At 39.5% G+C, this 72,018-nt stretch overlaps 4 protein-coding genes and 1 long non-coding RNA gene across 5 annotated transcripts; 1 reads left to right on the top strand and 4 right to left on the bottom strand.

Moving 5' to 3' along the window:
* Positions 1 to 11,526: 11,526 nt before the first annotated feature.
* On the top strand, positions 11,527 to 23,904 carry LOC307169577 (uncharacterized protein; the record flags this gene model as incomplete). Its single annotated transcript, XM_079890311.1, has 4 exons — positions 11,527 to 11,571; positions 11,736 to 11,777; positions 23,095 to 23,284; positions 23,393 to 23,904. The coding sequence occupies exons 2-4, from the start codon at positions 11,772 to 11,774 to the stop codon at positions 23,902 to 23,904; spliced, it is 708 nt and encodes a 235-aa protein (XP_079746437.1). The 5' UTR covers positions 11,527 to 11,571; positions 11,736 to 11,771.
* Positions 23,905 to 29,249: 5,345 nt separating this feature from the next.
* LOC307169428 (5-hydroxytryptamine receptor 3A-like) lies at positions 29,250 to 32,674 on the bottom strand. Its single transcript, XM_079890050.1, has 4 exons — positions 32,610 to 32,674; positions 32,261 to 32,471; positions 31,354 to 31,545; positions 29,250 to 29,564 (listed from the first exon to the last, which is right to left on the bottom strand). Exons 2-4 carry the CDS (start codon positions 32,445 to 32,447, stop codon positions 29,266 to 29,268), a joined length of 678 nt encoding a protein of 225 aa, XP_079746176.1. The 5' UTR covers positions 32,448 to 32,471; positions 32,610 to 32,674; the 3' UTR covers positions 29,250 to 29,265.
* A 7-nt stretch (positions 32,675 to 32,681) lies between these two features.
* Positions 32,682 to 33,388, bottom strand: LOC307169429. Its single transcript, XR_013823133.1, has 3 exons — positions 33,297 to 33,388; positions 32,867 to 33,036; positions 32,682 to 32,776 (listed from the first exon to the last, which is right to left on the bottom strand). It is a non-coding gene; the product is annotated as an uncharacterized lncRNA (long non-coding RNA).
* Positions 33,389 to 42,824: 9,436 nt separating this feature from the next.
* Positions 42,825 to 48,992, bottom strand: LOC307169576 (5-hydroxytryptamine receptor 3A-like; the record flags this gene model as incomplete). The annotated part of the gene is made up of 8 exons (XM_079890310.1): positions 42,825 to 43,123; positions 45,271 to 45,462; positions 45,724 to 45,934; positions 46,338 to 46,504; positions 46,602 to 46,771; positions 46,984 to 47,090; positions 48,158 to 48,330; positions 48,968 to 48,992. The coding sequence occupies 8 exons, from the start codon at positions 48,990 to 48,992 to the stop codon at positions 42,825 to 42,827; spliced, it is 1,344 nt and encodes a 447-aa protein (XP_079746436.1).
* A 6,645-nt stretch (positions 48,993 to 55,637) lies between these two features.
* LOC307170420 (receptor-transporting protein 3-like) lies at positions 55,638 to 60,176 on the bottom strand. The gene is made up of 2 exons (XM_079891512.1): positions 59,957 to 60,176; positions 55,638 to 56,191 (listed from the first exon to the last, which is right to left on the bottom strand). Exons 1-2 carry the CDS (start codon positions 60,100 to 60,102, stop codon positions 55,849 to 55,851), a joined length of 489 nt encoding a protein of 162 aa, XP_079747638.1. The 5' UTR covers positions 60,103 to 60,176; the 3' UTR covers positions 55,638 to 55,848.
* Between the last annotated feature and the right edge of the window lie 11,842 nt (positions 60,177 to 72,018).

The following is a 72,018-nucleotide window of genomic DNA, read 5'->3' as shown; positions in this document are numbered from 1 at the left end:
AAGGACGCTTAATAGGACAGATGGTGTTGCCAGCTCACGCACCTGGTCAGACCTACTAGTGGGCTCGGGTTCGGGGTGAAGATGGCTGTCTGTCCATAATGAGCATGGACTCTGGGGCTGAAGTGACCTCAGGTATGAGCTCAGTGTAAAACTTTGCCAAACAAATGAGGACATGTTCCCTTTATGAGAACTTTTTCATCTCAGGTAATTCCACCATCATGATTAGCACCAATCCAAAAGATTAATTTGAGACTATTATCATCTATTATCGTTTGTTTGTTGTGCTAACTCACAGAGGCAGATAGTTTATTCCAGTAAGGAAAGACCCCTCTGGCTGAGTTGGATGAATGCACCTGCTAGATCCATATCTTGGTCCAGTATTCTGTCATGGCATGGTTGAGGCAAAGGATGAAAAATAATAAGTTGGATCTATGCAGAGTTGTTGTTTTAACAATAACAAACTAAAAGTAACAAAACACTCAGGCTTGCATCCAGAAGCGCTGCACTAATGCCATCTTCTGGATTTATTTTCCTGTAATGTTCGTAACATTATATTCTCCTCATTAGAACTGTCCTTGTTAAAAAGCTGAAACTACATCTTCTGCCTTGTTCATTCACACCACTTTCCCGTATATCACTTATTCTCGTCCCTGTTAATCCAACTTTTCCTAATTCTCCCATCATGTTTTTCCACTGTTTCCACTGTCATATTGTCTGCAGATCCAAATCAGTTAAAATCTCAGTGCATTTTCTCCCTATTCTTGTATATATTGTAATTATTGCATGCAGTAGATCCTGATGACTATTGGACATACCTGCCATGAGACTGTACCGAGATGACACTGAATCACTATCAATTAAAGCTGATAGTGCTTTAATTGATAAAGCAATCAATCAATTGAACCCCCCTCCCCTCCCCTCACCTAACCATCCATTCTAGTGCCATCATGTTGACATATAATTCAGCTGCATACACACTCATCATCATTTGTGATTCGTCTGCTTACCTCACCTCATGATTAACAATGACAATTGAAGATCCAGTCCTTTTTGTTTCTGGATCCTTCAATCGTTCTGTATAAATCTGAATATAATCTTTATATTTAAAAAATGTGTTATATTTAAAAAAATTCTGTTTCCAGATCCATACTGTTGTTTATTTGATTTGATTTGATTTGAAGTAATTTAAAATCAGCTTCAATGGTTTATATCATCTATGCTGGGGTCTCAGAGGTCCTTTCCGCTCACTTCCAATTCTCTAGCTGCCACATCTCCTATCCACCCAAAACTTAACTTTTGTGCTCTCTCGCTTTCCCAGTTAGCTTGCAGTATTCTTTTGGTTGGATCTCCTTGTCCCTTTATACAATATTGTTTGTGTCGAATGTTCAGTGGCATTTCTCCTGCTTCAAATAGTAGTGCACACACTAATAATGTTTTTACTGCTCCTGGGCATACTCTCTAGCCTGACTTCGTCATACTCATATTCTAGTCAGAATGTGAGTCTGATACCGCTCCATATAGATTTGATTATGGGGCGTGTCTCAACCGAACTAGGAAAAAAAAAAACCTCTGCACTCAATTGGATAGACCTACAACCAATCAGAGCAACGGAGTAAATGACGCATGTTCTTCATTCATATTTTCAACCAACAAAATGTCGCGGGCGCGGCTCTCTGTTCCTCTTTTAAAATGAATGCGCTGTCGATATCTTCTATAACAGACGCGATGGCGGAATCTACACATGATGTTTCATAAACAAAGTTCGGGAGGAGCACGTACAAATAATCAATCCAATATCAACTTGTCATCAAACAATACCATGTCTAACGTTACCGAGGAAGCATTGTCAACTTACCTAACACTCCTTGACAGTTTTTCAGCATCTCTCGGTCCCTCCACCACCCCGAATCCTCACTCTTGCCTTGTTCTCTCACAACCAGGAACACGGGGGGAGTATGGCTACCGAGCCCACAGCCCTCTCCTTGGACAGCACGTCATATACGCATTTATTCTATCTTACTTATTTGTGTGAACTCGTGACATCTCATATAGCCTACGCATTTATTCTATCTGACTTATTTGTAAATGTGAACTCGTGAAATCTCAATTCTCCAGCTGCAGTCGTCTTTGTTGTAAACTAATTCAAATCAAGCGCTCTTTGGTGACGTGGGTGATTACGTAACCGCAGACCATCTGTCCATCATCGTATAAAGCCCGCCCTGGCAATTTGATTGGCTCGGCCTTCTAGGAGCCGAGCATAATTACTCCTCAATGGATCGAGTCCAGACCGAACTTCCCGGCCAAAAAATGTTGTGGGCGGGGTTCGGGCTGGCACCCAGGCTACATACTCTCAGTGCTTTAGACTGTATTACATCAAGTCTTACAGGTACAGATTTGGCTGCTGACCCAGACACCATACTGCCATTATCAATCCTTGATCTTATTAAACTTACACATATACTTCAGTGACTTACAATCTGCTCCCCAATATAATCCTGTTAAACATATCATTATATTTATTACTTTTTACACTTAAACCTCCACATTCCTGATTTGTTCTCCCCATGTGAACCTTGAGTCAAAGTGAACTCCTAAAAAGCAGAATCTTTTAACTCTCTCCAAGTTACTTCCATAGTTTTAGATTAATACCTTCCATGACATTTTTTTAAGTTTATCACCTTCCATGATAAACTTAAGGTTGAGCCATAGTAGTCACTTGGACTATTTTAACGATGCCTTTACTAACTTTTCTGGGCCGGCAGATGCAATTACCTAGCAGCCTCTGAAGGAGTGAGACAGCTCTCAGATTTCATCAAAAATATCTTAATTTGTGCTCCGAAGATGAACGAAAGTCTTACGGGGTTGGAACAACATGAGGGTGAGTAATTACTGACAGAATTTTCATTTTTGGGTGAATTAACCCTTTAAGCTCCGCAAAGGAACACCAGTAATTTTTGATCACGACTTGACTATACTTTGGAGACGATTCTTATAATTTAGAGAAAGTACCGAAAACCAACAGAGCAATGATAAACTCAAAACACTCTTAATAAAGGTATTATAAAATGTATACAGTATAGGCTTTTTAACACTAAAGGAGTTCAATTTCCTCAGAACAAACATTCTCCTTTTATTGTTTCTCAATACCTTTATTGAGTAACAAAATAGTTTATAGCATCAGGGATATGTAGCATACAAATTATTTACAGTTAAGAAGTGGTAAGCGTTAACATTCTAAAATAGGTTGTTCTCTTGCATTATTGCTCTAATGTAACTTTTTTTATGTATTGTAATTACAAGGATATATAAACAAGGATATGTAAAACATAAACAAATGAAACTTCTCAAGTGTGATAGAGGGGTTTAAAAAAACCTAAATTACTTTTTTACATTACATAAAATCAATAAATAATGATTTATTTTCTTTCCTTTACTGTGGACTGTAGAATAGAATAATGTGTGAATCATGCAAGTATCTTTTTTGTGTGCCATGTAAATTAAATACAATATACACTAAACACAACTGGCAATATTTAAACAATATAGGCTACTGCAATATACATACAGAACATGCTTTTTTTTTTTTTACTTTCCTTTATTTTTAAACATAAATAGCATATTGAGCCAATTAAGAGCAAAAAAAATAAAAAAATAAAATAAAATAAAAAAATAATATATATATATATATATATATATATATATATATAAAAGATAAGGAGGTGAACACAGCTGAACCAAACTAACTAATAAAAGTAACTATAGAAACTAAAGAGTGAAAACAACAAATGAAAACAAACTAGAAGGACATGAAAACTGAAATTAACTGAACATAACAGTGACAGTACACCCCCCGCCGGGAAGGCGCGACCTCGTGCCGTGACAGATGATGAAAATAAGGTGTGAGAGATTTAAGATCACGCATAATCTTACCTTGTTTGTGTCCATCAAATAAAATGTGAATGAATTCTAAATAAAACAAAAACAGAAACGTACTCGGTTACTAACGTAACCTCGGTTCTCTCTAGAGAGAGGAACGAGTACTGCGTAGAATACGCAAGGGGAAAATCCTTTTCCACGAGAATACTGAAGCCAAAAAATTATCCTTTAATTTTGTATTAATGTAAAACGCGTTGCTGCAGCATACAGGCATAGGCGAGACAGCTCACGTGCCTATTGGCTGGTCTGCTGGCAACTGCTTGAGCCTATCGAGCGAGACCTAGAGTGACGTCATACCCAATGAGGGCGCTTCGCGCCCTCTGCGTCACGTCCCGCCGAAACAGGCGTGGCTTAGGTCTATAAATATCGCTCGCGGGCTCATATCTCTGATTTTTCACCGTGAAGCAACCAGAGCGCGTGCATGCACAGCAGGATACGCAGTACTCGTTCCTCTCTCTAGAGAGAACCGAGGTTACGTTAGTAACCGAGTACGTTCTCTTACGAGAGATTCTCTCGTACTGCGTAGAATACGCTAGGGGAACCTAATGTAAAACGCTGTGTGTGCTGGGATCTGACACCATAGACTCAAAGGGCGACAGCCCGGAGTTCATATAGTGCACAATCACCTAGGGGACTCACAGGGAATCCTGGAAGAAGAGGGGTTTAGCCACTATCTTCCGTATATGGCAGCTTAGAGCAGCACTGCTATTCACAATAGCCGTATAACTCAAGACTGACAGTGTCAGTTTAAGAGATTTGGCCGTACTAGACCGACAGTAGCCTGGCTTGTAGTGCGGGAACCTCTAGGTTGTAAAACCTTATAAATGTAGACGGAGAGGCCCAGCCTGCCGCCATACAAATATCTTGCAAGGCAATCCCACTTGACCAGGCCCACGATGAAGCCATGCTTCTCGTGGAGTGCGCCCTGACACCCAATGGGCATTGCATGACCTTGGTTGTGTAAGCTAGCGCTATTGCGTCCACTATCCATCTGGATAGGCTCTGTTTCGAAGCGGCTAGTCCCTTAGAACGCCCGCTGAATGAAACAAAGAGCTGCTCCGACTGTCTGAAGGCAGACGAGCGAGACACATAAGCTCTTAATGCCCTGACCGGGCAGAGGAAGCTTTTGTCCTCATTTCCTTCAGTGACCGGTAGGGCAGACAGGGAAATGACCTGTGCCCTAAACGGTGTATTGAGGGATTTAGGAACATAACCGTGCTTAGGTTTGAGTATAAACCTAGAGTCATTAGGCCCAAATTCCATGCATGTCGCGCTCACTGAGAGCGCGTGTAAGTCCCCTATGCGCTTCACTGAAGCGAGAGCCAGAAGAAACGCCGTCTTGAACGACAGGTGTTTAAGATCAATCTTCTACAAGGGCTCAAACGGATGACCTTTCATGGCTTCCAGTACCGTAGAAAGGTCCCATATAGGGACTGTGGGAGGTCTGGGAGGATTCAGTCTCTTAGCTCCTCTAAGGAAGCGAATGACTAAATCGTTCCTTCCTATAGACTGGCCAAGCGTTGTCGTAGAGAACACTGCCATGGCCGCCACATAGACTTTGAGCGTGGAAGGGGACCTGCCCTTATCCAGCAGCTCCTGTAGGAAGGAGAGAACCTCCGTCACTCCGCAATTCAGGGGTGACACGCCACGAGCTGTGCACCAGCCAGAAAACACCGACCATTTGGAGGCGTAGAGACGTCGCGTAGACGGAGCTCTGGCCTGCGTGATCGTGTTTAACACTCCCTGTGGGAGGTCAGCGGGTACCCATTGATGGTCCACATGTGAAGGGACCACAGCTCTGGGTGAGGATGCCAGATCGAGCTGTTGGCTTGAGAAAGGAGATCCTTCCTCAGAGGCACAGGCCACGGGGCGGTGCTTGCTAACTGCATCACAACTGGGAACCAAGGTTGGCTCGTCCAGAGCGGCGCTACAAGCAGCACTGAACATCCTTCTTCCCTGATCCGTTCCACCACCTGGGTCAGGAGGGAGACAGGGGGAAAAGCGTAGAGAGGACGGCGAGGCCACATGTGGGTCAGCGCGTCCTTGCTTTTCGCGAAAAATTCTGGACAGTGAGCGTTTTCCTGAGACGCGAACAGGTCTACTTCCGCTCTGCCGAATTTCTTCCACAGCAGCTGTACTGTCTGTGGGTGCAAAGACCATTCTCCTGTCGGAACGTGGTTCCTGGACAGTCTGTCTGGTCCTATATTCAGGAGCCCTGGCACGTGCGCTGCTTTCAGCGAGAGCAGGTTGCTGCGAGCCCATATCAGGAGGCGTCTGGTTAGCCTGTACAGGGTCAGGGACCTGAGGCCGCCCTGGCGATTTATGTAAGATACCACCGACACGTTGTCTGAACGTACTAGGACGTGGTACCCCTTTATCAGGGGACGAAAGCGCGTGAGCGCTTTGCTCACTGCTAACATCTCGAGGCAATTTATATGAAGGAGCTTCTCCCGTTTTGACCATCGGCCAAAGAGCGGTCTGCCCTCGAGCAGCGCTCCCCATCCTGAGGCGGATGCGTCCGTGGACACCACCATCAGTTTCGAGGAAGTCCCCAGGCTTACACCTGAATGGTACCAGTCTTTTGCCCCCCAAGGGTTCAAAGCTGCAATGCACGCTTGATTGACCTTGAGGCGAAGCCGACCGGAGGCCCACGCTCTGTGAGGCACTCTCTCTCTGAGCCAGAACTGCAGTGGGCGCATGCGCAGCAGGCCCAACTGGAGAACTGATGATGCTGAGGCCATCAGACCTAGCATCCTTTGAAATTTCTTGAGAGGGACTACAGCGCCGCAGCTAAAGGAGCCGACTGCGCGCTGAATGTCCAGTGTGCGCTGAGATGACAGGCGTGCTGTCATTGACAGCGAGTTCAGTTCTATTCCCAGAAAAGATATAATCTGTCTGGGGAATAGCAAACTCTTTTCCCAGTTTACTGTGAGACCGATATTCTCGAGGTGATCAAGTAAAATGGTTCTGTGCTCCACGATGTCTGAGTGAGATTGGGCTAGAATCAGCCAGTCGTCCAAATAGTTCAGCACTCGTATGCCCCGGAGTCTGAGGGGTACGAGCACTGCGTCCATGCACTTCGTAAATGTACGGGGTGCCAGGGACAAGCCGAAAGGCAGGACTGTGTACTGATATGCCTGGCCCTCGAAGGCGAATCTCAAAAATCGCCTGTGACGTGACGCTATCTGTATTTGAAAATACGCGTCCTTTAGATCTATTGACACAAACCAGTCCCCTCGGCGAACATGCGCGAGGATTTTTCTGGTCGTGAGCATCCTGAACTGACGTTTCATAAGCGCTCTGTTCAGTTGCCGCAGATCTAGTATGGGTCTGAGACCCCCGTCTTTCTTGGATACCAGGAAGTATCTGCTGTAAAGCCCCCCTTCGCTTTGAGCTTGAGATAAGGGTTCTATAGCCCCTTTGCTCAGTAGTTTCAGAATTTCGGCTCGAAGTAGATGTGCTACTTTCGATTCTACCGTTGTCTGTGGCGAAACTGTAGCGAATAGCCTTCTTTTATGATGTTTAGCACCCATTTCGAAACCCCGGGAAGCTTCGCCCACGCGTCTGCACGGGTAGCTAGGGGCTGGGTGCAAAGCGCGCTCTGATCGGCTCGCGATACAGCGGCTTCGGTGAGCTGTGACATACAGTAAGCGTCGCGCTCATGACATCTGAGGCAGGGGGCGCGCTGACAACAGCGGGCAGAATGCCCGCGCTCGACTCCTCTGTGGTGGTTAACCGAGAGGGGGAGGGCTGGGCGAGTTCCATTGGAACTGTCATGTCTGTGTGTGGACGTGGGCGCGGGGTAGCGGGCACATTTACCACCTTTATAGCATCGCTCGCCTGAGCAGAGCGCCTGCATACTGGTTTCGTTTTTACAGAAACCGTGAGACATGTAGGAAGTAGCGTTTGTGGGCACTGGGTCGTGGGCACGTTTGCTACGTTTAATGCGCAATCGATCTGAGTCGATTTTATGTGCGCAAGCCCTGTGTGAGGGGCTGTGCTTGTGTGTAGGAATGGGCACTGAGTAGTGGGCATTTTTTCTACACATGAAACACCATCGGCCGTGGCCGGGACACCAGAAAATACACTCTTTAAGTGATTTATCTGGGTAGCCATAAAAACGGCTTTTGTGTGCAGGCAAGCGGGCAATGGAACCGGCTTGTTGGCTGCTAAATACGCTGGACCAGTCACATCTCTTGGAACTGGACGAGCGGCAAGCTTTGGTGGAAGTCCGGCCGCAGCGGGACTTGGACACCGTCGCTTTCTTTTCAACGCAATCTTTGGCCGCAGGCCACGCGGGACGGGGCGGCGGCCGGAAGAGCGAGAGCGCGGTCTCGAGCTCTGGGTCTGGCGGCGTTGTGAAGAGGAGGCGGTGGGCGGAGGCTTAGGCTGTGAGCTCTGAGCAGACGGTTTCGCACGGCCTGCTGCAGAGCTGGAGCGCTTCGGGAGGAAGTGCTTCATGGCCTGGGTCGCTTTCTGTACCTCAGCGAACCTGTCTGTGAAGTCTTTGACCGAGGTTCCGAAGAGGCCGGCAGGGGAAAGTGGCGTGCCGAGGAACGCGGTGCGCTCCGACTCAGACATGTCTGAGAGCGTTAGCCAGAGATGTCTCTCAGACACGGTGAGCGAGGCCATGCTCCGTCCTATGGCCTGTGCCGCAGACTTGGTAGCGCGGAGAGCGAGGTCTGTAGCGCTCCTCAGGTCTGGCACGCAGATTGCGTCAGGTCCTTTCTCGTCCAGCTTGCGGAGGAGATCAGCCTGGTAAATCTGGAGCGTGGCCATGGTGTGCAACGCTGACGCGGCCTGCCCGGCGGCGGAGAAAGCGCGGCGGAGCAGGAATGACGTCGTGCGGCAGGCTTTTGAGGGCAGCGCCATCTTAGCACGCCGTCCAGCGGAGGGCGGGCATAAGTGCGCTGCAATAGCCTCTTCGACCGGCGGCAGGGAGTGGTATCCTCTGTTCTTGGCGTCGTCGACAGCGGAGAACGGCAGAGAAACAGAAGATCGTGTCCTGGCCGAAAAAGGGGAGCTCCAAGACTTAGCGACTTCTTCGTGAAGCTCAGGAAGAAAGGGCGCTGGCTTGGATGCAGGCGAAGTGCGCTCCCCGGGCAGGAAGTAGCCGTCCAGCCGGTTGTGAGCGGGCTGCTCAGGCGTAACCCAATCGAGGCCGAGGCTCGCCGTGGCCTGAGTGAGTACGCGTATGAGCTCCGCCTCAATGCTCGCTCTCTTTCCCGTCGAAGCACGGGCAGGAGGCGCGAGATCCTCAGAGCTCGCCCAGCCTTCACTGCCTGATGCCAGGAGAGAGCAGGAATCCCCTTCTCGCAGCATCGCGTCAATCTCATCCGCGTCGTCGACGGAAGCGGCGGCAGACCGTGGCCGTTGTCCGTCAGGAAGCGAAACTGATGAAGCCGGTGAAGCAGGCGGGCGCACCGGCGAGCTTTGGCGGCTGGGAGAAGGTTCCGGGATTCGTTGAGCGCGGCGCTTTTTACGGTGCGGCACTACAGCAGGTGTGGGCGCAGTCTCATTGAAAAATGCCAAGCGAGTCCTCAGAGTCGCTATGGGCAACAGCTCGCAGTGAGGGCAGCCTCCGTCAGCGAGCGCGAGAGCTGCGTGTTCTTCACCCAGGCAGGAAACGCAAATCACGTGGCAGTCCCCTTCGCTGAGTATGACGTATTCATTGGGTATGAGTATTGAGTTGAGTATTCATTGGGTATGACGTCACTCTAGGTCTCGCTCGATAGACTCAAGCAGTTGCCAGCAGACCAGCCAATAGGCGCGCGAGCTGTCTCGCCTATGCCTGTATGCTGCAGCAACGCGTTTTACATTAATACAAAATTAAAGGATAATTTTTTGGCTTCAGTATTCTCGTGGAAAAGGATTTTCCCCTAGCGTATTCTATGCAGTACGAGAGAATCTCTCGTAAGAGAACTAAGAACGGTATATTCTTTATTTAATACAGGACAAAATAAAATAAGAAATATGATGTCAGTAAAAGTTTACATGTTTAGCTAGACTTTGAATCTATAGTGGTTTCTAGCCAGTGGTGTAGTCTATGATGGTTATATGCCGTATACCCACTAGGAAAGGGCAAGGATTTCTGTATACCCACTTAAAAAAAGCACGAGGATATGTAACAATTTCGTTTTGTGAGAGAACTTTCACACTTTCATTCATCAATTTACACCGTCTGTGTGATGAAGCGACGGATCAAATCACGGAATCCAGTCACAAATGGAACTTATACTGTATAAAGAAGAACGTCATGGAATCTGTACAATGAATACAATTTCGATATGGACTTAGGCCTATGTCTGTGAATATTTAAGCTCAAAAAGACTGCTATTGAAATCTGAAGTCTGCATGTTCTGCGGATCTCTGTGAATGAGCGCCGCAGTTTCGTCTACTACACACATCCTGAAGCATGCGTGATGCTCGTGTGTTTTTTGACACATGAACTTCACCACAGAGCTGATGTGAGAGTCACTTCACAAGCATTTGACCATTTAATTTGTTTAAACTAGTGACATTTATTCATTAGTTATATCAGATACACACAAACTCTAAGGTCTTAACGACAACCCGTCAAAATAAAAGGTTGTATAACTTGAAGAAATTACAACAGAAATATATTACTATTGCACAGTAGAGTATACTTCAAGTAATGATAATAATAATAATAATAATAATAATAATAATAATAATAATATTAATACTATTAAAACATGCAGCAATTCAAATGTCTTCATTACAACCCGCCAAATTAAAGTTTGATCTAACTTGAAGAAATTGAAGAAAGAAATTGCTGCAGTAAAATTGATTTCTTAAGTAATAATAATAATAATAATAATTTATTATTAAAGTAATACTAATAATAATAACAACATCTATTAAAACATTATTTTAAAGGAATATCACACAAGTTTTCATACATTTTATTTTAAACAGTAAACTTGCCAAAAAATGAAAGGAGTTTACATTTTTATGTAATTATTTTTTAAAGATTAACTAAATTGTTAGTTTTATTCATTGATTTGATTACCACCATTTTAAAAGTAAATTTGTATTTGTCCTTACAATGTTTTAATATTCTCTGTACTCCTGACAGCAAAATAAACCACAATAAAGTATCAGTGGGGGGAAAACGTGATATAGCCTACCTGAAATCACCAGAATCTTAAAAAAATATCATGATAGATTTTTGGTCATACCGCCCTTTGGTCATATAGCCTACATTCTTTCAGAATGCTCTCAATTACATGTAGACAAACTGTATGCATTAGTGAGTGTGGTGGTGGTTATGGGGTGTCGCTCTGGGACGGGTGAGTATGAGGCTGGGAGGGAAAAATCACAGTATTCACTACAAAAAAAACTAGACTACAGCACTGTTTCTAGCATTCTAATTACATTAGATTAATTTTATTATGAATGTATGGATTATTTTAAATGCCTTGCATGTTTTTGTCCCATTATTCTGTTTATATCTGTTTATGTTTTTGTGAGTTAATGCCATGTAGCCGATGGCTTTATTGTTACTGTACAGAGCACTGCCGCTTTAAGAAACTTTTGGTCCGAACGCGCGCTTTCTCTCTCATTCCGTGGGAAGAGGAGCTGAGGTGAAGTTGTTTTGTGGCTTTGCCAAAGGTAATAATGTTGTTATTTGTGACAATACTTGTTCAGTTTACGTTTTTCATGTTGTTTGGACATGTTTTTACATGTAGGACCGCATATCATGGAAGTTAACATTTAACAAATTGTATATTGAACGACACATTCGAGTGGCTCATTTGCTGTCCCTTTACCAACAGGTGCTATATGGGAGAAAGCATTCAAAAATTACGTTTATGCAGGTATGTTCCGATTGATTCATTAATATCATTGTTATGTGACAAACATTAATGCTGGCTATTCCATTGACAGCAATTTAGGGCGTTTCTTCAACTAGGGCACTTTTAGCCTTGTGAAGTTGAATAAAAAAACTTGTTCAAAAGTCACGTAACACAGTCTCATAAGTTTAAACAATTTGTCTTGTTTTAAGGTCTGTAAGAAGACAAACTTAGATTACAAGATAAATTGTTAATATTTTACATTTTTTCCGACCTACAATGAACAAAATAATGTCACTGAACATTTCCATAGAAACCACCTAAACAATCTTTCACACAGACTTTTTAAAGGGACATTACAGTGTTGTGGTGGAAATGACACCAATATTGTGCAACATTAAATACTATAATGTATTTTAATTCTTCTACTAGTGCTTAATTCAGGTACATTAATAGTTTCCAGATAAGTCATATTTTTAAACTGTATTTTCATTGTTGAAGTTAAAAAGTCTGGGTGTGCGACAAGGAGAAAACAGTGATTTTGACAACTATGAGGAGGTTGAAAGTAAGAAAAAATAATAATAGAAAGGTAGTAGAACGTTTTTAACATGGTTTTATTGTTAGTTTGACAAAGAAAGAGGAATCTGTCCAAAATTATATGTGTTTTTAAAAATATGACCAAAGAAAGAACATAAAAGTGCCCATAGTCTAAGAATCACCGATAAATGCAATGTAAAATGTGCTCTTCTGTAGTTTGCGGTAAGCAAAGCTGAGGAAAGCAAAAGAGAAATTATCAAAATATGTTATGACCATTTATTATCTATTACATTACCATCTCTTACAGCCAGCAGCATAAGTTTAATTATTATTTTTTTTTTCAGTCAGACATCACACAACAACAGAAGCAAGCAAATAAACAAACTTGTTTAGCTTCAGTTGTAAAAATCCAAACTGTTCAGTTATAATATTATATGTAGTAACATTTCGTACCTTTGCTTCTGTCTGAAAAACAGTTGTGATGTTTGAATGAATGAGTGTTTTTGAACGATTCAGTTGAACGAATCACTTAGATGACTCACTAATATAGACAGTCATTTGTTGCCACCTACTGGCATAATTATGTAAACACACACACACATTTGTTTTTAATTTAATTTACTTTTTAAATTTTTTTATGTTCTCAAAACCCCTAAATGAAGACTGTGTTACAGGTAGGGGTGCAGGATAGTAAAAACATAGCTGATTACATCATTGTTCGGCTCTTGAGTCACTGCTGGAAATGTGGGCTGCTTCTGAGAGAAATTCAGTTCACTATTTTGGTGGAAAAGGACTGTGAGAGGCCATCAGTGTTCAGAGGACTATCACTGTGGTAAATGTGAAATAAAGATCCAGGACCTTGATAAATATAATTCTTTATTTTTTTTACTATTTTATGATAGGCTCAACTTACATTCGCTGATAATGTACGTGCATTAAGAAAGTGCATTCAAGTTCTCTGTGGCAGTGGTAACATAATTTGTAAAAAAAAACTGTTTTACAGCAATACATTTGCAATGGAAGTTTAATGAGAGAATAACAGAAAGAGTCAGAACAAGAATTGAAGTGTGGGTGACCTCTAGTGACTATGTGGTGATCTAGCTTGCTACTTAAGCCAACCACGATGATATGCATTATGTGTTTACACAGCATTGCTTTATTGATGCAAAATTAAATATTTAAGACATGAAACTTTTTTTTTTCTTTGCCATATAAAACTAAACAAAAGCATTAAAAGATTCTTCTCATAATTTACAATTCGATTAAGATACTCTAATTCTTATTTCAGGACTAAATGCTGAAACAAATTCGAGGACAGAATGTTTATCATAAGACCAGTATAACTTCTGATCATTGAACATTATGTTTTCTCTTATGAGAAAACTCTTTTCCTGACTTTATTTGTAGCATACTTCTATTGCCTTTGGCCAGACGTTTCAAATCCATTTTAGGCTGGATTGGACAGAACGTCACATAATGTGGGATAAAATTCATATTTGGTAAACCTTGGTCCACCATTACTCATTAAGAGCATACTACATAGCAAACTACCAAATGCTGTACGTAATTAAAAATAAAAGCTACTATATAACAAAAGACACTATGAGGAGTCCATGCATACAGTTGAGCAGTCTTTAAAGAGATCGACCAGTGAATTTGATAATCTGCATTTAAACATGTACAGTTTTAGCTGGGACTTTATGCTTTTTTGTCAAAACTGGACCAGTACAACCAGAATATTAGTATGGTGAAGAAGCTAACAGTGAGGAAAACAACATACAAAGCAAACAGAAATCGATCAATGATCTCCCCCAACTGTATCCACTCCTTTGAGTTCTGATCACTGGAGAAATGCTTATCAACATGCTGGCGAATGGTGAGTAAATCTTCATGTAGCATCTTTAGTTCCTTCAGTTCTTGCCCATCAAGATTTAATGGTGTTTTAATGTCCTTTTCACAGGATCTAATTTGGTTTATTTCTATTTCAGGTGAGCAGGAAATTATGTAATTGGTGTTTTCTGTTGGCAGAAATAGTTAGATTTATTAATGTGATCTGTAGATAAGTAAACACAAGATTTATCATTGATGTGTTGTAAATAGATATGCTGCATCATTTTTAAAGTTTATGATTTTAATGTATATGATATATTCAGTATTTTATTTATTTGTTTTCATGTAGATGCACACATTATACTGCCAGAAGTCCAACTTGTAATTCATTTGCTTGTTTTTTTTTTTGCAGAAAATGTTTGACTGGTTGTTTAGCCGGTGTGAGACTCACTTTGAGGGGCAGAATTCTGGTCAGAGATTTTCTGACCCAAACAAACCATTCGTGCCAGGTAATGCAGGAACAGCACTTTAACCCAGTTTGGTAGAGGAGGATAGTCACTCGAGCCACAAAGAATATTAGTAACAACAATTGTCTCCAATAGACTGGCCACCATCAGTGCTAAACACATAGAGAAAAACACATCTGCAGGCAGAGAGGGAGACAATAACATAAGTTCCCAACCTTCAAATTAAAGTTATTGATGTATATATCAGTGGGTCTTAAACTATAGTACAGAAGGTAAGCAACATGATGCTAGAAATTTACAATATTAAGTCTCATCTTCAGTTTGATAACCTGAAGACCCTTTTAATAGACTGAAAAGCACCAGGTGGATACTTCATGACTTTTACTAATCTTATGATACTTGATGAGCTTCAGATGACCACCATGAATATGTTAAACCCCTGATATAGAAAACATAAAAAACCTTAAAAAAAATTCATTACCACAAGCTATGATTCACTATAACTGGTATGCACACTCTGACAGATTTGCTTTATTGTATTTTTCTACGGTATGTTTTAAATACACTTGTTTAAATAAACTTACTCGAATAAATACCAGTCACATTTCTGCAAAATGCATGATTATTTTATGGTAAAATCAGCTAAAGCTTCAATAATATCCACCTACCAAATTTTCTTGAGTACAGAGGAACATATTAATCACATGTATATAGGAAAATAAGAGGTTAATTTTACACATAACCTACATTTTTGGGATCTCATAAAAAGGCAATCTCAACAGAATATGAGGGTTAAAAAACAAATAAATAATAATAATAATAATAATGAAGAAAGTTAGATGGAACATGGCTGCAGATAGATCTGATTTAGTTCTGATTTAATAAAAGGTGCCTGAATAGTTTGAGAACCACTGATGTATATGATGTACATTTTTAATTTTTACATATTTTATATAAAAAAGCATTTTTTTTGCAAAAAATGCAGTGGGGTCCAAAAGTCTGAGATTCTTGAGTCTTGAGTTTTAAGATTTCAAAAAATAAAATAAAAAATAGAACGTTACATGAAGCGTAGAATTATAATAAAAATATAATTTGTTATTAAAAGTTTCTATTAGAATTAAATGCAATACAGAAACATTTCACAAGTGGACTCAAGACTTTTGGACCCTGCTTTTTATGTACAGTCTGATAACAGACTTATTAGAGGGATGGTGTTTCCTGTAACAGGAAGCAGATCGTTCATGAGGAGAAGGAAGACTGTGTAGCCCAGAATAAGAGTCATTTTGAAGGCAGAACGGTCCACATTTTGAGGAGGCAGGAGGAAGCTGAACAGATCTACGGTAATCAGGCAGTAGCTGGGGATCAGGAGGTTCACCACATATAGAGTTGGTCTGCGCTTCAGGACAATCTAATATGAGACAACCATTAGAACAATAAACAAAACAAAATCATAGGAATAATTCATTCAAATTAAAAATTCTTACCTAACTATGAATTTAACATCACTTAATCTTAGTTTGAAAAATAACATTTTCTTGCTTTAACAATATTTAGCAACTACAATATTTAGGAATTGATGGTGACACAAACATTGTAAACAAGTTCATCCCAGCTGTCCAACCCGTCCATGTTAAAGTATGATGAGTTGGCAGATTTTTGTCCGGTTATGTCAGTCAGTTGCCACTCCCCTTTATTCTCCATGTTCTGTAGAGATTTCTGAAACGTGGCCTCCACTGTTTCTGAAAATAATATTTGAATATCTCTATCTGTAAAGGGAGAAATAAATTTGCATCAGCCACAGTCGATGTACATTTTTTTTTAAATATTTTTTTTTTTGAGCGAGATGCAAAAAGCACTTTTTATAGAGTTATATTCTGCTTACTGTCATCCACACAACTTACGTAAATATGGTTTTCTTTCCTTAAATTGAAACTGAATGTTAGCCTGTTATTAATCATGATTATATATTTTAATTGATGGCCTAAGTTATTACTTACTTGTGTGTTTGTATGAGCCAAATGTGTAGGTGCAGGTTTGAATATCAAAAGGAAAGGTGTAGATGTCTAGGTTGCAGGAGCTTATCACATGGACTGGCAGCCGATCTTCTGCTTTGCCGTTGTTGTAAAGATAAACATAATAGGTGTCGGGGGCTTGGTTATCACTTATGCTGTAATTAAAAAGGGCAGCATGACAGATAGCCACAACAGTTTTATTTATTATTACAGATATTGACAAGATGTTACTAATATAGTCGATTAGTAATATAGTAGATTAGTTGATTTCTTTAGTGTTTTAAGTTGATTAGTTGACTTGTCATTGTGTTGATTTAAAAAAAAAAGTGTTGTTTTGCACATTCTAGGGATACAGGCACAGTGAGTACATCGCTTGCCTGGGCCGCGCCCACGCTTAGGCTGTGCTTACTGAGATGGACTGCTCTCACTGCGAGAGCATGAGTCTCTCCCTGCTTTGTTCGCAGCTCACCTACTTTCATGAAGATGGACCCTCCCGCTCTACAGTCTCTGGCCTCCCAGGAACCTCGGAGGAAGAAAAAGTCGGGTTTGAGTGATCCCATGCCGGCTCAGGATTCGTGTGCTTCCCTCTCCCTGCTACATTTCGATTCACCAGTGCTCTTCTACCGTGAGAATCAGCGTCCCTCATCTGCTGCGAGCGGTTTGGTCTCTTTCGGCCAATCAAAGGAGGAAGTTTCCGCTGATGGCTGGACGTGCTCCGGAGAGGATCCCGGCTCTCTTCCTCGCAAAGTGTCAGCATGGGCCAGTGTGGACAGTGAACTCCTCCGCATCCTCTCGAAGGCCGTGTAGGATTTCGGCTTGGAATGGTCAACTCCGGAAGAGCCTGCCCGCAGCCACCTGGATGAATGGTTCCTGCCAGGGCTCAGCCAGCATACCTCCTAGCAAACCGGCACCGTTCTTCCCAGAAGTACAAGATGAGGTCACCAAATCGTGGCGTGCCCCCTTCTCGGCTCGCATCCACTCTTCTGCTTCTGCCACACCCTCACCTCCGTTGACAGCACTGAAGGGAAAGGATGTGGCAAGCTCTCCTCTCTGGAAGAGGCAGTCGCTGCACATCTCTGCCCACCATCAGCCCTGGGACTGAAAGCCAAGGCCATGCACCTGTCTAAGCCCTGCAGGACCATCTCGGCCTTAGCAGGCAGGGCCTACTCAGTGGCTGTCCAGGCTGGCTCAGCACTTCAGATGATGGCAGTGCTCCAAGTTTTTCAGGCCAAACTCCTCAGCGCAATGGAGGAGTCCGGCCTGAGTCCTAATGTCTTCAAGGAGTTGCGCACAGCGACCGACCTTGCTCTGCGCACTACAGAGGCGACTGTGCAGGCGATCTTCAAGACCATGGCCACCTGTGGTTGAATCTCATGAGATCAAGGACGCAGATAAAGTCAACCTCCTCGACTCCCTAGTCTCCCCCACGGGTTTGGTCGTTCCTGCCATTGATGGATTCGCAGAGCGCTTCACCGCAGCACAGAAGTCGTCACAACCCATGCACCACTTCCTGCCCAAACTCTCCAGCGCAGCAGCTTTTTCAAGTCGCCAGAATGCTCCGTCATCCCAGCCGTCTGCGAAGCCTGCTCCATCGCCTGCTCAGCCTCAACCCCAGCCCCAGACAGAGCCTGAGCTGGATAGTGCCCTCAGATGGTAAAATGCTACCCCTTTCCTAAGTGCCAGAGCCCCCACCCCAGAGTGACATTGGACCCTGCGCTGCACAACCTGTCCTGATATCAAAGAGAGGAAGAGGAGAGGATCAGGTCCCGTCGAGGCCAGACCGCCCTCGAAGAAGTCTAGTACTTGCTCTCAAGTCCTCCATTTAGCTCTGGGCGATAGAAGCTCTATCCATGCTAGGCCCGTCCAACCCACTCCGTACGTGCCCAAGCAAATTACCGCTGTGATATCAGACCTACTTACTCAAAAGAGCATTTCTCCTCTTCACAACAATGCGAACGACAGTTCCCTGCCTCCACGCAGTGACCTGCCGCTCAAAAAACTCAGGCCACTCACCGCCTGGCTCCAGGATTGGAAAGCCATCCCAGGCATGTCGAGTTGGGTCCTGCATACTATAGAATGAGGCTACTCGCTCCAGTTTGCTCACAGACACCCCTCAAATCAAAGGTGTTAATCGAAATTTGATTGAGGACAATGATGAACATGTTCTCCAATCTGAAGTGCACACTGCTAGCAAAAAGTGCCGTTGAGATGGTTCCGCTGGTGAGCAGCAAGTCAGGCTTTTACAGCCGCTACTTCCTCGTTCCCAAGAAAGACGGTGGGCTCAGGCCCATCCACGATCTCAGAAACCTGAACAAGTGATCGACTGATAAAATTGATTTTTTTTAATAATCGATACCAATACCAATTATTTGTATTTTTATGTGCTCGATAACTGATATGCAGAACTGATATTTATTTACTGTTAAGGTCCTCTGAAATTTTTGCACGTTAAAAACGTTTGCACGTTACGACCACACATTGTGTCACTCAATTTTCTGTCTGAAGCAAGCGTTCGGCTCAGCCTGGTGAAGCACCTGCATATCAACTGCCTCGAAATGATAGCGTTTTTTTCTTGCCCTAAAAACCTTTCTGCCGGTCCTGAGGGGGCACCACGTCCTCGTCCTATCGGACAACATGACGGTGGTGGCCTTCATAAATCACCAAGGTGGTCTCAGGTCTTAGTCCCTCTACAGAATGGCGAGACCTGCGCTCACTTTGGGCAGTTCACATGCCGGCAGGCTGAACCAAGGAGCGGACATGTTGTCCCAGGTGGTTCAGGTTATTTGGATTGTCTTTGAGAGGTCAGAGGTGGACCTCTTCGCCTCAGGAGACAACTCTTCCAGCCAAACATTTTTCATCCACGACTGGCCCAGCGATTTCCCTGCTCCCTCAGGTCATCAGATGAGTCAGGGAAGTCGGATGCTCGGTCCTCCTGGTGGCCCCACTCTGACGGAACCAGGCAATGGTTCCCCAGTTGATACAGATGCTGTTGGCAGCCCCTTGGACGATCCCGTTGAGGAAGGACCTCCTCTCGCAAGCGGGAGGGATGATTTGGCATCCCCAGCCTGACCTGTGGAGCCTTCACGTTTGGCCACTCAACAGGAGTCTTTACAGCTCTCCGCGAGGGTAACTAACTCCATTTTGGAGGCTAGAGTCCCATCTATGAGGCGCCTCTAGACCCTTAAATGTGCTTTGCCACTTTGCAGACCCTTTTCATGCTCAAACAGCAACATTATATACTAAAGAAGGTTGTGTAATGTAAAAAAAAAAAAAAAAAAAAAAATTATAAGCCCTCTTTAATGTTGTATTTTGGAACTCACACTTCACTGATGAAAATATCGGGCCTCCATAGTTTTTTTCTTGGCAGTGTGATTCTGTCTGTTCCACATTCATCAGGATCCCAGCTCAAACCTTCAATATTCCAGTCCTTCAAAATGCAAATATCATTATTAATTTTCCACGTATATAATATAAACACTTTTTTAAAGTATCAAAATATTATATTTAATCTATTTAAGATTTTAGGAATTTAAGTCAAGGTGACAGCTCAAAATGGATCCTTAGAGCTCTTACAAACCACAGCCAGATAAATGTATCCAAGATTTGAGCTTTTTCATCCTAAAAGGGAAAACATCCACAATTTCTATTTAGCCATTTGCAGATTATTAATGTAATGTGACTGCATACAGTGATTGGTATATTTGGATATTTACTCACCACACCTAAAATGGCATACAAAATGAAACCCAAACTAATCTTTGTAGGTGTTTTTGGATTAATAACTGGCCGCATTTGGGTTTTGTTGAAGACACTCTCTCTGAGTGATTGTAGGAGGGACTCTGCAGTTGGCTGAGAGCAGTTTAAGGTGTCTGCAGATCTCATGAGTGCAGCTGCCAGAAGGGTTTGGCCCCAAAGAGAGAAAACAGTACAAAGATAGCCATGAAGGAAACAAGCTATAAACCAAAAAGATGTATTACAGTCCTAGAGGCCATGAACGACAGGCTCTTTTTATGAATTCCAATTGCTCAGGTTTTGGACTTTATTATTGAAATGATTATCTTACATTGAATAATGAAGCAGGTGAAGATGAAATGAGTTGTGGAAGTTTGGCAGTTCATTTTCTAGCCTGCAATGGAAATTATAAACATTTGTTTATGTATTCATAAAACAATCAAATATAAAATAAAAAAAATCAATAAGCAGGTTACTTGAGAACAGCTGGACCTCTTGGCTTTGGAAAATAGTTCAAAATGATCTAACAACAATTTTAGCAGATAAATGTTTCTTTCAGTGCAACATCTACAAAAGGCCATTCAAATTTAGACCTTGAATTTGACCAGTTTACTTATGATAGGCAACATATGTCTGCAGAACATAAGGGTTCAATTAAAGTATTAAGACAGAGGTTACTACAGACTTGAAATGCCCTTTGTGTGAAACAAATAATTTTTCGTCACACTTTATATCAGGTGTCGTTAATACTATGAATTGTCAGATACAATTTACTTATGGTGTTTATGTTGAATTGCAAAAAAACTTTAGCTACTTTTGAGGTGGGATATGGGTAAGGTTATATACAGATATGGATAGGTTTAAAGGTGGGGTAAGAGGAGTTTTTTTTAAAACATACGTACAACTTAAAAACATGTATGTACACAACAAATGCATTGTATCAAATGATTAATTTAAATGTTAGAACATAGTAGTTAAAGACACTTAATATAAAGTGGGACATAATTTTTGTTAAATGATACTAAGACTAAATTTATTGAAAGGCTACAAAGCAATAAGTTTGTTTCCAGGTTTGTTTAAATTTGATTTTGAATCTCATATTTAGTGTTCTGAGACTTTTTGGTCTTCACTTTATATATATATATATATATATATATATATATATATATACTTTACGTATAGAAGACGGCTGTAAAGTGCATTATCTTGTAGTTTCTGGTAAATAACGTAACTAGTGGAACAAGGTATGGTTTACCACTGATACATAGTGTCCCCAATACTGTGTACATGTCTTTTTTTTATTAATTACGTTGCATTATATTTTAACCCTTGTTTATGTAATTGTATTTTTATTTCTGACAACAAAAAATCAACATGGCTGACTAATTACCAAGTTTAGGAAAAACATTTTTTTCAAAGTATATAGAAATTAAGATATTTTTTTCTTTTTTAAATTTAACATTCATGCATCAAAAAGGTTAAAAAGGACAATTTGCATTATATTGCAACCATTCCTTCTCTGCTTAAGTGTAAATTCAAAATTTTAAGACAAAACCATTAACTATCCTAATTATTGTCAGTTGAAACCCAGCCTTCTTGTTAATTGCTGAATCTTACCTGAATATTGACAGAAGTTCTATATCCATTAAGTTCTTGATCAGTAATGTGACTATCAGTGACCCATAGATTTTAATTCCAGAATCATTTATCAGTTTGACAGGTAATGTGTTAGACTGGTGGGTATGTACCCTAAATACAAATAATTGTTTTGCTTAGGCAAATATGTATTAGTCATCCAGCTTGTAATGGCTTGCAACAATGAACGCTTTTGCAAAACTCAACATTTTATTGCTTAACATTCTGGAAATACAGTATTAGACATTGGAGACAAAAGCCCAACATGCAAAATATCTAGTGTGTGTCTAAAATAAATGTGGTGGTAACTGGGGTCTGTGTGGCGGAGCATGCTTTTGCATACTGAGGGTAAGAAACGTGGCATTGTCTAAAACTGTAGTGTGAATATGATATCAATATTGCATATTGTGACACCAATGTGCAAGTCTCGCTTTCTCGTGTCACATTTCTATTTGATGTTTACAATTAAACACCAGTTACCGTACACTATCAATATATAACGAATATAGAAACAATTGTATATTAACAGATATATCAAATAGTCTTCAAACATTTTTTTCACAAACTCTGCTACAATAATATGTGAGCAGCATGTGTGTAAAAGTTTGGACCTTTGAGAAAATGGCTTTTTTGATTGATTGTATTTTATTTAGAACACAACATAATCCAAATATACATAATGAACGTCAAAGGCACATTATTGAGCATACTGATCTAAACACAGAGGGCCCTATTTTAACGATCTGCAACGTAAGTATCCAACGCGAAACGCAAGTAACTTTGTGGGTGGATCTCTAAACGCAAATCTAAAATGGGTTGGTCTGAAGTAGCTTCATTATTCATAGGTGTGGTTTGGGCGTAACGTGCAACAAACCAAACAGAGCTTCATCTCACATTCCCTTTAAAAGCAGGCGCGCTTGTTCCATGACGGATTGCTATTATGATGGCGGATTTGCCAGGCGCGCACCAGGAGCGGTTCACAGCCAAGGAGACTGACGTTCTCGTTAGGGCCGTAAAAGACAGAGAAGTGACATTGTATGGGGATGGGAGAAACCCACCCAAATTAGCTTCTGTTAAACAGGCGTGGGAGGAAATTACCACAATTTTTTCTACGGCTGGCATCCCCAGGACATCGCACCAGTGCCGCAAGCTTGCTACAATCGGACAAGCCGCATAACTGGAGGTGGATTTGCCTCTACTCAGGACCTGACACCAGCAGAGGACATCACTGCATCCACCCTCACCGCTGAAAACGTTGAGGGATTTGGGGGCTTTGAAATCGGCACCCAACCCAATACACTAGCTGTCCAACCCCAAGGTACACTTACAAATCAAGTTCACATACATAGAGATTTCTCATGAAAATCTTTTTAATCATTATTAAATGTAACACAGCCATACAATAAATCAAAACAATGTAACGCAGCTTCGCAGGAAGAAGACCCTGGCCTTGCGAGCAGTGCGCACGGGCCAGCTGAGGAGGGAGCAGCGCAACCACCAAGGTGCAGAGGATCCAGAACCACTACACGCCGTGGCAGCATCGTCAGACCGGAGGACCACCCGTTCCTGCAGCTCCAGCAAACCAGGTTTGACATACTGGAGCGGGAGCTGTCCGGGATGCGGCAAAGTATAAATGCCCGTCTTGACCAGGTGGCGATGTTGCTTCAGCCTCTCGGGCGAATCCCCTCAAGTCTGGAGAGGATTGTTGCAGCCATGGAGCGTGGGCCTCCAAACGCACCACCTGTTCCTGTTGTGCCTCTTCCTCCTCCTGTTGTAACCATTCCTCCTCCCCCCACTCCATCTCCGTCCACCCGCTCTACCACTACCAGGAGCACATCACGCATTGCCACTCCCAGACCCTCAAGTGTCCAATCCCGCCGTGGCGCGCGTCGCATGCCTATCAGAGGAGGGAAAAATAATTATAGTTCTTCTGTTTAAATCTTTTCAACTTTTCATTTTCCGTTTGTATTTTTTTTTTGTTAAGTTACAGTTTGCTATTGATTTTTAAATAAAGAAATGTCACAAAGACTTTCCGATGTTTTGGGCTCACTCTCACTGAATCACAAGGTTATGAATGCATGGTAATATTTTTCCTTGTAATTATGTATGGTTTGCAATAATGGGAACTGCCGTGTCTTTGTAGATGAGAGAAGCAAAGTGTATGCACGTTGTGCACACGCTAAATTATGGCCAAGTATTCGTCCTTAAAATAGCATCTGAATAACGCGCCACTGACTTTAGACTAGGTTTTCCCTGGTCTGTGGCGGAAGTGTTTTCTGAAACACCAGGGAACGTTTGCGCCGGAACATGCCTCCTCTTTTCGCTGAACCGCCCCCGGGAGCACAAGTTCACCGACGTGCGTCTGTGGAGGGAAAAGCCCTCTGTGTGCCGCGTGAAAAATAGGAATGATACATGCGTCGGTGTACAAAGTCAATTGCGCTGGGTGCAAGATAGGGCCCGAGGCCGGTATTTTTTGAGTACATCCTCCACAAACATTCCTGCCATGATTTCTCGACGTCTCCAGGAGAATGTTCGTGCCATGCGGTCTTTCACAGTCAAGATGTCTGGATGATTTTTTGCCAATACTCGCTTTGTAAGACGTTCACCTGGGCCTCAACAGTCCTCAGCTTTCAGCTTTCGCACTTTACTAAAGTCTACCAGGAACAATGCGGTGTGAGACGCTGCAAAAGACGTGAGACGTGATACTTGTTGGCCTAACGCGTTTGCATATAAAAACGGGAAAATAAATGCATTGGAAAAGAAAAACGTGTTCTGTGTGAAGATGCACATGCATCAATATGATGTTATAAAATACATATTGTAAATGAGATAAATCCCTGTTAAAAGTTTTCCCTGTTAAAAGTCACCTCAAAGAAAATTTCGGGGAAAAAGTTTCTGCTTGTTTAGACATGCATATAAATCAATATGATCTTATAAAATACATATTGTAAGTGAGATAAAACACTTACTTTCAGTGTTTCCTTGTAAACCCCTTGGGGTCGACTGTCGTGCCATTTGAAACTGTTAAGTGTCTACTTTTATTCGTGCACACTCACAGTAAAAAACAAAATGTTGTGCTTTTCGCAAAATAAAGAAAATAAAGATGCTGTCTTTCTCTCAGTAAAGTCCATTCTGAATCGCGTCAGAAAATTAACTGTAACTTAGCGAATACTTGCCACACAGACATGTCACAGCGCAGCACAACGTCAGAACGTAGGCTCACTATTCTCATCGCTTGATAAACTTATGGTTGAGCCACTGTAGTCACTTGAACTATTTTAAATATTGTTATTTAAAATACTTTCTGGACAGGCAAGTTTCAATAACATGGAAGCCTATTGAGAAGTGAGACAGCTCTCAGATTTCATCAAACACATCTTAATTTGTGTTCCGAAGATGAACGAAAGTCTTACGGGGTTGGAACAACATGATGGTGAGTAATTACTGACAATTTTTTTGGATGAACTAACCCTTTAAGTGTTCTTTTTAAATTATTTATAGTTATAGGCCGTCTGCATTTCCCCAAAAAAATAAATGTTTTCTGTAAAGTAAAATTATTATTGTTTTTATTATTATTATATGCAGCCCTACAAGTAGCCACATTATGAAGTTTTATGTAACAAAGTTCGGGAGGAGCATGTTCAGGTAATCATCCAATCAGCACAAGAAGAAGCCAGTATAAATAAAGCCTTCCCTTACCTCCTGTCTCATGACAAATTTCTCAGCATCCCGCCACCACCCCATCACCTCACATTCAGATGGGTCTGCTCATAGATACCCATGATCTATACATTCATAGGGGGGAGTACTCTGGGGTCGGGCCGAATTCCGAGCTCGGTGCCCTCCCCCCGGACAGCAAGCCAAATACACATTATAATATTACATCAGATTTCATTAACGTGAACTCGTGAAGTACTATTTTATTGTTGATGTGTTTTCATTAATAATAATGAACCACAAGCATTCATTCTTAAACGCGATTCCTGCTAGCCACATACCCTTCGATTCCTGCTAGCCACATACCCTTAAAAGAGGCTTCTGTTGGGAGTTCTTGCGTGGTGCCAGACAGATGAGACCTATCTGCCATTCATGAGTGGTCCTAGGAACCTTAGCAGAAGCCCCATTTGAGACCTTGGAGTCTGTCTTGAAGAAAATGCAGACTCTTAAGGTAGCTTTACTATTAACATTGACTTCACTTAAGAATAGGAGACCTTCACGCCCTGTCAATAGCCTCCTCCTGCTTGGATTTTGCTCAAGGTGATGTCAAAGCTATACTGCACCCTAGACCTGACTACATCGCTAAGGTACCCTCTGCGGCTGGTCAGCCAGTTATCCTGAACCTTTTTTTATTCTTTCGCCTCATGAGATGCCAGAGCAAGAAAGCCTCCAGTTGTTTTGAAGATCTATGTCTACCGCTCAGGCCAGTAGCGTAGATCCTCTCAGCTTTTGGTCTGTTTTGGTGGCCACAACAGAGGTAATGCGGTCACCAAACAGCTTTTTTCGCACTGGATCACAGACGCCATCACCCTCTCCTATGAGGGTTTCCAAAATGGCTTCACCTTTAGGGGTCAGGGCCCCCTCCACTGGGTGTGTCTCGTCTTCTAACGCTCTTGCTAGGGGTGCATCCTTACACAATGTATGTGCTGTGCAGGATGGTCCCCAGGTTTTACTGTTTGGATGCAAATTCAGCCCCAGGATCGCGAGTCCTTCAGGGTTGATCCAGGTTTAGTCTGCACTCAACAATTGTCTGTGCAGATCACACAGCCTTGTGGGGCAGACTCTTCCCGTAGCGTGGTGGCATTGGTATTAAATTGCCCATATTTGCCCAATGCCATGACACAGCGTTAAAGTTCCACTTTGAAGGGGAACATCTGGGGTTATGTATGTAACCCCTCTGCGTCAAGGCATTGAATACCAAAGCAATTTGTTTTTTAGACTGGGAGGAAATTATAATGGTAACTGAAAAGCTAAAATGAAATGCCAATTTTCACTGTATGCGCAGTATGTATGTATTTTTTGTGAATAAATTTGACTAATCAAGATACAGTATAGTGACACCCTTGTACATGTGATGCACCACACAATACAAGAGCTATAATGAAAAGTTATCGACTAGACTGTGTCTATGTATACTTCATACTGTACCCAGGTGTGTGTGTGCCGTTCAGATTGGCACACACTGCAGAAGGATGATTGAGGGAGAAGTAGATATTGTCCTTTAACACTCTTGAACCAAGTTTGTTTGGGTGGTGGCCATCCTGATGAAACAGTTGTCTCTGACTCCAGAAAAGATTGAAGTTGTTAATGAAGTTCACTCCTTTTATATTGCAGGTTTTTTGCAGCCATGTATTAAGCCCAAGCAACCGTGAAAACCTGTTTGTTCCTCTTGCTGGGAGTGGTCCACTGATGAATGTTTGAACTTTCAGTCTTTTAAGTGTTTCAAAAAGTTAATTGAAATCCTTCTTAAGGAGTTCTGACTGCGCTTTATGAATATCATTCTTCGCCACATGAATGATGAGTCGATTTGCAGTCTTATGTTTCATCAGAATGTTCTGAAGTTCCCTGTTTATATCAGAAGTTGTTGCTTGTGGAAGGCAGCACGTAGTTGTATCCCTGCCGCTAATGTTTCTGATTATGTCCCCCACTATCAGAGTCCTGGGCTCGGCTGTGCTCTGAGCTGAGTGCCGCTGTCTGCTCGACCCTGAGTGCCAGTTAGCATCAGTGTTAGCTACTGGCCCATTCAGTCTGTGTTCGATCACATTCATCGCATTTGGGGATTCCTCATTTACATTCATTAGTACTTCAAATCTGTTCTCAAGATGTATAGGCGGTGGTAGGAGACCAGTGTTTGCAATCCTTGTCAGAGCTGTATCTGGGGTAGAGGATGATACTGCGGCAATATGTGATGCTCGTGACAATCTGATGTCTCGAGTGCCTTTGGGTCTCGCTCCCTGTTTGTGCCATCGATTTGTAAGTCGATCGGCTTGTTTCTCTATCTGTCGAGGAGCACTAGTTTCATGGGACTCACCGGCTATATGCTGAGGGTGTCCATGAAGAAGCTCTGTTGTGTGCTCCGTCTGGTTTGGTGGCCCCGTAAGTAACTTTGTTTCAAGAACTGCAATCCTTTGTAAAAGTCTGTGAAAGTTTGTGCAGCAAGTAGATTCTTGAACCAGAAGAGGCATTTTCTCTCTTATCCTTATGAGTGTAGGCAGTTGTGTTTTCCTTTCCCCGGAATGTAAGCTTGTCGGGTAAAAGAATTCTGCGTTTTTGTAGTAATCCAAACTTTGTCGGATGAGCACTGTGCTGATTTGCTTAAGTTAAAATTAGGTGATAAAAGGAAATAATATATATATATATACTGTATATATATATATATATATATATATATATATATATATATATAATACACACATAACTAAAATATATATATACACTAAAATGTTTGCTTAAATTTTCGACTCTTATTCTTGCATATGCATATAGTAAATTCAATAACCTAATACTGGTAGAAAACAACATTCCACCAGCATAATTCATATTCTATAATGGGGTGAACATATTTAATATACTAATCTTTTTACAAAGTCTTAAATGTAAATATGTAAAGGATGTACTTGTACTAAACTGTAAAGAGAAGGTTAACATTCATGGTGTAACAATTCATGTTTTGTGTTAACCTACTTGGCATCCTTGAACCATTGAAAAGGTCATGGTCAAGTCTTGGTTGGCCTTTTTTTCTATAGTTTTTTTTATGATGAAGGCAGGTCTTTCAAATATTGCACATTGGCACATAAAAAGTTGCACATTTCAGAAATCATACATATTTGTTGATTCATTTATTATTATTTGTTTCACTTATTTCAAACAACAGTAAGAAGGATTTGATGTTATATTTTGACCATTTACCAACCAGTGATTTCTCAAAAGACCAAAAACAGAAATCATGAACTGTATCTATATATAAACTCCCATTAAAATATTAACACATAAGAATGTTTTTAAGGTGCTTTAGTTTTCAATAATTTTTCCACTGCTATACTGATCATCAGAGTTTCTTGAAGCAGTCATTCTATCATAACTTACTACAATTATTACCTAGGTAGTTTTGAAAATAAACATCCTACAACATGCATTTATACTGATTACTCAGTTGGATTACAAAAAAACAATAAAAACAAATACAGAACTTAACATTGGCAGAAAATCTTCATTACAGACCATTTAATTTAATAAATGGCAACATTTTTACAGGTTCAGTGATCATATACACTTAACAGCACAAATTTTCATGTAGTTCATTTATACCACTGATGTATTTTTGCCGTACCAGGACAGCCAAATTACAAAAATAGTGATGAAACTCACTAAGAGAAAGATAATATACATCCCAAAAAGGAAGCGGTCAATGACTTCACCCAAATGTATCCACTCCTCTGCGCTCTCATCAGTTTTAAAATGTTTATCGACCTGCTGACGGATGGATAGTAACTCGTGGCTTATCTTCCTCAGTTCCTGAAGAGTAGGAGTTGTGTTATGGACCGCTTCTCTCGGAGGGGTTTCAACTACAGGATCACAGCATTTGGTCTCAGTTCTGTGCTCTACAGATACAAGAGAAGTTGTTGAAATTAATAAATTAATTTTTATACATGAATGGAATACTCTTATGGCTCGTTTCCACCAAGTGGTACGGTACGGTACGGTACATTACAGTATGATTCGGGACGGTAAACCCTGATCCGGCTTGCGTTTCCACCACTAACAGTACCCTTACTTAATAGGCGTGATGTAGCGTATGCCGGAATAAAGCGATAGATGTCATTTTCGCGCGAAGAAGAAATCGATATAGTACACAACAATGGATGACATACAGTAGATCTTGTTCTTGCTTCTCGGCATGTCGCTGCAAGAAGACAAGTGCAGACATTAGGCGTTTCTCAATACCAAGTACGCAAAGTTCGGACTTGCCAAGTCCGACTCAGGAGAATGACTCCCGAGGACGCGAGTCCGGTTATTCTGCAAATGGAACAGCTTCTTGAAAGCGTCACTCAGCTCGCTCTGCTAACGTTACTCCGGTTATCTCTGTATGTATATTTTAGGCAACAATAAAACGAAATATGTTATAAAACACCACACTGCCTCTTTTCGTTTTCATTTAAAGAAATCTTAAACATTATAGCCACACAAATGTGGTTCAGGCAACACGTATTGATTATTTTCACTCCATGCATAACGTTAGCCTATTTATAACAAAACAAAATGTAAAACACAACCCTGCCTCTTTTCATTTAAATTTAAAAAAATATTAAGCATCTTAATATGGTCCAGGCAATATGTGCATTTGTACTAAACAACAGATGTTGCAGTAAACAACATTACAGTGATCATCTTCACTGTAATAAAATTAAGAATGACAAAACTCAACCCTGTCTCTTTTTGTTAAATTTCTGTTTTTATCAATAATAGTCATTATAAACGTATAAGTAAAAGGTATAAGAATCTATACAATAAGAAATAAAGCAAACAATTCAGTCAAACATACAAAGTCATCGCTCTAGTCTAACGTAACAGCGGTAAAGTTAAATAGCCTAAAAATATAAAGTTATGAAACTTCACTGAGCCCTCAGCCAAAACGATTGGCCAGGGAACAAATTATAGATTCACGAGACCAAATATCGCCCATTAGGTCTACTCAAGATGAATTATATCTCATGTTTAACCACTACAGAGACGTCAGCGGCAAATGTCAGAACGACTAGCCGAGGAAAGGCTGTTCCAGGCGGGGTAGAAGAGCGCTGAGCGCCCGGTGATCGCCTGGAATGGATCTCAAAACCTGGATCAAATTTTAATAAATCTTTATAAATAAACCACAGATTTGAGCTTTAAACAACAACATTCTCGCCTGAAAAACTCTTAAAACTACATTTCGTGACATAATAATAGTATTATATTATAACTGTATATTAAAAAATTACACTTCTTATGTTGTCATTCCCCTTGTAGCACGCGCAAGTGACGATTCTCTGTCAACCAATCAACGTCCTGCAGTGAGTCTAGCTCCACCCTTTAGGTACCGTACCACTGTGCTAGGTACCCCAACGGAAGGGTACCGGAAAAGTAGCACGGTACGGTTCGGCATTTTGGTACCATTCACAACTTTTGACAGTGGAAACGGAAATAATTGCGTACCGTACTGTACCGTACCGTACCGTACCGTACCACTTAGTGGAAACGAGCCATTAATGACATTTGGAAATTATTAGTTCAAAAAAATTGAATAAAACTTTAGCCTGTGGTGTTACCACAGTGGATCATCCGTACATTTATCTGGCAGGTTTTAATTTAATAAACAACACTACACAGACATTTAATTTTGCATGTAAGACTCACCTTCAGGACCACAGTTTTGGTCACTGGGTTTCTTGCTTAAAAAAACAAGTTTAGCAAGGTAGTTGAGGAAAAGCACCTTGGCCCATCGAGGTAACGGTCCATAGTTACTGGAGCCACACTGAATATTTATGATAAGAATTGTCTCCAGAAGACTGGCCACCATCAGTGCCAAGCAGAGAGAGAAAAACACATCTGGAAAGAGATTGAATATAAAAGAGAGGAAATGTAATGTTTCAAAAATAAGCTAAAACTTTACAATATTAATGCCGGTTGGCAAGAGAGGAAAATATGTTTTAAAACTCATAACCAGCAATGACTGTGACAAGTGACAAGACATTTTTGGGCCAGATTAATAAAATAGGGCAAATCTGTGTGAGACTGCAATCCCATAAAAGCACAGATGGGAGTGGAAAGTTTGGCCGGCGATCTACTGACAATGTGCAAAATAAAGATGCAGCCAGCTCGTTTCCATAATGACCATCACAATCTACCAAGAGCAGTGCAAATTAGTGTAGGGTCGCAGCGAATTAAAAATAACGTGGCTTGGTAATCGATATGCTCAATTAACGTCTTCCTCTGGCATTCCAAATAAATGAACACAAGTGGAGAAAATTCCTGCAAGCAGTAATTACGGGGCCACACCCTTTATATGGCTATATTTGAACATAGGATTGTAATAGGAAATATTATGAACATTCCACAATTCAAATGGATAAATCTTGCTACACACTGGATTTGATCCAACAAACTTTAAACATGAAAATGACATGCAATTACAAACTAACCCCAAACTTATCTTGAGCATTTTTCTTACAAAGCAGAAAGAATAAGTACTTGACTCTGAAAGCTTGTCACATGCCTGGTTATGAAAAAGTGTAACGCTAGAATAAAAAGCTCCTATACAAACTTATGAGAGGTAAGGTGTTTCCTGTGACGGGCAGCAGGTCGTTCATTAGCAGCAGGAACACAGTGTAACCCAAGATGAGGGTCATTTTGAAGGAAGATCGATCCACATTCTGAGGTGGCAGAAGAAAGCTGAATAGATCTACAGTAATGAGGAAACAGCTGGGAATCAGGAGGTTCACCACGTACATGGTGGGTCGACGCCTGAGAACGATCTGAATCATAAAATATAAAATCTGTAATACATGTTCTAATAAAAATTAATTTGATTAAAAAATGTATAAAGGAAAAAAGTTTTTTTCCTAATTTATCCTTATCCAAGTTATAAAAATCGAACTTCTGTGTGTTCATACATAGTAAATGAGTGCATCAAAACTATTGTTTAGCTCTTCAGGAAGTATTGTAGGTTTTTCAGCTAATATGGTGACTAGCTCCCACTCTCCTTTAGTTGTCATTACATCTAGGGAATTTTTAAGTATTGTCTCCACTGGTTCAGCAAAAGACAATTGAACATCCACCGCTGTAGAGAAGACCAAACAAATGAGAGATGACAGGGTCACAAATGTTGTAGTTATAACTTAAAATCTACCCTCCAGTCAAGCCAACTTACCAAAGAGCTTGTATGAATTAAAGGTAAATGCACATTTCTGAATATCGAATGGAAAGGTGTAGATGTCCATGTTGCAGGAACTGATCACATGAATTGGAAGATCATCCATTACCTGACCAGTATGTTTGACATAGAGGTAATATGTGTCTGGGACTTTATTTTCATCCATGCTTTAGAGTAAAAAAAACAAACAAAAAAAACAGCACCATTAGGAAAGGGTAGTATGCAAATGTTACAGGGCATTCCTTCTATTATCCATCACATTTATTAAAGCTTTTAAGTATGCTTTTTAGTTAAATGTACCAAAGTGCAAAAAATCTTGTAACAGTTAATGATATGCAGGATAAAGATTTCAGATTTACTTGCAATAATCATCACTGACATACTGTACAGTAAATCAAATATAATAGCTTGATACTTCTGAACTCACAATTCATTAATGACAACATCAGGCCTCCACAGTTGTTTTCTTGGCAGTGAGATTCTGTCTGTTCCACATTCAACAGGATCCCAACTCAAACCTTCAATATTCCACAACTACAAAACAAAAATATCATTATAGTAAAGGCCGCACGAAATAGTGAGGGATCTCACTTCTTTAAATGCCTAAAAAAGGCTGCAGAAGGTCTTACCAAATACGTCCAAATGTACGAGTCAAATAATTGAGCTTTTTCATCCTGAAAGAAAAAAAATTAAGAATGTACATAATACCCCCCCCCCCCCCCAAAAAAAAAATAAAAAAAATAAAAAAATAAAATAAAATAAAATTGCCTAAATAAAAATAAAATAAAAAGAAAATTGCCTAAAGACAATTGCCTTAACATTTATTTCTTAATTTGATTGAATTCTAAAATATCATTCACAAACCAGCTAAGTATGACAGCAAAGTGGCGAGCAGGAAAAGCAAGTGTTCTTTAAATGAAAAACTTTAAACAGTAACGTTTTTTAAATATATAAATAAATCCTAAACTTTAAGGATCAATGCTTGGCCCACTTCTTGAAATACACAACCTCACTCAGCCCTGTCGTTACAAAGGCACACATGCATTTATTATCAATACAGATATGGAGCTCTATTTTTTTTCAGCTAGACAAAATCTGCTTGTATTTCTGCCTGCTTTCAGATTCTTGCCTCTGCTCTGGGTTTTTTATTTAAGCGGCTCACTCTTTTGTCTTAACTCCCACACATTTGATTGCCAGTGATATTAAATAAACTTACCACATCTAAAATTCCATACAGAGTGAAGCTCACACTGATGTTTGTGGGAGTTTTCGGGTAAATAACTGGCCTCACTTCAGTTTTGCCAAAGATGTTATCCTTCAGGGCTGTTAAAAGAGCATCTGTGGTCGGTTCGGAGCAGTTAATAGTCCCTGCAGGTTTGATTAATAGTGCTGTAAGAATAAAGTAATATATTAAACAAAATAACAAGTGGTAGTCATGACAAACATTTTATGCAAATAAATGTTTTCAGTTCAGTGAAATAAGTAAAATATCAATTGAACATCTTTTTGTCTGAATCTGAGACCGAGACTTGGACAACAGTTTATAATACATTTTTAGAATAGCATTGCACAAACATCATTTTATTTAATGTTTCATATAATGCTTGGCAGATCATCAACTGATCACTTAAATTTCTCACTTAGCATTTATTATGTATTCACCCAAAATAAAATACAAATTCTGTCATCAAAATGAGCCGAGGGTTAGCAAATGACAGAATTTTCAGTTTTGTATGAACAATTCCTTTAACTTTACATATGATTCATGCATTTTCATACATACAGTATTAAAATCTACACAAGCAACAATCATTAAGCATTACATAACTTTGTTAATTACCTTGTTAATTAAAGCTTTTTTAACTAAAGTGATCTGAAAATGATTTGATGTGTGTGCAACTGTATTATTTTAAATGAAAATCTAATTTCTTCTTACACTGCATTAGGAGACTGTAGGTAATGATGAGCCGGAATTGTGGAAGACTAGATGTGTATTCAGCAGCCTGTAATGATGGTAAAGTTATTTGTTGGATTAGCAAGTGCTTTTTACCACATCTAATAAAAACAAAAATGGCAATGTGATATTTTTTTTAATTATTATTATTTTATTTTTTTTACCTGAAATGTCACTAAATTTGCAATTATAATGTTGCTTTTCTCAATGAGTAGCATTTTACACTACAGTGTACAAATTACATGTGATGTGTAACATGTTCAAATATCATAACAAACATCTAAATGTGTAAACTGCCTCTGGAAATGATTACATATTATATACATTAAACATATTCATTACATATGTAATGGCACCACAATACAGAAGATGAACCACAGTATTTTATTAATCACTATTGAATACATTTTTTTTATCTCATAAACCTGACATTTACACAGTTTTATGTTTTAAAAAAACATTCAGAAAAATATCAGAAATTTTTGTTAATGTATTAAGATTTTGAAGACAATGTCTTACCCATGATCTTGAGAGCAAAGCTACAGCCATCACCTTCTCAAGAATGTGAAAACAGTTGGCAATGAGTATGCTATAAAATTAAATGTATTATTAAACTTACAGTTTTATGTCTGTGAGTCTGTGATTTAAATACAGAGTCAAACTATATACCAACACTGATTTGCCTAGATATTTGTGTGCATCCCATGAGTCTGAGAAGCCAACAATATGCAAAGCAAAACATATGTCGTGTAAATCCCACTTTACAAATATGGTGGTTTCTGTGGTGCTTCCATATGAAGGCAAAGGGAATAACTGATAATAAGGATGTGTTTACACATTTTATTAAAACAATAAAGAACGAATCAGTAATAAGTTTTCTCCTATACAGCAACTGACAATAGATCCATAAAATACACCAAAACACAACATAAATTCACAAAAGACTCATTTTATTCACTCGCTGTAATCCAAATCTTTACAATCCACAGGATTGCGAGGAACAGATCCAAATTCAGCCCTTTATCCAGCAATCTTTGTCTCCATTCTCAGCAGTGACTGTAAACGTCAAATCCCACTCTTGATATGATGAATTCAAATTCAAAAATTGCCCCCTCAAAAAGCGTTGTGACATGTTTTGCGGCAGTGATATCAGACGCTCACTGGCTCTCGCCTGCTTCGTCACATATTGCGACATGCCATAATCCTGGACCTGGCCTGTAGACCCGTTCACAATTTGGTGTTGGGGGAATTTCTCACTTGAACTGAGTTAGTGGGTCCCTAGACATGAAAAATCACAGAGGTGCTCGTCCGCCGTAGTACCACGAATTACGTAATGGTCAAATCAAATATGGCCGCCATTGGATGATGATTAAAATCCAACTTCTTTGTTTCCGAATGTTTATACACATGTAATACCTCTATTTTGACTTATTATGGTATGTGGAATTCATTTCTACCATTGTTATGACCATATTGGGTGATTTTGACCTTGAAAGGGCATGGTCAAGGTCATTTTCCTATTCTGAAGAATTTCAAAAGACATGTATATGCGAACAAACTCAAATTTACAGTCTGCCCTTATACTGTGTATTTGTACAACACTAGACAGCATGGGAATCATGAGAATCACACATATTGATCAACATGGAGCATTCTAAAATACCTGGCCCCAAAAGCTTGAATTTGCTTGCTTCAATGGCAAATCAGGACAATCTTAATCAAGGGAAGGTTATGCATCATCTGTCAAGAAGATAATACATTGCCTGTAACAAGTGAAAAGATAGGACGTGACAGAATCAAACAAGCTGCTAAAATCCGTAATGATGTGGTTACAAATCGTATCAAAACTCTGATTGGGGATGATTATGAGGATAATGATAATAGCATGTTGTTTACCATAATACCAACAAACAAGTTATACACTCATTCTCGTAAACTGACTGATCTATTGAGAAGAAAAGAATTGAAGAATCTAAGGTCTGTGAGACAGAAGATGAGGCTTCTACAAGTGTTAAAGGTCCCGTATTATGCCCCTTTTCACAAGATGTAAAATAAGTCTCTGATGTTCCCAGAGTGTGTATGTGAAGTTTCAGCTCAAAATACCCAACAGATCATTTTTTACAGCATGTTTAAATTGACATTTTTTGGGGCTCAGAAAAACGCACTGTTTTAGTGTGTCCCCTTTAAATGCAAATGAGCTGCTGCTGGACGGCACAGGGGGCGGAGCTTCACGAGCTCGCGCACAGTCTGTCAGGACAATTTCATCTCACGGAATGATGATAATATCAGAAACTCTCAGTAACGGTGTTCATTTCGAGTCGGACAATAATGCCTACAGAGTCAGAGTGCTGTATAGAGATGAAACAGGTATAGTTTAGTAGTTTGATTACGGTTATTATAACGTATTTGTCATCTGCTTGTACGTATCCATTATTTATTAATAGCCTACAAGTCTGCTGTCTGAATGATGATCAAACATATACTGATGAGTTTAATAAAGTTTATTGTACATCACACAAAGCGTCAGTTTTACTTCAGAAAATCACCGTAAGAGCTGAGTAAACACAGTAAGTTATTAGAAGTGCGCAAGTAGCCAGTAGAGTTGAGGGAGCATTCCTGTGGGCGGAGGTTAGTCAAAAAACGGTTCTAGTGACATCATTAAAGAAGGAAGTAGAGGGATGTAGTCCAAACGGGCCGTTCGATGTAGGCGACTTCTGTTAAATAAAATATCTCGCTTGGCATTGAACTTTGAGCTTTATAATTTTACAGATATTATTTATACTCTAACAACAACATTACACACTAACTAAAGTTTGAAACATGGGATCACGAAGAACAGGACCTTTAATTTCATGACAACCTTACGGAGAAGTGTTACACCTTGTGCACCTCCAAGTTCTGACAAGGATGCAAGAACATTGCCCTGTGTCATATGTGGATATATGGAACACAAGAAATGTTGTGACAAGTACAGAATTTGTGAGTATGGCTGAAAGAAAGAAAGAAAGAAAACTCATTGCTGCAGCAAAGCATAACCAAGATGTAGTTTTCATACGAATTGCAGATCGACTGAAGGATGACAAAGATAGCTCTATTAAATCAGTCATATCAGCTGATTTATTTTCCCCCAATCTCTGTCGCCAGAACTACATGCGAAAATATGAACGAGGCATCAAAGCCAAAGCACTAGAGAAACCGGCCATACCACATAAGAGTATGGACATTGCTAAGGAACGGGGCATGAGTATCCGGCAGATACTTTCTCATGATGTGCTTTCAGCATCTCCCCTGTTTGATGGTGACCTTCCAGATCATGTCAACAAGTTAAAACTTGTCAGTGAGATTGAGCCTCGACTTGATCTCACCTAATGGAGTCCTGAGTCTACTTATGCCACTCATGTTGTGGTAGACTTCATGTTGAAGATGTGATAGATGCCTCTAGCACAATTCCCTACTTTAGGTGCTGTCATCAATGCCATCATCAGCTCAACGTCACCCCTCTGCCAAGAGCCGGAGTTCATAAATCTTGTACTAGATTCCTACATCGAGATGTCCCTGAAAGAAGGGGAGCGCATGCGGCGTACAGACTCAACAACAGGCATCAACATCATTGGCATGAACAGACACACACCCATCCCTCTGCAACTTGACAAGTTCTGGGCGTCTGAGGAGAACAAGCGGAATCTCAAACTCCTGTTAGCTCGGGATGTGGTGTGCAATCGAGACAGTGCCAATGCGTCTGTCATTGTCAGCTCTATTGTCATTGCTGATGAGGTGCTACCAGCAAAGGCAGCTGGTGGCGAAGAGATCCCAGACCTCTTGAACTGGATTGAGGAGGCTGATGCCAGGTTGCTGGTGCATGTTGAGTGGGCTGTTCGTGTGAAGCAGTGCAAGAGAGTTGTCATAGTCTCTAGTGACACAGACACCTTTGCATTGCTTCTCCATTACAGCCCATACTTCCAAGAACTCAGAATGAAGGAGATCTAGAAGCAGTATGGCACTGGTGAGAGGCGGCGAATGCTTCCACTCCATCAAGCAGTTTCTCGTCTTGGAGCGTCACTGTCAAAGACAGTGATTAAAGCACATATCCTGACTGGAGATGACTGTATGAGCAAGGTGGGGACTAAACATGCTGCTATGGCTTCTGAACCAGTCCAATACTTAGCCAACTTTGGAGAGTCAGACACCTTGACAGAGCAAGATGCAGCGTTGGCTGAGAAGTACTTGGTGCGTGTCTGGGCTGGGGCCAGGTCAACTACAAGAGCTAAGACATTTGATGACTTCAGGGTAGAAATCTACACCAGTAGAAGTGCTGGAATTGATGATCTACCTCCTATAAGTAGTGGGATCAGAGGCCACATCCAACTAGGGGCTTTTCTGGTTCATATGGCATGCCACTTGCACACATACAGTACACTTTGAGAGAAATCAGACTATATGGTGCACCCTTAGTTAATTTGGTATGATGTAATTTGTATCACTTTTATTGCTACATAGTTTTATTTGCACCTAATTGTTTTATTTTATATAATTGTACTAACACCCAATTAAAATAAAAGTTCAAAGGGGATCTTTATAATTGTTAAGTTTCTTCTCTTCATGTCTTGTTATAATTAAAACAAATCATTGTGGAAAAAATTAGTGACTATGAAGAAAAAAATCTTTATCGAGTTATTGAAAAATGATGTTGACATTGACATTTCAATGACAAGATGATCCTTAATGTTAAAAACAATATTAGCAATGAATGTTAAATGTCAGATTTAGTAGAATTTGACTTATTACATCTGGTTTTTATTCCTAATAATGGCCAAGTTATGTCCAAGGTCTTCAGAATAGGAAAATGACCTTGACCATGCCCTTTTAAGGTCGAAAATCACCCAATATGGTCACAACAATATCAAAAATTAATCCCACATACCATAATAAGTCTAAATGGAGGTATTACATGTGTATATACATTCAGAAACAAAGAAGTTGGATTTTCATCATCATCCGATGGCGGCCATATTTGATTTGACCATTACGTAATTCGTGGCACTATGGTGGACGAGCACCTCTGTGATTAGGGACCCACTAACTCAGTTCAAGTAAGAAATTCCCCCAACACCAAATTGCGAACGGGTCTAAAGGCCAGGTCCAGGATTAGTTTCAGTCGATGTACATTTAAAACTGGGAAATGTGCGCCTTCATGGTGGGAAGCAGGATTAACATTTTCATGGATTAATAACTTCAGTTCTGCTCTGTACCTCATACAAAACTATTATATACCACCAGAGAGGACTGCAACGCATGGTCATTTGAAGTACTTTTGTTAATTTTTTTGACATTTTCACAACAAATAAATTATTGATTACACTTGTCTGTCAGGGCTCAGGTTTGATCTGGTTGTTTCTCATCTATTCTCTCCTTATTTAAACCTTATGTTTTCAACCTTTTTCTTTGCCATTGTGTTTTGTCATTCACGCTTTACATGGGTCTCTTGTTTTGTTTCATCAGTTATTGGTCTTGTTGTGTTTTTTTTTTTTTTGCCCAGTTATTGCCTTTGATGCCTTTGAGGACTGTCTATGCTCCCTGACCAGTGGCTTGTTCATCAGGATTTTGGACTCTTGCTCTTGATTGTTATTTATATCCCTGGATCCTTCTAAGTTTGATTGGTTGAGCTATCATCTTTAATGACCCTCGCCTGTCTCTGACTATTGCAGCCGCTTGCCTGGTATCTGACCACTGCCTGGACTTTGACCTTTCCTTCCATTGTGCCCTTGAATTGCTGATCTAGAATTTGTCAGCTATTTGTCACTGAATAAAACTTTTTGATTGTGTTTCTAACTGCATTTGGGTCCTTTATTTCAGTGAATCCTGACACTTGTCTGTCTGTTATGTTTTTCTTCATAAATGTATGTAGTTTTAAGAAATGGTTATGGGTAGGTTTAGGGCTAGGAGTAGGATTAGCGGCTCAGAATTTGTTTTTAATGATATATTGTTACTAAAATTTTAATTTTCCTACACATACATTTTAATCTTTTTATATTCTGTTTAATATGGGTATGTTTAGATTTGGGAGTAGGGTTAAGGGATCTTACATTTATCTATAAAATGGTAAAAGGGAAATTAACAGATATATTCATGATATGAAAGATTCATTAATGTAATAATGCTACGTTTAAATGTTGCCGATACGTCCATATTATATGTTTCAGAATCTATCCAAACATACAAAAAGGTATGTTTTGTGTCTTTGAAAGTTACGTATTAATACCTACGTATTAACAATGAGATCATGCTGGATCATTACATATTTCCCATTACATTCATAAACGTATTCACAGTGATTATTTTGAGGTAGTTACCAAAGCACATGAAATGTTCATCTTCAGAAGTGTTTACAGAATCCTAATAATGTTTTTTAAAAACTATAAAGTATTAGTGTAATAAAGGTACATATAAAATATGAAATTTCAGTTCAAATTTTATCCATTAAATACTTATCTAATAAAATTGTTGAAGTCATTTGAAATTAAATGTGGAAATTTTTCTGCAGTGTATCTGTCCTTATCAGTGACTGTAAAATACAAAAACACAACGAAGTTGACAATCTAGACAGAAATACATTTAAAATAGGTTTGATTTATCCTGGATCTATCATCAAAAATAACTGGAATGGGAAGTCATCCATTTTAAGTCTTGTTGAGTGACTCAAAAAACAAAACTGAAACTAGCAGGCACATACAGTATCTGTTTCTTTCCAAAGGTCAACACTGCATGCTTTACCAGTCAAAGTAACAGAGATAGTGGACTATAGCAGAATAAAAACACACGAATGGTGATACAACTTGTATTATCAATGTGATTTTTACATAAAGCAGTATTAATATGAGGTTTGAGCTTGCTAATGTCTCATTCAGTCTTGGCTGATTGAAATTGCATGAAAACTGTCCAAAGACATGAATATATCACTGCAGCTGTCACAACTGATCCAGTTTGTGACAGCATAAATCACAGAAATGCAACTGAAAGTTATTTTTTCACCCTCACCTACTGGCCAACAGAAGTACAGATAATGTCAACATGAAATGTAATACTGTACATTTGTATAAGTACATTTGTAATTATTGTTCCTAATCTTATTGTTCATGATTATATAAAGTATAAATTGTTAAATAATTAAAAAAATTGAAATTGTGTCCATATATTTTGCTCCTCTGAAGCAAGTTTCCTAAAGTGTCCAAAAATCCTCCCTATTAACATTGTATTAACAGATAAAAGCTTTATATATGATATCAGAAGATTTTTATTTTTCAAGAGGGGAAAAAGAAAATGGACTGAGCGTTTCAGAAGAAACAACATGGTAACATCCATCCATCCATCCTTGTCATATGTAGGGTAGTGGGTAGACAGCGACAGTTTAATTATACAGTATTTTAATTCCAAAACCATGTTTTATTCTATTTAACTCATAATATATCATAAGATATCAGTAACCTACAGTAAAAGGTATTACAGAAATACATTTGTGATGTGCATTAATTTCCAACAGCTCAGTATGTGCGTGAACCCTTATACCTAATAGGACTACAAATTTATGACCATTTGTAGTGTAAAAAACAACAACAACAAAACTAGAAAAGAAAAAAAAACACATATGAAAGTACAGAATTTTGCAGAAAATATTCACTATTAGCCATACAGCATTATTACATTCCATTAGACTTAATGGTTGCACTTTATTTACAGTACGTGCACTTACAGTGTAGTTACCTTAGAAAGTACTGGTATGAAGTAACTACATGGGTTAATGTTAGGTTTGGTAGGTTCAGGGTTAATACCTAGTTATTTCCCAGTTATTGTACTAGGTACTGTACTTAAAATAAGTACATAGTATGTACACGGGAAACAGGACTGTAAAACAAAGTGCTACCGATATAATAAATGGCAATATGTTACAGGTTCAGTAATCATGTACACTCAACACTTACTCCTACATAGTTTCAGTTGGTTTATTTATATCAAAGATGCATTTTTGTTGTACCAGTACTGCCAAATGACAAATATAGTGATGAAACTCACTGAGAGGAAGATAATATACATCCCAAAAAGCAAGCGGTCAATGACTTGACCCAAATGTATCCACTCCTCTGCGCTCTCATCAGTTTTAAAATGTTTATCGACCTGCTGACGGATGGATAGTAACTCCTGGCTTATCTTCCTCAGTTCCTGAAGAGCAGGAGTTGTGTTATGGATCGCTTCTCTCGGAGGGGTTTCAACTACAGGATCACAGCGTTGGGTCTCAGTTCTGTGCTCTACAGGTACAAGAGAATAATAATGTAACAATCTATTGGCAGATGCTATTAACACTAAGTGAATATAGCAGTATTTTCTTTGCTCTGAGTGTAAATAGTTGTTAGATGCTATTTATACTTAGTGCAAATAGTGGCAGATAACATTATAAAACAGTATGCAATTATAACAACATATTCAGTGTATACGATTATATTTATTAAAATCCTAAATGGATGCCGTCTTATTGGGACAGTACTTGTCCTTGCCCCTAAAGCCCTCCGTTCACCTACCCCTATAGCTACCCTTAAAGGGGACCTATTATGCAAAATTAACTTTTACATGGTGTTTGAGCATAAATGTGTCACCAGTGTGTACACAACCACCTTAAAATGGTAAAAAATGGGTAATTTTTTCTTAATTTTCCTATATATCATAAATAGTGTCTCAAAATGAGTCGTTCACATTTTTGCCCAATGTGACGTCACAATGTAACAGGACGGGACACAGTCCGCCATGTTTATCTCCTCGCTAGAGCAGCTAGTGGAAACACAAGAATGTTAATCATGTAGCTGAGACAATCTAAGTGTTATGTTGTTGGCTTTATCAATAAACACAGAACGTGATTTCCATTCCACTGCACTACTTTTCCAATTGCTTTTCAATGTAAATGTGCTAGACGGATGTATTTGACCATTGCGCTTGCGTCTTGCATCTTTTACAGTGGATCACGCAGGAATTGGCACTCTAAAAACACAGCGCTCTAGTTAATAGAAGTTTAACTTTTAAAAAACACATCTCACACCTTGCATTTTTTGCTGCCCGCATCTTACGTTTTTAGACGAAAAGACACTTTGTGTAAGAATGGCCCCGAATGGGAGAAAAAACCCAAGGTCTGTCTAGCGTGTGTTTGCATAGAAAATAATGGAAACGGTCTCATGCTGTTTCTTCTGTTTTGTTGTTGTCTGGAGTATCTGAGGCATTAGATGTAAAGGCTCCGCCCTCTTCTGGAAAGGGGGAGGGGAGCAGCAGCTCATTTGCATTTAAAGATACACACACACAAACAGTGTGTTTTTGCTTCTACCCAAAAAGGGGCATGGTATAGTAAATTATCTGTGGGGTGTTTTGAGTTGAAACGTCACAGATGCATTCTGGGGAGACCTGAGACTTATATTACATCTTGTAAAAAGGGGCATAATTGGTCCCATTTAAACACTTTATTCACACTATTCTATACCAAAGACTTTAGATATAAAGTGCATTATTATATTATTTATGAATGGGAGAAAATGCAACCGCAATATGGTGGAATACGTCCCGAATTTTAAATAAAAGAGCCAATAGCTGATTGGTTTAGTCATCATGCCACTGCAGCTGCCGTTAGAAGCTCCGGTTGCTACAGTGTTCTGGGACTGGCATTTAGGACTGCTTTTTTAACGCTATTTTGAGCATAAGAGACAACATTTATGAGACAGTTCATGTAAGAGTTTGTTGCTGATTTTAAATGTTATTTAAATGCAAGTTCGGCAAGCAGTTTTCGAGATTTCAGGATTCCCCCATTCACATAGTTAGGACTTGGTCTTGTATTCCCGAAATAGCTGCCCGGAGGCGTTTCAAATATGGCCGCCGAGTGAACAGACTTTCCACTTTATTTTCACAATTTTAACTTAAAGTAGACACCTCTCTGAGTTGACATTCGATGGGAAAAGGGAGAAGAATGAGTTTGGTTAAAGGAGAATTCGAACTCGGGTCGGTCGCCTTACTCTCCGGACCCCTGATCCTGTTTTCAGATGGGTTTCTTGTGTAATTTTCTGTGGCTCAATCAGACAATGGTGGACAGAGTTAGTGTAAATAGCATCTACTGTCCCAACAAAGTGGACTGTTTTCACTTGGTGTAAATAGACACTCCGGAAACTATTTACGCTTGTTGAACATAATTATTACATAGCTCTCTGATTGGCCAATCGTGGCATTCAATCATTCATGGCAATGCTGATAAGGCTGCTAATTTTTAGTGTAACTAGAGAAAGCTTGAGTCTTTGTTGCAATATAAAATTTTTCACATCCAGGATAATATATATTCAGCGATTCATTAGCGCAAAGTATAATAGGTGAATCAGGACCCCAATAGGAGTGAAAATATTGCATAGTCTTGTATTGTAAGACTCACCTTCAAGATCACAGTTTTGGTCACTGGGTTTCTTGCTTAAAAAAACAAGTTTAGCAAGGTAGTTGAGGAAAAGCACCTTGGCCCATCGAGGTAACGGTCCATAGTTACTGGAGCCACACTGAATATTTATGATAAGAATTGTCTCCAGAAGACTGGCCACCATCAGTGCCAAGCAGAGAGAGAAAAACACATCTGGAAAGAGATTGAATATTAAAGAGAGATAATGCAATGTCTTAAAAATTTGACAATATTAATGCCGGTTGGCAAGAGAGGAAAACGGTGCTTTAAAACTGTCATAACCAGCAGTGACTCTGAAGAATGACAAGACATTTAGTCACTTAACTTGAGTATTGTTCTTACAGAGCAGCCAGAATAAGTACTTGACTCTGGAAGCTTGTCACATGCCTAGTTATGAAAAAGTGTAACGCTACAATAAAAAGCTTCTATACAAACTTATGAGAGGTAAGGTGTTTCCTGTGACGGGCAGCAGGTCGTTCATTAGCAGCAGGAACACAGTGTAACCCAAGATGAGGGTCATTTTGAAGGAAGATCGATCCACATTCTGAGGTGGCAGAAGAAAGCTGAATAGATCTACAGTAATGAGGAAACAGCTGGGAATCAGGAGGTTCACCACGTATAGCGTTGCCCGACGCCTGAGGACAATCTAATGAAGGACAAAAGTACTTTAACCAATTTAATTTAGAATGCAGATTCATTCAATTAAAATACCAACTAAGGCTAATTTGGATATCCTATTTTGGTTACACTTTAAGGTGACATTGCACTTAGTCAAATAAGTGCTGTTGTAATATTAATTAACTACATGCACTTACTATAGAGTTACGGTTAGGGTTAGTTGTAATTATACATAATTTACTGTTATTACTATAGTAAGTACATGTAGTAAAGTGTAACTATGTCACCTTAAAATAAAGTGTTACCCCTATTTAAGCTTATTATAATTATTATTCAACTTGCCATGAGAGTATGTTGGTTTTGATCAACTTTATTTTCTTGTTTATAGCTAAGTTTTTTATTTGATTTTAATTGTGATAGAATTGTAATACATAGTAAGTAATTGTGTCCCGTGAGATATTCATTTCCTGGGGAGGTATGGTATGTTTTTGAGCAAGCATGTCGACCAGCTCCCACTCTCCTTTAGTTTTCATTACTCCAAGAGAAATTGCTAATGATTTCTCCACCGGTCTACCAATGAACAACTGAACATCCAGAACTGCAGAGAAGACCAAACAAAGGAGAGTTAATGGGGTCACACAAAGGTAGTAGTTACTGCAAAAATGATAATTTACTCTTCAGTCAAGCCAACTTACTGGTGTGTTGGTATGAATTAAAGGTGAATGAGCAGTTCTGAATATCGAATGGAAAGGTGTAGATGTCCAGGTTGCAAGAACTGATGACATGAATTGGAAGATCATCAGTTACCTTACCAGTATTTTCGATGTAGAGGTAATATGTGTCTGGGACTTTATTTTCATCAATGCTTCAAAGTAAAAGAGGTATATGTTAGTATATGTTGTTTATTATCCATTCAAAGCTTAAGTCACAAGCCACAAAAATCTAGCACCTAGAGGGCTGACATCATTTTATGAGATGTGTGATATAGACTGCAGCATTATATGCAATATATTCATTAAAAGTGGATAATGGTCAGCTGATCACAGAATTCAGAAATACAGATACTTCTGAACTCACAATTCATTGATGACAACATCAGGCCTCCACAGTTGTTTTCTTGGCAGTGAGACTCTCTTTGTTCCACATTCAACAGGATCCCAACTCAAACCTTCAATATTCCAGTCCTTCAAAACACAAAGTATCAGCATTATGCAGTCTGGATAAAAAACTAAATAAAAAATAAAAATTCAGAACTAACCAGCCTTACATGTTTTTGATTGTATTGCTCTTATTTGTAAGTTGTTATGGATAGAAGCATCTGCTAAATTATTTAGTTTGATTTGTTTTAAAGTTAATATAGTAAATCAGACTTGTTAAAAGAGGCCAATAAAACTTACCAAATTAAACCAGAGGAATGCGTTAAGTTTCTGTGCTTTTTCATTCTGAAAGAGAAAAAAAGAAGATTTTTTTTCATGATTACCAATAAGCAATTGCTATTCACAAACAGGGATGTGTTTCCCAAAAGCATCGTTAGCCAAATGTTCGCAAGTTACGTCGTTATCAACATAGTTCAACGAGTCTGTGTTCAGTCCTGAAAACATCGTTCCAACGAACATTCGCAAACAGCATCGCAAACTTGTGTGGTTGGAACGACAGCTCTCGAGCTGTGATTAGAAGCAGAGTTTCTTGTTTGCATGACATGTGGACTCAATAAATCCTTATCTTGAGTAGAATAAGCAAGCTGACATTCAGTACAATCTATATATTTTATTTAGATTACATACAAATGTAATTTTACGTCTTTTAGTTTGTCAAGAAATTTAAATCACCGTTTTTGAAGAGTGCACTTGTGCGAACGTGCTCTTGTACGTAAGAACGAGCCTATGATTGAATCTGGAGCAAAATAACTGTGAAAAATGAGAAATAGTCCTCAGATGCCATGTCCGTAATTTATAGATTCAAACAGGATTAATCAAACAGATTAATTAAAAGAAGCTATGAAGTTGTGTCTTTAAATACTACAAACTCTGAAATAAATGTTTTTTTTAACATATTAACCTTTTAACCTTTTTCATATACTGAATTATTAAATTAAAGACCCTGTACAGATGTGTCTGGAGCGCTGGAAATGTTCATGTCACAACAACGCTGCTAGGATCTTGGCTGCAAATGGTTGAGCACAGTTTCTAATGTAATGAATAGTGATTTCGAGTGGCCATTATTGAGAATGGCTGGTATCATCAGAACTTACCACATCGAAAATTCCATACAGCGTGAAGCCCACGCTGATGTTTGTGGGAGTTTTCAAGTTAATAACTGGCCTAATTTCAGTTTTGTCAAAGATGCTCTTCTTCAGGGCTGTTAGGAGAGCATCTGAGGTGGGTTCGGAGCAGTTAATAGTCTCTGCGGATTTTATTAGTAGAGCTGGAAGAATAAAATTGCACATTAAATATTAAAAGGCTTGTCTGTTGTATGGTCAGGTTCTGTTTAAAGGGAACCCCGCACATGACATACAGGGGAAAAAAACATATATATTGTGGCCACAAATTGCCAATCTGTTCCCACGACTTACTAATTGTCACCATAATTCGACGACGAGACCCTGAAGTCGTTGTTCTGGATCGGGGCGAACTTTCACCATCCCCTTGACCTCCCAGACACCACTGATCTGAACTGGAAGGAAGCCATCATCCAGTGTCTGGAGAGCATCCGTCCCCGATCCAGGACCCAGCCAGACCCAGAGCCGAAGTTACCACCTTTGACCGCGGAGAATGCGCAAGAGACCCCCGCAGACATTGAGGGACAACCTGCCGTGCAAGTGAGCCAGAGCCCGAGGACCAAGGGACAGAGTTCACCATTGCGCCGGAAGTAGAGCCCCATAGCGAGTGAACGTGGGAACTTGAACCAAGGACTGGCTGATAAACTTCAGTGAGGAACTGTCGACTCCCACCCATACCCATCCGGTATTTGAAGATTCAGCGCTGTTTAAAGACAGCAAAATGACTGAAATTGATTGTAATACCTTAATTTCTTTGATCTGTGTGGAAGTTACCCTACTCACCATCGTTATGTCCAGTCACTTCCATCACCCCAGAGCTCAGCCAGTCCTCCAGCCCCGCCGCTACTGGCAGTTTGCTGTCCTGCTATGTCCCTGAAGATGGTCTGCCAGGACGTCGAGCAGCAGGTCAAGCAACCATCAGCAGCGCCGGTAGTCGAGGATCCTGCGGCTCCGCCTCTGGCCTCGGATGCCCTCATTCCATCTCAACACGTCGACTTGTCGGCTCCGCCCTGGCTCCTCTGACCTTTGGCTCCTCCAGGAACCCTTGTCCATGTGACTCCACTGGATTTCTTCAACCCACCAGCTTCCCATTGGTCGGTCGTCGCTCTGCCTATGCCACAGACTTGCGGATCTTCTTGCAGCATCTTCAGCGTCGCCCCTGTCCTCGGTCTCACCAGCCACGCCCCTGTCCTCGGTCTCACCAGCCACACCCCTGTCCTCGGTCTCACCATCGTCGCCCCTGTCCTTGGTCTCACCACCGTCGCCCCTGTCCTCGGTCTCACCAGCGTCGCCCCTGTCCTCGGTCTCACCAGCGTCGCCCCTGTCCTCGGTCTCACCAGCGTCGCCCCTGTCCTCGGTCTCACCAGCCACGCCCCTGTCCTCGGTCTCACCAGCGTCGCCCCTGTCCTCGGTCTCACCAGCGTCGCCCCTGTCCTCGGTCTCACCAGCGTCGCCCCTGTCCTCGGTCTCACCAGCGTCGCCCCTGTCCTCGGTCTCACCAGCCACGCCCCTGTCCTCGGTCTCACCAGCCACGCCCCTGTCCTCGGTCTCACCAGCGTCGCCCCTGTCCTCGGTCTCACCAGCATCGCCCCTGTCCTCGGTCTCACCAGCCACGCCCCTGTCCTCGGTCTCACCAGCGTCGGCCCTGTCCTCGGTCTCACCAGCCACGCCCCTGTCCTCGGTCTCACCAGCCACGCCCCTGTCCTCGGTCTCACCAGCGTCGCCCCTGTCCTCGGTCTCACCAGCATCGCCCCTGTCCTCGGTCTCACCAGCCACGCCCCTGTCCTCGGTCTCACCAGCCACGCCCCTGTCCTCGGTCTCACCAGCCACGCCCCTGTCCTCGGTCTCACCAGCGTCACCCCTGTCCTCGGTCTCACCAGCCACGCCCCTGTCCTCGGTCTCACCAGCGTCGCCCCTGTCCTCAGTCTCACCAGCGTCGCCCCTGTCCTCCGTCTCACCAGCGTCGCCCCTGTCCTCAGTCTCACCAGCGTCGCCCCTGTCCTCGGTCTCACCAGCCACGCCCCTGTCCTCGGTCTCACCAGCGTCGCCCCTGTCCTCGGATTCTCTGGCTCCACTTGTGATGCTCGTCGCCGAGACATCGCCTGGGTCTCCTTCACCAGCGATGTCTCTCGGCTCCTGCGGTCCTCCGTCTGCGCCTGTGGATCCATCGGCCTCGTCTCCCCCAGCTCCCCAAACTGTCGTCAGCCACTACACCACCTTGGCTCTTCCCTCCCTCGACTCCGCCGTGGGCTGTCGGCACTGGGGAGCTCTGGGTCTGTGCCATCAGGCTGGTCCTTTTCATATTTTTTTCGCCTTTTTCACCATTGGCTTTTGGCTTGCTTAGTTTGGGACATTTAATTTAATATTCAACAATATTATTGATCTGCCTGCATTGACACCATTATATGAGAACTGAACTGAGCTGGACGATGACATCGCGGTTTTATACAGAGTGGCTGCACTGTATATATACATGAACTAAATAACTTTTTTACAACAAAAATGAAACATCACTGAGCTTACTTAAGCTGGACTGTGATGCTATTTTCTTCTAGAAACAAACTTTGTTGCATTATTTTCCTGTTATCTTTGTAAAGCTGCTTTGAAACAATCTGTATTGTAAAAAGTGCTATATAAATAAAGGTGACTTGACTCGACATGACTCCCATCTTCACCGCAGGGATCTCGTCGTCCCACCATCACCATCCCATCACCTGGTTGTCCTGTCATCACCAGCTCTTCGCCGCGTCCCCCCCCCCCCCCGCACCATTGTTGTCATTCATCACGTGTGTTGGCTGTTTGTTCTAACCCTGTAAGACCCACGGTTGCAAATTTACAACATCACTTTTAACAATTCAGAAAAAATGCCTTCAAATGTTTTTTTCTCTCAAAACCACATTTACATAGTTAATGGGTCCTGTTGTTTGTCCTCACAATGCTATTGGATAGAAGAAGTGTTTATAGGTCCGGTCATCTGGCTATGAACTCACTCTACCTGCAAACTTCCCGCTGAGCTCATCTCCTTTTTTTGCATGACTGGATTTGTCAGGATTAAAGTAAGTAAAATTGCTTAAATATTTTTTGGGGTGTTTATTATAATGTCTAGAACATGTACATATTTAGTTATTTTGGAAAACTTTCATCAAATTTGATTTAGAGCTTGTTATGTCTATGTTGTAATTCGACAACGTTGGGTCAGAGTGGTAGTCAAAATAGCCTGTGCACCTTACACATTACATAAGGACACTGCACTTTTCAAATGATCACAAATTGAAAAAAAAAATGTAGTAGAAATGTAGTGATTCATTGTAACTAAGCTCTAAATGTGTTTTTCTGTTAATTGTTTTACTTAGTTTATCTTAGACCATTATTAAACACATGAATAAATTGTATGGGATATTTGAAACTTCAGCATCTATAGCAGTATTTGAAACTCCCTGTATCTTTGTAGTTTTTTGTTTGTTTTTTAACTTCTAAATGATCCTGAGCCATTTTTTCTCAGTGTTGCCCAAGCAGCAGTTAGTAGCATTAGGAGATAGAAAAACAGATTCTGAATGTTCTGGTATTCTTGGGATGCCTGTTGCATTGTCCAGGGACAGGTGCGAATGGTCTTGAATGTGAACCTGTAAGTGCTCTGGGGGGATGCATGTGTTCCTTTAGTATGATAAGTAGAGAGCATAATAGGCTGCAATAGACAGTATTGTTTGAATGTATTGAAATGTTGATTATCACTTCATTGAAATTATAATACTTATGGGCATGCTAATGGAAATACTTAGATTTCTACCCACATGGTCTACCACCCTGTCTATTCTTTCAGTTTATCTACTACAATGTAAGACCCATATGTATTATTCACATATTTAATGTTCACATATCTAATGTTAATTGTTCACATTATTTTTTACATTTTTCCATTTCAGAATGCCACCAGCGCAGAAAGGTCTTTTATGATGGATACACAAACACACTGTGTAGCAAGTGCAATGTTCGCCTGTGCTTAACAGATGAAAATAACTGTTTTAGGGACTATCACTGCAAGTGAACACAGACTGCCTTCAAACCACAGTTTTTTTTTTTTTTTTTTTTACGAAAAGTTTTGTAAATATTTTTTTCCAATATTTTTTATTAATAAATGCTTATTCATAAAACTATGATTGTTGTATGATTATTACTCATGATATATACTGTTATGGGGCTAAGTAAGCAATCAACCCTGCAAATGAATGCTTAAATGTTCTGTATATCTGTTCAGACAAAGTGAGTACAAACACAGAAGTTCTGCTCCCAACAATGCCCAACGTTGCAAATTTACAACATTTTCCTAAAAACTTACTAAAACGTAAAAAATCTGAAAACTCTTTCATTTCTACATCAGAGGCCTCCTAAAACAATATCTGGGAGGTCAAAAAAAAATTGCTAATTTTTTTCTATATTTGGGTCTTACAGGGCTAAATGTTATTAAATCTTATGTTATCGAATCCTCGTCTTCAACTTCTATGGAAACTCGTGTTACACTATGTCAGCACGTTTTACTAACTCGTTCCCTCGTTTTAAGTAAATTGTGTGCACGATATAATAATTAATTCCCTCGATTGACTAAATCATGGTCACGTTGTAATAATTTGTTCCCTTGTTTTAGTTCAATCAAATTTAGGGAACAAATTAGTTCAACATGGCTATGATTTACTAAAACGAGGAAACAAATTCATAAATTGTGGGAACGAATTCTTAATTTGTGTCCACGATTTACTAAATCGATATAATGAATTCTTTTGTCTGCATGTCATGTGCGGGGATTTGTATTATTTAACAATTTAAAATATTCATAACATAATTATACAAATAAAACAAAAGAGGGTTACACTTTATTTTAAGGTGTCACTGTTACAGTGTAATTATATATTTAAGTGCTGAGTAATAATAATTAACTACATGTACTTACTATAGGATCAGGGTTAGGAATAGGCTTGTTTTAGGGTTACTGTAGTTGCATGTAATTATGCATAATTTATAATTATTACTACAGTAACTACATGCAACACGTGTTAACACTGTAAAATAAAGTGTTGCCCAAAAGAGCCATGAGTCAAATGACAATATACTACTGTAATACTGAATATATACACACAAAAGATTGTTAGTTGTTGATTGTTGGTTTTACATAAGAGTCTATGAACTTTGTATTGAAATTTGTACTGAAAAATCTATTTTCTTCTTACATAGCATGATGAGACAGCAGATAATGAGCTGTAACTGTAGAGGACTGGCTGTGAATCCAGCAGCCTGTAATGATAGTATTAACAGACACTGCAATGTACACTTCAATAAACCTGTAAATCACTACAAGAACCCTAAACAATGCTATAAACTTTACCTCACATCTATTGCATTACTGTTTCATGACTGTCTTACCTGTGATCTTGCCATCAGCTGAAGAATGATAAGGCAGATTACAGAAAGAATGTTATAAAATATATTTAAGCTTTTACCTCACAGTTCATGATCACTGCGAGGATTGAAATGGACCATCAGACAAAACTATATACTCCAAAAAATATTTGTTTAGGTAAACTAAAACCAACATAGAATATTTTACCACAATATTTTCATTTATTTTATAATCCCAGGATACAAAAGCAAGAACATGCAAAGCACAACATGTGTGATGTAAAACCCACAGTAAAAACATATTGTGGTTTGGTTTCTGTGGTTGCACGCCTTTTTTACATCGGCCTACAAAGGCGGCAATGAATTTGTATAGTCAGTGAATAGTAAAGATTAAGAGTTCGTAAAGAATATTAGTCCATCAATAAAGAACAAAATTCAACAGTTATGAATAAATCATCTTAATTTTGCTGCAGTAACAGGTGTGTACTTGAATGTGAAAAATGGCTCCACTAAATGGCAAATGACATAATGAACACACCAACCCTTTGTAATGGAAAATATCTATTTATACTGTATAAATATAAATAGGTCCATTTACATGACAGTTATTATTGCCCACCCAGGCATTAGGCAATAATAAGTCTTATGTAAATACATATTTATACAGTTGTATATATAGTACTGCAAAACTATACGTATGCCTTCTGCTTAACATCTATGTATATGAATGAATGAATGAATGAGGCATTTATATAGCGCTTTCATATGTACTACTGTACACCCAAAGCGCTTTACAATCATATCAGGGGTCTCTCCTCAACCACCACCAGTGTGCAGCATCCACTTGGATGATGCGACGGCAGCCACAGAACAACGGCGCCAGTGCGCTCACCACACACCGGCTATAGGTGGAGAGAGGAGAGAGAGTGATAGAGCCAATTCAATGTAAGGGGATTATTAGGAGGCCAAGATTGGTAAGGGCCAATGTGTGGAATGTGGCCAGGACACCGGGGTTACACCCCTACTCTTTACGAGAAAATGACCACAGAGAGTCAGGACCTCGGTTTTACGTCTCATCCGAAGGACGGTGCTCTTTGACAGTATAGTGTCCCCGTCACTACACTGGGGCGTTAGGACCCACACAGACCACAGGGTGAGCACCCCCTGCTGGCCTCACTAACACCTCTTCCAGCAGCAACCTGGTTTTTCTCAGGAGGTCTCCCATCCAGGTACTAACCAGGCTCAGCCCTGCTTAGCTTCAGTGGGCAACCAGTCTTGGGCTACAGGGTGATATGGCTGCTGGCATATATGACTTTTTACATTTTTTTTATTCCACATATTTAAGTCTTTCTCTCTGTTATAATATGTTATATATGTATGTAAGTACCTAGAGCTCCTGGAAACCATATTAAAGTACTTTTCCGAATAAAGCACATTCTGATTCTGATATTTCTCTAATTTGTTCTAAATGATTTGTGGCCTATGGGATGCATGGCATGACACTGATGTTCAGAAGTCTTGACCAGTCAATTAATATTGAGTAACTTACATGCTAAAACACACTATTTAGCTTACTTAGTTTCAATCAAAGCCACAACAGCAACACATAGATGATTTTTCCGCCCGGAATGAGCCGTCTTTTTAAACAAATCGGGTGAGTGAATGATTCAGTGACTCTGCAGAAAGAATCATTGAAAAATCCATAACTCTATTGAGCAAACTGGTGGCTTTATCACAAATACTATGATATCAATGGCTCAGTGTTTATTGCGTACAATATTACAAATATTTTAAATAATATAGAATTATATAACATAAAATATCACCTCAAGAGTTATTTTAGTGTCAACAAGTGTTTATTATTGACAGCCCAATGTTTGCAACAATTACTGTATACGTCTCTTACATGTATTGTCAAAACATTAATATATTAAGTTTATTTTGTATTTAACATTGGCAAAGTAGCATTGACAGAAACATTATGACCTTAAAATCCATGTCTTTGACGATGAACAATAATACATTCTGTATTTTAATAAAAATGTATGGCTCGCTGATGGTTTGATTCACGTTGGTGTGAAGTTATGGTTATTGCGCGCTCAAGTATGGCCTCCGACAGCGCTGACTTGTGGTTGAAGTAGTCGACTAGCCTACTCTCTGACCAGTCTATGCAAGCCCTAGTCCACACTGGATACATCATCATTATTTTCTGAAACAATTTATGAAAATAAATAAAAATGAACCATTTATTAGTTCTGAGCAGATCAATGAAATCAGCTGGCCTGACTACAGACGCCAAGCCGACAGGCTTCACAATGAGTGCTTTCATGCGGCCCGTTCACTCTGCCATCGAACACTGAGGGTCTGTTCTTTTCACCCAGGTCTTCTTTGTAGCATCTCATGCGGATCTTTTCAACCAGTCTCTCAATCAGCACATCGATGTTTTCCACTGGAAAGTTTGGATCCTCCATCTGAGCTTCATTGCACCTCCTGCACTTCTGTTTGAAGCGTCGCAGTTTAATGGTTCCCTGTTCCTTTGCTGTGTCCAGGTGGAAATGAAACACTACCTGCACTCTTTTAGACATCCAGCTTCTTTTACAAAGAGAACAAGCGAACCTACATATTGAAATGGAGAATAGATCAGGTTTTTTTCTACATTCATTACAAATATATATATATACATACATACATACATATAGTAGTATAATATATACATGCCGTTTGATTCATGCTTTTGATTCTGATTCAGTGATTCAAACCACTGTTTATGTAAAAATAGACCAATGAATTTTGAGCAGAGAATCAATAACTACATAACATTAGAATGGAAATAAAACATTGGTAACAATTTACTTAAAACCTTTATGTATATGCATTCTAAAAGTATTTTGAATGCATTAATTATGACTTTTAATGCATTGTATGGTCTCATGAATAATTGTAACCACAGTTATAATACACAATACTAGACCATTACTAGACTTTAGAAAGTATAATGCATTAAAACACACAACAAACAGCCAGTTTTAGATGAAACAAGGAATATGCACATATTATTATTTATAATGCATATTAACTTTGGTTACAGTTATTTATGAAAAGATATAATGCATCATAACACATTTTATTACATGGCTTGGCTGAATTCCAATACATACAACCGGCACATCCGGGAACTTCACTGTCAAATTCGTAACCGCCCCTTTTTAGGGGAAAACAAGCCAGACTTCCCATAGACTTCAATACAAAATAGCGGCACAAAACAACGTCCGTACACAGCCGGCAGACGTGTATAACTTCAGAAATCACTTAGATGAAATATGTCGAGTAATTATATGTCCACCCTGCCTTCCATAGAGCGTGAACGATACATTTATAAACTTAATTTGGGCAACTTAAAAACATGTCCCTTTCATTTTACCAGCGTCAAATTGGTCTAACAACCCCACCCATTGGCCAGAAGTGTATTACCCGGACATTTACTCGTACCTCATCGAGTCACCAGGTAGCCAGTGAATGATTTTACTATGGTTTTAAGAAGTAAACATCTTTAAATGTATAATATTATGTCTTTATATTTAGAGTAGCTGCTGAGTGCACTTTTCTGTCCAGCCAACTAGCCTGATTTAGCTTTCGATAGCATCATCCGTAATTCATGATATTTCCATAACAGCAAGATATTGATGATGATGGCAGGCAGAGATGGGCATAAATACAGTGCCCTCCACAATTATTGAACCCCCTGGTAAATATGATCAAAATTGGCTGTAAAAAATAAATCTGCATCGATTATCCTTGTGATCTTTCATTCAAAAAATGTGCAAAATTCTAACCTTTCATTGAAGTAAAAGAATTGAAAGTGGGGGGAAAATCACATTATGAAATAAATGTTTTTCTCCAAAACATGTTGGCCACAATTATTGAAACCCCTAGAATTTTTTATGAGTAAAATATCTCTGAAGTATATTCCCATTAATATTTACCTTTTTTAGTACACCAGGGTGACTAGGAACATGAAACTGTCCAGCTATGACTTCGTGTTTCACAAGAGTTTAAATATGAGGAAACACAAAGGCCAAATCCCCTTAAACATCCATCACAATGAGTAAAACCACAGAATACAGTTCTGATGCGTAGCAAAAGATTGTTGAGCATCACAAACTAGAAAGTGGCTGTAAGACAATAGCTAAAGAATTGAAAATCCCCATTTTGACCATCAGGGCAATAATTAAGAAGTTATAACCAACTAAAGATGTTATGAATCTGCCAGGAAAAGGACGTGTGTCTATACTGTCTTAATGCACGGCGAGTATGAAAGTTTGAGTGGCCAAAGACTCTCCAAGGATCACAGATGGAGAATTGCAGAGATTAGTTGAGTCTAAGGGTCAGAAAGCCTAAAAAAAAAATATCAAACAACCCCTACATCCCCACATGTTGTTTGGGAGGGTTTAAAAAAAAACCTCCTCGCTCATCCAAAAACAAATTCCAGCAAATTTAATTGTCAGACATGACTGGATCTTCAAACAACACAGGGTTCTGTGGTCAGATGAGACTAAAACAGAGCTTTTTGGCAGCAAACACACTAGATGGGTTTGGTGAACACAAGGATAAAAAGTACCCTATGTGTACAATTTAATATACCATTGGATCTTTAATGTTGTGGGCATATTTTTCTGCTGGAGGTCCTGGACTTCTTGTTCAGATACATGGCATTGTGGATTCTATCAAATATCAACAGATAAAAAATCAAAACCTGACGGCCTCTGCTAGAAATCTTATAATATGCCGTGGTTGGATCTTCCATCAGGACAACGATCCAAAACAAACATCAAAATCAAAACAAAAATTTGTTGTGGAGCACAAAATGAAGCTTCTGCCATGACCGTCTCAGTCCCCTGACCTGATGAGTGGGCTGAACTGAAGAGGAGAAGCACCAACATGGATCTGGGAATCTGAAGGATCTGGAGAGATTCTGTATGGAGGAATGGTCTCTGATCTCTTGTCAGTTATTCTCCAAACTCATCAGGCATTATAGGAGAAGACTCAGAGCTGTTATCTTGGCAAAAGGAGATTGCAAAAAGTATTTAATAAAAGGGTTTCAATAATTGTGGCCAACGTGTTTTGGAGAAAAACATTTATTTCATAATGTGATTTTCCCCCCACTTTCAATTCTTTTACTTCAATGAAAGGTTAGAATTTTGCACATTTTTTGAATGAAAGATCACAAGGATAATCGATGCAGATTTATTTTTTACAGCCAATTTTGATCATATTTACCAGGGGGTTCAATAATTGTGGAGGGCACTGTACATGGAAATGTATTTAAAATAAAATAAAAATACAAAATACTGTGTGGAAAAATTTAATTAAATACAAATACATAATAGGGGTAGCCTACTGTGTGAAAAAAAAATGTTTAAATACAAATTACATGTTTGTAAGGGTTAGTACACGTCCTCAATCCGATACTGTGTATGGCGCTCGCCGGTGTTGTGCCGAATTTCGACCCCCTGCCAAATTATTACCCCCCTCGTTGAAGTCAGTACCTGATTGCCTAATCCTAACCCCACCCCTAATCCTAACCCCTCCCCCACAACTAATCCTAAACCTACCATACTAGGGGGGTAATAATTTGGCAGGGGTCAAAATTCGATAGTTTTTCCCTAAAAGTGGGCGTGAACCTTTTCAGAGACGTTCTATGACGCTACGCCGGTTGTATGTAGGCCTATGTAGAATGCGGTCTGTTATTTCTTGATAACAAACCGCTGCGAACTATAACAGACCGTTGCCATGAAAAACAGAGCGTTGCTATGGACGCGGAACAGACTATTTTCTTTAGCGGAAGCAATACAATCGTTTTTAAATCAATAAACTCCTTTATAAATCAATAATTTGTGTCAAATTATTTATTTATTTTGTAGGTAGCCATGTAATAAGCGGGATAATGTATAGCGAGGCGGTTGTTATAGCGAATAACAACCCCTTCAGGCTGATTCAGCCTGTCGGGGTTGTTATTCGCTATAACAACCGCCTCGCTATACATTATCCCTTACATAAACACCTTTATACATACATATTATTAAAACTCGTTTAACTCATCATTACAAATCTGTGTGAACTTCGCAATGTGTGTGTTTGTAAGACAGAACATGATGTGTATATGTGCAATTGTAATTAGAACTGATAACAGGGTCTGAGTGTGTATTTTTATACTGCATTATTAATACAAAATAAACATGACATATCCATCCGGGCTAGATTCTTTCAATATCATGAAGAGTTTTAATAAAATGACTCATCAAAATATCTCCACACACCATAAAGCCTAATATAAAACACATATGTTTAGAATATTTTAGTGTGATAAAGATGAGTTCTTACCGTGCAAAGGAGCCAGAGATGTACTGGAACCAATCACGAGCTTGTTTGTGAGGCTCGATAGAGTCTGTAATTGTAATGTGCCATGTGTCCCCGTGAAGCTCGCTCGCCTTCGCCTGTAAAGAACTTTCCCACAACTTTAATGCCATGTCTTCTTGCTTACAGTGCTGTTGCAGAAATGATATTACCTTGTTATTACCCACTGAATATATACTGTACAGCTAATCTCTCAATTCATAAGAAACGAAACTGAAACTATCAAGCAAGTATCTGTTTTCTGCAACCCAAAAGTGAATGTTGCTTTACAATGCTTAAGGCGTGTTGAGCTTGCAATAACATTACATATCTGTATTAGAATGCAAAACCTAAACCTAAAATAATGGATAAATGCAACTATAGAAATAACATCATATCAAATGACTTCAGATACCAGAGAGTAGTCAAAGCTTTTACCACTTTGATACTTGATTTTTCAAGTTCTTTGTGAAATAGCATAAAAATAGTTGAAAACGAATTGTCTGATTAATGTGAACAGCTAAGTAACTGTTTGAAGAACGTTACAGAAAGAAATGGCTGTTAATGTTTTAGCTCCACCTACTGGACAACATGGTCGCCTACACATGGTGTGTGATTTTTGCCTTTTCTCATTTAAATGTGTGAAATCTGACATCAAGTATTAGATTCTAAAAGTCTAAAATCTCAATATGTAAGGAATAATGCACAGTCAGCTAGTCATTATTGCAAAAAAGACAAAACAACAACAACAATGACAACAACTAGGGTGATCAGGGGCCTGTACCATGAAGGTAGTTGAACAAACTCAGGGTTACAGGATTAGTTTTGAGTTGACAAAACCAAACCAATCCAATCCAACCAGGCTTTGTTGGTACCATGATGCTGATCATCAACTTTCTCTGTCAACACAGGCTTTGATCCTGAGTTTAGGAGTGCCATCAGTAGCGAACAGCCAATCACATGCTGAGAAAGAGTGATTCACTTCTCTCTTCTGCAGAATATTACGAGATTGAAAAATATTAAGAGTTGAAACAAATTTACACAGCAAGAAGAAAATAGCTGTCTACGAAAGAGGACGACTAAAAGAAAAAAGTCTTGCTAATATCAGTGCAAGCAAAAATTGTGAAGTTAGTTTATACAGTTGATAAAGGTATTGAGAGAATTGAACTTTTAAGCTCACATAGTCATTTTATAGCTTCATCTGTTGATTCTAAAGCCTATTTATATAATCTTTATATATTTATTCCTTTAAATTGTGCGTAAAAATAATTGATAAACTAAAATTGTACATGTGATCGCTTAATAATTACATAAATCATATCTAAATCATACAAAAAGAGCGTGTTACTATGATGATGAACACTGCTAAAATCCAAACCATTTTCATGGTGCCTAAAACCCAGGGTTGGCGCAAACTAAACTGAAACATAGCTGGATAGCCACCTAAACCGGCTTCATGGTACAGGCTTCAGGTCTGTAAGTCTGCTAAATGAACACAAGCAATAATATTTTCTGTTGAAATTATTTTATTATTTGAGAAAAGAGAGTTCGGAGTAATACGAGAGATGCATTAAACTATAGCGCATCTGGAGATCAGATACAGTAGCGTCAGAATACAAATTACAATCATAAGAAAGATCCCGGAAGCTGTGATTATTTTGATTATATATTTCCTGTCAATACAGCATTCAAGTCGTGTTATATCCCAGGATCTGAGGTGCGTTCATGCCATGATTACCGTAATTACAAGATTCCGACTTGTGAAAAGCGCTCACTCTTGTAGAATTTGTAATTACTACTCAGTCCCTCCAGGATTTCGCGGCCTAAAATTGCATTTCTTGTGTTGTTTTGCAGTGAAAATATACCATAGATATTATTCTTCAAACATTTTTATTACTTTTCTGACCTCTGTAATGAATATAAGGAGAATACTGAGAGAAACAAAAAGTGAAACTTACAGTAAGTGTTTTCCTCTTAACCAAAGACTACTGTATAATGTTTAATACATACATTTCTAAGAACTCTAAATATGAACAAAACCTGAAAAATGTTGTTGAGCTGTTTTAACTGAAAGCAACTAAAACAAGCTTGTTTCCGCCATAGATTAAAACATTTTAAAAGATAATTGCGTCTTTTTATCTCACAATTGCGAGTTTACATCTAGCAATTCTGACTTTATTTCTCAGAATTGCGAGATATAAAGTCAGAATTGCGTGAAATAAAGTCGCAATTGCGTGTTATAAAGTCAGAATTGCGAGATATAAAGTCAGAATTGCGTGAAATAAAGTCGCAATTGCGAGATATAAAGTCAGAATTGCGTGTTATAAAGTCAGAATTCTGACTTTTTTTCTCGCAATTGCGACTTTATATCACGCAATTCTGACTTTATAACACGCAATTGCGAGTTTATATCTCGCAATTGCGACTTTATATCTCGCAATTGCGACTTTATTTCTCAGAATTGCGACTTTATTTCTCACATTTCTAATTCTGAGAAAAAAAGTCAAAATTCTGACTTGATATATCGCAATTGTGAGAAAAAAAGTCCGAATTGTGAGATTAAAAGTCACAATTATTATTATGTATTTATTATTCAGTGGCGGAAACAAGCTTCCATATCATTGTGTTTCGCCCAATGATAAAAAAGGCATCATATAACTAGGCATTTAAATATTTTCTTACTAAGATATATTATTGGCAGATATACAGTGACAAATGATATTTGCATGCATTTTATGTGAGTAATCTTCTATACTGTTATTTTACCTCATTAATTAAAATTTTTTGGCCATATAAATATTAACTGCACCAAATTGCTATTTTTGCTCAGTTTGGACCTCTAAATAATATTGAGCTGTTTTTCCCCATCCTTATTCTCACTATATCATACTATATGGGCCTTAAAAGCCTGGTGTATCAAGTATATGACAAAACATAAAACACATATGCAGTCGGACCAAACCTGGACCAAACTCAGGTCAAAGTAAGGTCTCGAGGGGCCCTTTTGTATGCAACCGGGCCCAAGATTCCAGCTATTCTAGATTCCTGACTATTTTTCCCGGTTTGTGGAAATAGTGTTGCATATGTTACTCTTATGGAGTATCGGGCAACACCATTAGCTAATGGATATATTGTCCAGCAGAACTGCTGATGGGTCGAAAGCTTCGCACGACAGTCCCAGTTATTCCGTCATTGTTGATCCCAGGCTGGATGGACATGGATCATCTGAAAGCAGAAGAAAAGGTTAAGAGAGAGAGAAACAAGGTAAACAGTTTAATAAAAGACACAGAGCACGACTTACCACAGTTGCAACCCTGTGAAAAGATATCCTTCCAGGGACAGCAGACCCCCAAAGGACCTGACGGACTTTGTGCATATTAGCAAGTACTATTGGGAGAACTGGTTGATTTGCTACGGGGCAGAATAAACGTATTCTGTGTTTTATTTGTGCAGATGTAATGTGTATATAAAGTGTTGTGGGGAAAAGAAAAAAATAGAAATATATATGATGTTATGTAAAGCATAAATCTCATAAAGGAGTTATATGGTTAAATACCGCCTCCTAGTGGGGGAGTAGGACGTTTTCAGGAAATAAAAGTGGATGTCATCATGTCTGTTTAACCTGGCTAACTTCAGCATAAACTATCAATCAATAGCCGTCCTAACACAACAGTTTCCCTATTCAAAGAGACTGGAGCTGTCCTTGCATGCCTGAAATACGGTAGCTGCCCAAGAGGCGTTTCACAGATGGCTACCGAGTGAAATTACTTGCCTTAAATGGGACCTATTATGGCAATTTTCACAAGATGTAATATAAGTCTCTGGTGTCCCCAGAAAGTGTCTGTGAAATTTCAGCTTTAAATACCCCACAGATAATTTATTATAGCTTGTCCTATGTGGGTGTGAGCAAAACATGCTGTTTTGTGTGTATCTTTAAATGCAAATGAGCTGCTGCACACCGCGCCCTTTCCAAAAGAGGGCGTGGTCACGCTGATCCTACAGCGGCAATAACAAATCAGGTGAAGAAATATGACTGACAATGTAAATACAGGTGTAAATACTGGCAACCAACATCCCTCATACTACTGATGTGTCGCTGCGCTAGTCTGTGCAAAAAACATTACATTTTTAGTCTATTATCTAAACAGAAAACATACACAGTATTTAAAAAGACAATCGCCTTAGGCTACGTTCACACTGCAGGCTGAAACGACCCAATTCCGATTTTTTTGCCCCTATGCGACCTGTATCTGATCTTTTCATGACAGTCTGAACGACACAGATCCGATCTTTTCAAATGCGACCCAGGGCACTTGGGTATGTGGTCCCAAATCCGATACATATCCGATCTTTTGAAATGCGACTTCAGTCTGAACGGCCAGGTCGCATGTATCCGACCCGCACGTCATTGATACGCGAAAAACGTCATAATTTTGCATTGAAGTAGTCGTCGGTTTGAAAACGGACTGCATATTTGTCGAGCTGAGGTAAATCTGCCGAACGGGTCGACCTCGACGAGCCCGTTAATTTAAAAAAAAAAAAAAAAAAAAGCCCACGGCCATTATATATACGTTATGTTAACTTATTTGTGCTGAATCTGATATTAGATAGGTCAGCGGCTGCTGTCTGGCTCTTGTGTAACGGTCGCTGCGTGCGCTCGTGTGTGTGTGTGTGTGTGTGTGAGTGAGAGAATCACAGTTAGTTAAAGCAGAGACGGGCTCTGGTTAAAGTTTAGCTACTTCCGCAAACAACAAGTGACGTCGTTGACCATTGAATACTCTTCTGCGCATGCGGGTCACTTCTGGGTCATTTCACGTTCACACAGGAGATCACAAAAGGTCGCATTTAATTGGAAATGTGAACGGCCTTGCAAAAAAATCTATTTTTTTCAAAAAAAACGGAATTGAGCATTAAGCCCTGCAGTGTGAACGTAGCCTTAGTTGTCGCCTTAAACTGCATAGTTCATAATAAATGTGCGGTTATGAATTATACAGACAGGTTTTTTTCGGGTTTAAAATGTATGACGACATAACTCTTGTCTCTTTGAATATTATCACAGACATTATTGGAAACTTTAGCCACATCAACTGTGGAAATTGCACATTTGTAAAGGCGATTTTCAATAATTTACAAAATATAAAGTGTGATACTTACGTCTTCAGGGTGTGAAGCTGGATCACGAACAGTTGGTACGGCTCCATCCTTGAATAACAACTTTTTAGCTAAACCTGCTTTGTATTGACCCTCGTTCACAAATCAGTCTGGTGTTAAATGATTAGGGCAGACATGAACATTTTTAGGTAACTTGAGGGGCACATTCACATCAACATAAACAAATGACCACTAGTGATCCTCCAGCGAGATAACTTAAAATTAATTTAAATATATTCCTATAATTCATTAACTTTATTATTAATGTATTGGATTAAAAAATAACATGCTAAAATACAAAATAAATGAATAATTAATAAAAAAATTCCGGCTGAAACCGGCTCTCAGTCAGGAGTTTCGCCTCAAACATAATGGACAAATTTGTATTTCAAACAACAGACTCAAGCTCTAACAAATTCTTCAGTCAGTGACAGTAACGGTACAGATCCACTTTTCTGTGGTGTCGCGACCAGTGGCGTGGCGTGGGGAAAATTTCTGAGGAAGCCAATTAAGACACAACCTCTAAGCTGTGTGTTTTAAGGGGTGGGGGCAGAAAATCATACGTTACCATTTATATGTTGCTATTTGGATGAACTATTAGAGCGCCCAGCATCATCTTACCGGGACTTATGCTTGTTACATCCAACACTTTGAGCACGGACGCTCTCTCTCTCTCTCTCTCTCTCTCTCTCTCTCTCTCTCTCTCTCTCTCTCTCTCTCTCTCTCTCTCTCTCTCTCTCTCTCTCTCTCTCTCTCTCTCTCTCGTTTCCGTTTGCGCATGCGTGGATGAGTGCCTGCGAGAGGTGTGTGAGCGTCTGAGTGAGTGCTGACGGTGCTTCTTTCTGTAAGTTTTTCCTTACATCTCCTTCTTTTTCTTGCGGATCTGTTACTGTTTTTAGGGTGTAATTTAAACTTTTTGTGTCAAGTGCTGCTGAAATGGGGACGCATTCTGATGGTCTTTCGTTTTTAACCGCACGGCATGGATGTAAATGCATGCCGGACGAATCAATCAAAGTCGAAGATGTTTTAAATGCTATTGGAGATGAGTTAGGTGCTCGTAATATCTTATCGGCATCTAGAATGAATAAAGCCATTGTTGTCTTTCTTAAAGAGGAGTCTATGGTAGACGTTTTGGTTGAGTGTGGTTTGTCTGTAAGAGATGTTTTTTTGTCAATTTTACCGCTATCTAATCTGGCAAAAAAAGTGATGTTATCTAACGTACCCCCGTTCATTCCTAATGACTCATTAGAGCGCTTACTTGTTCGCTACGGCAAATTAGTGGGGCCTTTAAAGATGATTCCTCTAGGCCTAAAAAACCCTGAGTTGAAGCATATAATGTCTTTTAGGCGCCAAACACACATGGTGTTGAATGCAGATTGTCAATCTTTAAATGTCTCTGCAAAGATGACTTTACAAGGCAAGGATTACACAATATTTATTAGCACAGAGTCGATGAAATGTTTTAATTGTGGTCGATATGGACATATAAAGCAGACGTGCCCATTAAATGTTGAGGCTGTGAGTGTAGTGGAAAATGAGGATGAACCTGCTAATGTAGAGCAAGTAATTCCAGCTACAGAAAACCATAGTGCGGGTGAGAAAAATGAAGAACAAGTTGAGACGATGACTCTGTCTGGTGATAGAGCACATCAAATTGTACTTGAATCACCAAGCAATGTGAGTGCAAATGAACATTCTGTTGATTCAGATGCACTTTTGAATGATGGAGGTGGAAATGACTCTGTAGTAGTTGCTGCGGAAAAAAATGAAGTGGATGATTCTGATGCACAGATTAAGTTTGCGGGAGAGACTCAAATGCTGGTTGAAAATTTGTCACAGAATATAACAGACTCACCACTAGAGCTAGAACAAGTTGAATCTCAGTTGATTGACTATGATAGTGCTGACAGTGATACATCAGATGAAACGGGTGTGACTGAATTAAATTCTCAAGGAAATTCTGAAGGGAAAGCCTCCAGTTTTAAACTGAAGTCTCTTTATTCTGTTCAGCAGATTAATAATTTCCTTGATGCTACATTTAATCAACGAAAACCTAAACTTGAGACTTATTTTCCTGATTTACAACTTTTTGTTGAATCTGTTAATATGGCTATGAGAAAAGCTACACTTGATGAAATTGACCAGCCCAAACGTTACAGACTTAAGAAACACATCAGTGCTGTTAAGCAAAGATTGAAAGTCTGTCATAAGAAATAATATAGCCATGATTCTCCATGCATTTATTTTTCTGGGGTTTTTTTTGTGCCCCTTTTTTATTTACCACATGACATTCTTAAACATCGGGACCTTTAATGTTAATGGTTGCCGGGGCACAACTAAGAGAGCTGCTTTATTTGATTATTTAATCTTTAAAAAAGCAGATATAATCTTGCTTCAAGAAACCCATACAGATTTACAAAATCAGGCACACTGGGTTAGAGATTGGAAGGGAATCACTTTATTGAGTCATGGAACAAATTTAAGTGCAGGTGTTGCCATGCTCTTTTCGTCTCGTATTGGTAATCAACCAGTAATGCTTGAAATTATGCCTGGTAGAATTTTGCGAGTAGATATTACTCTTGGTGAAATTGATTATACCTTCTTTAATGTTTATGCACCAAGTGTTGGTCAGGAGCGTGTACTTTTCTTTGGAAAACTTTCTGATGCTCTGTTACAGTGTTCTCAAGATAATGTGGTTGTAATGGGGGGGGGGGGGGATTTTAATTGTACAATAAATCCATCTTTAGATCGGAATCATGATGAACCCCATCCATTATCTGCTGGAATTTTGAAAAATCTGATTGATTTCCATGACTTTGTAGATTTATGGAGGGAGGCCTTTCCTGGGATGAGACAATATACTTGGTTAAAGAGAAATTCAAATAGATTGTCTGGAGCCAGACTGGATCGGTTCTACAGTATGTTAGAAAAAGACACAGAGATATTTTTTTTAATAGTTGTATTTCTCCCTCATTTCTCTCTGATCACCATTATTTTTCAATGTCTGTCTCGGTTATATCTTCTAAAATCTATAAATCACAGTGGCGTTTCAATAATAGACTTTTACAAGATCACAATTTTCTTCAATCTTTCAATATTTTCTGGGAATCTTGGAGAGAAGAGAGAAATAGATTTCAGTCACTAAGTCAATGGTGGGATATTGGTAAAGTCCATATAAAGATATTTTGCCAACAATATACTGCACAACAGGAAGCCTAAAAGAAGAAATGAAGATTTTAGAACAAAGCATCCTTGAACAAAGCGTCAGGAATGTTCGTGATGACCTAACTTCTGTTGATCACATCACAGAGAATAAGCTTCTGTTGAAAAATCTGTTGGAGGAAAGAGGAAAATTTGCTTTTTTAAGAACTAGATTTTCCCAACTTAATGAAATGGACAGTCCCACCACCTTTTTTTTTGGACTTGAAAAAAAGCCAAGGGAGCGAAAACAATTTCATCAATTGAAACTTCCAAATGGATGAGTGACAACTAATCAACAAGAGATTCAGTCTCATGCAATTTCTTTTTATGAGGACTTGTATTGTTCTGACCAGTGTGATGACTCAACAACAGACCAATTTTTACAGGATTTGCCAAATATTTCAGAGGATGAAAGGTTACAGCTTGACAATCCTTTGACCTTTTCTGAGGTTTCACAGGCTGTTCAGGAGTTGAGCCTCGGGAAGTCACCTGGGATAGATGGCCTTACAGTGGAATTTTACAAATCCTTTTGGAAACTAATGGGCCAAGATTTGTATGATGTCCTTTTAGGATGCATTAATGGAGGAACTTTGCCTTTAAGTTGCCGGAGAGCAATGTTGACATTGATCCCCAAAAAAGGAGACCTTGGATGCCTAAAAAACTGGAGACCAGTTTCACTGTTATGTGTTGATTTTAAAATCTTGTCAAAAACATTGACTAACAGACTCAAACAACATATGGCAACCATAATCCACGTGGATCAAACTTTTTGCATCCCTAAGCGGACAATTTTTGACAATTTATTCTTGGTGAGAGACATCATTTCTGTTGCAAAAAGATACAAGTTGGACATTGGCTTACTTTCTTTGGACCAGGAGAAGGCCTTTGACCGAGTAGACCACCACTACATGTTTAAGACTCTGGAAGCTTTTGGATTTGGTCCATACTTTGTATCTTGTATTAAGCTGCTGTATAGTGATATTTTTAGTATGCTTAAGATTAATGGATCTTTGACTAGATCTTTCTCAGTGACCAGAGGCATAAGGCAAGGCTGTCCTCTATCAGGCCTTCTGTATGCGATGTCTATAGAACCACTTTTAGTTATGCTGAGGAAACAGTTATGTGGTGTCTCTCTTCCTGATTCTCCTGAAATTGCTCCCATTAAACTAACTGCTTATGCGGATGATGTAACGATAGTTATAAAACATTCTGAGGATATTACCAGGTTAATTTCTTGTTTAAATAATTTTCAAAAAGCATCATCTGCTTGCATTAACTGGGAAAAATGTACATCTTTTTTGCTGGGTGATTGGCAAATTTTTGTACCTCCAAAATTGCCAAAACAGTGTAAATGGGGCAGGGATGGTTTCAAAATGCTTGGAGTTTATTTTGGGAATGAACAATATGTAAAGAAGAATTGGGAGGGATTAATTGATCGTGTTAATGGTAGGCTTCAGAGATGGAGATGGCTACTTTCACAACTTTCTTTTAGAGGAAGATGCTTGGTCATTAATAACATTATAGCCTCAATGTTGTGGCATAAGTTTACTGTTCTAGACCCTCCAAAAGACTTGCTTAAATGTGTTCAAAAAGCATTGGTTAATTTTTTCTGGGATGGATGTCATTGGCTTCCTCCAGGAGTCCTTTACCTTCCAGTGGCAGAGGGAGGTCAAGGGCTTATACATCTGGAGTCAAAGATCTTGGCAATGAGGATGCAAACATTGCAGAAACTATTGTATAGTTCAAATGATGTGCCTTGGCTGTGTTTCGGGAGATCTATACTTAAAGAGATAGGTGGAATAGGTATTGACAAACAATTATTCCTAATGAAGAAAACTTTTGTCAAAAAGTTTTCTGATCTGTCTTTTGGGTTTTATGTCTCAGTGCTCAAATCATGGGACTTGTTTGAAATATCAAGAACTGTTGAGGAGCATTATGGTGTGGAGGAACCTATTTTTTTTAATCCTCTTATTGAGCTTCCATCAAATATATCTCAATCTTTAATCAATAGATTTTTGAATACTGGTGTCACTAAAGTTATTGATTTGATTGATTTAAGAAGAGGACAATGGAGAACTTCACAGTCACTTGCTGATCAAGTTGGCTTGAATTCTCTTAGAATTATAGAAGGATTTGTTAGGGGTTTTAAATCCTCCATTCCTTTATCATTTGATAATTTTGTTAATCATGTTTTGGAAGATGGTGTAGTATGGCTGAACTTTCCTCAGTTAAATGTGTTTCCTAAAGAATGTGGTATTGATGACTCTGGTTCGGTTTCCTTATTGAAAGGCTATGGAAAAATGGTTTTTGTTGGTATGGGGAAAAAAATATTGTATCACATATGTGTTAAAACTTTACATTTGGGTCAATTGAAAGGAAAAGTTGATACTAAATGGAGAGCTCAACTCTCTATATCTGAAGATACTTTTCCATCTTGGAGACTTTTGTATAAACCTCCACTTTCTAAGAGATGTGGTGATCTTAATTGGAGACTGATCCATTGTATCTTAGCTACAAATCAATTTGTTGCCAGGATGAATGAAAATGTTTCGTCGAATTGCCCATTTTGTGATGCGCTTGATACTATTTTTCATATGTTTTGTGACTGCCCTAGACTTGTTCCTATTTTTGAACTGTTGAGAAAAATAATAACAAAATTAGGGTTTCTGTATACCAATAGCTTATTTATATTGGGCTGTTATTATAAGAAGTCTTTACGAGAACAATGTGTACTTGCTAATTTTGTCATTGGTCAAGCAAAATTAGCAATTCTGAAATCTCATCAGGAAAAGAATGCAGGAAGAGACATTTGTATGGTGGCATTGTTCAGATCCTTAGTGGAAGCACGAGTGGTTATAGAATATACATATTACAAGCATGTTAATAATGTTATTTTCTTTAAATGGAGATGGTGTGTTAAGGAAGCACTGGTTTCAGTGAATGAGTATGGGGGGTTGGGTTTTAATTGGTAATTTTTTTAATGGGTGATATATAATTGAATGTGTTAAGAACATGGTTTATATATGTTTATTTATTTATTAGAAAATGTGTGTTTAATGTGAATGTGAAGGAATAATGTATATCTACATTTTTTATGTAGAATAAAGAGGTTGTAAAAGTCAAAAAAAGTCTCTCTCTCTCTCTCTCTCTCTCACTCACACACACACACACACACACACACACACACACACACACACACACACAGTCAGTCCTCTTAAACATCTTTCATGGTGTTTTTTATTAAAACATTCCGGATAGGAAACGCCAACGGTAAGCAACAAGAAGATAACCTTTTTCATTTAATACACCCTTCGGTGTGACGCTCATGTAAGGATATACAATAGTGGTTATTCACAAACAATCACAACAATAAACAACAAAGTGCACTCACATGCTGCTTAATCAAAGCACGCAAGAAACAGTAAGAAGAACTATAATCACATTAAAAAAATAACACTAAATGGGCAGTTCAGACCAGACGCGCTCTCTCTCTCTCGCTCTCTCTCACACACACACACAGTCAGTCCTCTATTATGGTCTTTTCATTAAAACATTCGCAGATAGATAGGAAACGGACGGTATAAGCAACAAGAAGATAACCTTTTTCATTTCTTTTACACCCTTAAATCTGTGTGACGCTCATGCGAGGATTAATAGCGGTTATTCACAACAATAAACAACAAAGTGCACTCATGCTG

Source organism: Squalius cephalus (genome assembly GCF_949319135.1).
Source record: "Squalius cephalus genome assembly, chromosome: 13".
Lineage (NCBI taxonomy): Eukaryota > Metazoa > Chordata > Actinopteri > Cypriniformes > Leuciscidae > Squalius > Squalius cephalus.
Note: the sequence above shows the minus strand (reverse complement) of the source record. Positions and strands in the feature narration are given on the sequence as shown.

Coding starts and splice junctions, on each gene's coding strand:
- LOC307170420 (XM_079891512.1), bottom strand. CDS start 60,102: ATGGCATTAAAGTTGTGGGAAAGTTCTTTACAGGCGAAGGCGAGCGAG. Junction 56,192..59,956: donor ATCTCTGGCTCCTTTGCACG/GTAAGAACTCAT, acceptor TTCAATATGTAG/GTTCGCTTGTTCTCTTTGTA.
- LOC307169428 (XM_079890050.1), bottom strand. CDS start 32,447: ATGTACGTGGTGAACCTCCTGATTCCCAGCTGTTTCCTCATTACTGTA. Junction 31,546..32,260: donor AAACACCTTACCTCTCATAA/GTTTGTATAGGA, acceptor ATCTCTTTCCAG/ATGTGTTTTTCTCTCTCTGC. Junction 29,565..31,353: donor CCAAAACTGTGGTCCTGAAG/GTGAGTCTTACA, acceptor TTGTATCTGTAG/AGCACAGAACTGAGACCAAA.